The sequence below is a fragment of the Rhododendron vialii genome, chromosome 9a (assembly GCF_030253575.1).
Source record: "Rhododendron vialii isolate Sample 1 chromosome 9a, ASM3025357v1".
NCBI lineage: Eukaryota > Viridiplantae > Streptophyta > Magnoliopsida > Ericales > Ericaceae > Rhododendron > Rhododendron vialii.
In genome coordinates this window covers 15,503,374-15,562,652 of record NC_080565.1, presented here as the reverse complement: position 1 = coordinate 15,562,652, position 59,279 = coordinate 15,503,374, and the positions used below count along the sequence as shown (strand labels likewise).

Genomic DNA, 59,279 nt, shown 5'->3' with positions numbered 1-59,279 from the left:
GGAGGGCGCATCTTCGCGCTACAGTCAAAGGAGCAGGAATAGGATCCCTCTGTGATCCAAGGTACGCTATTATTGTATAGTACCTGCGTGCAAGCTTTGTTTGACTCTGGAGCATCACATTCATTTATATCTTTTGCTTGCGTAACTGCCCTAGCACTAGAAACAGAACCCCTAAATACGAGTACGAAAGTCACATCGCCGTTGGGGGGAGTATAGCTGTTAATCTAGTGTGTAGAGGGTGCGAGATAGAAATAGCCAACCTACGTCTGACCTACGACCTCAGAGTGATCGACATAGCGAATTTCGACGTAATCCTTGGAATGGACTGGCTATCAGCTCACCGAGCGGTCATAGACTGCCATCAAAAGATGGTGACGGCTCATACATTTGAAGGGACTCGTTTCCAATTTAAGGGGGATAGACAGACAGCAAACTCCACGACGAAAAAGTCAAGGTGGCAGAATCAACTGTTTGGATGGTTAGCTAGTCTCCAAATGGAAGAAACCGACCGGATGGAATTGGGATTACCGCACATCATTTGTGAGGACGCCGATATTTTCCCTGAAGAACTTCCGAGCTTACCACCTCAAAGAGAGATAGACTTCTTTATAGAACTCCAACCGGTAACAGCACCAATCTCAATGGCACCATACCGAATGGCCCCTGCAGAACTAAAGGAGCTCAAGACCCAATTGAAGGAGCTATTGGATAAAGGATTCATTAGACCAAGTACATCATCGTGGGGAGCGCCCGCATTGTTCGTGAAGAAGAAAGAAGGAACACTTCGACTGTGTATTGACTATAGGAAGTTAAACCAAGTCACAGTTAAGAACCGATATCCCCTGCCTAGGATTGACGACCTATTTGACCAATTGAGAGGAGCAACCTGTTTCTCCAAAATTGATCTCCGATCAGGTTACCATCAGTTAAGAATCCGGGATGAGGACATCACCAAGACAGCCTTCCGTACCCGATACAGACACTACGAGTTTGTAGTGATGCCGTTCGGACTGACTAACGCTCTGGCAGTATTCATGTGTCTCATGAACAAGGTCTTTCAGCCCTACTTAGACAAATTTGTAGTAGTGTTCATTGACGACATCTTGATATACTATGCTAACAAGGAGGAGCACGAGGAACACCTCCGGATGGTGCTACAAGTACTCCGAGATAGCCAACTCTTTGCCAAGGCGAGTAAATTCGCAGTTTTGGTTGGAAGTGGTTAAGTTCTCGGGGCACGTAGTATCCAAAGACAGGATTGCGGTGGACGAAAGTAAGGTTGAAGCAGTACTGAATTGGAAAAAGCCGACCTCAGTATTCGAAATCAGGAGTTTCTTAGGATTGGCTGGATATTACCCAAGATTCATACAGGACTTCTCAACCCTAGCCAAACCAATGACCAGGCTAACTCAGAAATGAGTGAAGCTAGATTGGAATGAAGCTTGCGAGAAGTCCTTCCAGGAACTGAAAAAGAGACTGACCAGTGCACCGATACTCATCATTCCCGAGCGGGGTGTAGATTATACGGTTTACTGCGACGCGTCAAGAGATGGCTTGGGATGCGTGCTGATGCAGAATGGAAAGGTCGTAGCCTACGGATCACGACAACTTCGACCGCACGAGAGGAATTACCCCACACATGACCTAGAATTGGCTGCAATAGTATTCGCCCTCAAATCTTAGCGTTACTATTTGTGGGGAGAACAATTTGAGGTCTTCACCGACCACAAGAGCCTCAAATACCTTTTCACTCAGAAGGAGTTGAACCTGAGGCAGCGGCGATGGATGGAATACTTGGAGGACTACAAGTTTACACTTCAGTATCACCCTTGCCTGGTAGCTGACGCTCTAAGCCGAAAGGATAGGGCACAGAAGGTCAAGACAGCTATTAAGGAATAGGAGATGGTGGATACCCTCAACGAGTTCAACTTACAACCATCATCAGAGAACGGGAACGCTCGGTTATACGCTCTAATTGGAGAATCGGCACTTCACCGAGAAATCTTACTGGCCCAAACCTTTGAGAAGGATTGTGAGTTCATTCGGTATCGAATCCAAGAAGGAAAGGCGCTACCCGGTTGGACAATCGAGAAGGATAACAGCCTGAGATTCAAGGGAAAGGTGTTCGTACCTAATATTGGGACCCTTCGAGAAGCTGTACTCCGAGAAGCTCACCATTCAAACTTCGCAGTTCACCCTGGCGGTACAAAGATGTATCATGACCTACGAAGAACGTACTGGTGGGAAGGAATGAAGAAGGACGTAGCCCAATTTGTATCAACCTGCCTAGTGTGCCAACAAGTCATGGCTGAACATTAGAAACCGGGAGGAGATCTCCAACCTTTTCCAATACCAACCTGGAAATGGGAGCACATCTCAATGGACTTCGTAACTGGATTACCAAGATCCGCCAAGTCCAACACAGCCATTTGGGTAATTGTGGATCGACTCACCAAATCTGCGCATTTTCTGCCTGTTAAGATGACAGAGAACGTAGAACAGCTGAGTCTATTGTACATTAGAGAGATTGTACGCCTACATGGAGTACCTATCTTGATAGTGTCTGACAGAGACCCACGTTTCGTATCACACTTTTGGAACGGATTGTAGAAGGCATTGGGGACAAATGTAAGGCTTAGTATGGCCTTCTACCCTCAAACAGATGGACAAACGGAGAGGACAATCCAAACACTGGAAGACATGCTGAGAGCCTGTGCTTTGGATTTTTTTGGAAACTGGGAGTAGCATTTATCGTTGGTAGAGTTCGCCTACAACAACAGCTATCAAGCAAGTATCGAGATGGCACCATACGAAGCTCTATACAGTCGACCCTGTCAATCTCCAGTCTGTTGGACAGATGCTGGGGAAACAGCATTGATAGGACCTGACCTAGTACGGGATACCACAGAGAAAGTCAAGATCATCAGGCAAAGGATCCAAACTACTCAAAGTCGACAGAAGAGTTATGCAAATTGAAGGAGTTGACCATTGACCTTTGCAGTAGGAGATCATGTATTCCTAAAGATCAAACCAAAGAGAGGAGTCATTAGATTTGGGAAAAAGGGAAAGTTGTCTCCACGTTATATCGGACCTTTCGACATCGTGGAGAAAATCGGGAAGGTTGCGTATCGTCTAGCGTTGCCGACACAGCTAGACAGAGTACATAACGTATTCCACGTTTCAATGCTTCGCAAGTACCTCGCGTTGCCCACGCATGTTCTTAATTGGGAAGACCTCACCATTGACGAAGACGCGACAAACGAAGAAGAACCCATAGTGATTCAGGATCAAAGCGAGAAGACAATTCGGAACAAGATGATCAAATTGGTACGAGTTTTGTAGAAGCACCACAGTTCTGGATAGACCACATGGGAAAGAGAAGAAACCATGAAAGCAAATTACCTTCACCTGTTCGAATCCGAGTGTGCACCTAATTTCGAGGACGAAATTGTTTAAGGGGGATAGTTTTGTAACGACTTTGATATTTAGTAAATAAAATCTCGTTTAATATTTGAATTATATTTTTACTTTTTTATTTTTTTGATAATTCATTATAATTAGATTTTAGTCCTTTGAAATTCCATTTCTTGATTCAAAACCCTACATGGTTAGTATAGTTAGTTTCTAACCGGTTAATTGGAGAAACCAAACTACCTAGTTCCTTTCTCTTTCATCCTTTGGTTAATAACCGCTAGGGAAGCTTGTAACCGTTGGGTAAAAGAGTTTTAATGGCCAATAAAGCTTTGATGTGACAAGTCAAGAAAAGAATCTTGGGTCATGTCATGTCAACCTTACTTTTTCTTCACCCATTGGATAATAGTAACTAGTCTACTAATATATATATATATATAAATATATATATCTGTGTGTGTGTGTGTGTGACAAGACTAGTCACATGGGAATCTTGTACCTTGCTTCCAAGAAGTCAACATTGTCATTTCAACCTTTCATGTCAACCTTACTTTTTTTTTACCCATTGGGTAACAATTGTTAGAGGAATTATTATTCCTTGGTTAATAGAAATTAGACTTGCCAAGTGTATATACATATATATACAACTTGATAAGACAAGACATGCTTAGGATTATAGCCTTAAGCCTTTTCATACTTTCCTAGATATATATATATATATATGTACTTATATATATGCAAGAGAGAGAGAGAGGTGGAGTGTGTGCTTGCGTTTTGTTCTCTTTCACAAGCTACTTAATAGCCCTAAACCTATTTACTACATGCCAACCCATTAGTAGTCTTCCTAAGTACATCTTAGCCTTTGATTTTGTTCTTTCTTGCAAGCAACCTCTTTTTAGGACAAGACTAGTCAAAAACCCTTCATGATGGCCTAAGATTTGGCCTATAAATGGAAGTGACAAGTGAGGGAAGGCTATGGATTGACTAAAGGACTTGAAATGACAAGTCCATAGAGCAAATCCATGGGGGGATTGAAGAGGGAGAGAGCTGGCCATGGGGGAGGAGAGGGGGCCCAAAAATTTGCTATAATTAGCACCCCATACTCACCATTCAACTCACACCTTCACCTAGAAACTTCTCTCTAAGAAAGTTTGTGTTCTTACTTGTTCTTGCCTAGTTTTTCCTTTTTCTTGAAGCTCTTCTTATGTTCTTCAAGAAACTCATCCCAAACCACCTTTTCGATCCATAAAGTAGAGTAGTTTTAGTCACAATCTAGTTTCGAGAGAAACCTTTCTCTTTCGAAGCTCTCGGAAGCTTACTGTAAGAAGTTACTCCGCCCAAACACCAACTTACTTTCCGTAGTCTACAACTACCGCTAAGAAGAAAGGTAGAGTCCCATATACGCTATCTCTAAGTGTACGTAGAATCCCTTTGTCCACTAAACTCAAAGGATAACGTAGAACCGTACGTTGGAAGTATAAGTAGATTCGCCATAGATAAGGTTTTCTATCACTTATAATGTTTTGAAATGCATGATAGTTAATAACTTATTTTCGCTAATGGAAGTATGAGCATGTTGGAATAAATAACTTTTACCTTAATAAACACATGTGTTGTTTTGAATTTCCCACAAAGGAAGTGTAGGGAGGTTTTCCCGAACAGGTCCAAAACGAGCCCGAGCACGGTCAAAGAAAAGGTCAACGCGCTATGGACCAGTGACATGAGAAGTCAATGGTCCAGAGAGGTTGTACGATTCTCGGTGCAGTAACACGAGACGTTATTGGACCAAATACAAGGAAAATGACTTGAGATGCCACTGTTCAAGAAACTTGTTCGGCAAGAGAGAGCCGAACAGGAGGAGAGCTCTTTAGAAAGGAAATGGTCCAAATTGTTTCCTTAGGACCAGTTACATGTGAAGTAACTGGTCCAGGCCGTCTATTCGGCCAGAAGTCCTATTAGAGGGAACATTCTAGAAGGGTCCAGAATCACTGGTATTCCGTTAAGGGATGAGATCCCAAGAATATAGGATCTAAGAAAGATACCCAACGAGTATGGGATGTTCGGCTTGTTATGGAAAGAGTCCTACAAGGATTAAGGAAATAAACTGATAAGGGAACGAGAATCCAAGAGATCCTAGTTTTCCTATACGAGGTAGGAAACCTAGGGCAATATGGATGCTTGGGCAGCAAGCACCCATAAATCTATAAATATGAGGTGAACGGTACGCAATACAAAAAGTTACAGGAGGCGAGGTTGCCGATCAGAGTAAAACACGGAACGTTCATCCTCTACGAGACAGATGCTGATCCCGTGGCACATATACAGCATTACCAGCAGGCAATGTTTATGCATGAAGAAGATGATGCAATTATGTGCAAGATGTTCCCGTCGAGTTTAGGGAAGGTTGCTTTGTCTTGGTTTCACAAATTGGGTTCACGCTCCATCCGAACATGGGTGCAGTTGGCCGAGGAATTCACTGCACGGTTTTTGACGAGCAGGAAAGCTCCCAAAACCTTTGAGAGTCTTTCCTTTATGAAGCAAGGAGAGGACGAGCCGATCAGGACATATGCAAAAAAGTATTGGGAGACCTTCAACGAGATTGAATGTTGCAGCGAGGAATACGCAATAGCCACGTTCAAGACAGGTTTACCTGTTCGGGGGGAATTGTGTAAGTCCCTAAATATGAGTCCAGTGCAGACATTGGCAAAACTAATGGAGCGAATTGAGCAGCATGCCAGGAACGAGGATGACATTCTACGGGAGGATGGTAAGCTGGCCGCCGAGCAAGTAAAGGGCCCTATAAAGAAAGCAGACAAACCGGAGCCCAAAACTTATCGTGAAAGGAAAGATTATGGGCAGGCAAAGAAAGAGCAGTTCAAGGACAAACAAGCTCCGGATCCAAAGTCGTTCTTCTCAATAAATACGGTCTGGAAAGAGCCCATTTACAGAATTCTTTATCGAATAAAGAATCAGCCCTATTTCAAATGGCTTCCAACTCTAGGTGGGAATAAAGATGCAAAGCGTGCTACGAATCAGCACTGCAACTACCATAAGGATTGGGGCCATATGACAGAGGATTGTGAGATGTTTAAACGGCATCTTGATGATCTGGTCTCGTGAGGTTATCTCAAAGAATTTATCCAAGAAGATCTCAAGGATAAAGAAAAAGCAATGGAATTGGATTACGAACAGAATCCAAAAGGAGTAATCCATATGATACATGGATTAGCCGAGCCTTATACGAGAAATGAGGTGAGATTGCTTCAGAGACAGATTAAACACGACCAACATATGATGCAGTTGGGAAAAAAGAGAGGGCGAAGCGAAGAGGCACGCAACGAATGCATAGTTTTTTCAAATGAAGATCTAGGAGGAGTCCAGGTACCTCACAATGACGCATTAGTCATAACCCTACGAGTTGGGGAATATGACATGGAAAGAATCTTGGTGGACTCTGGGAGTTGCACCAAAGTATTGTATTACGATGCATTCAAGAAATTGGGACTGACTCAAGAAGACTTGGTACAAACAGTAACCCCTTTGGTCGGATTTGGAGCAGGAGCAGTTTGGCCATTGGGAAAGGTAACTTTGCCTATTCGGGCTGGTACAGTGGTGTTACGAAACGACTTCCTGGTGGTGGATGTACCATCCTCCTATAACGTGATTATAGGGAGAACATGGTTACATAAGATGAGGGCAGTCTCTTCTACTTTCCATCAAATGGTAAAGTTTTCAAGATCCAATGGGATTGAACAGATCAGAGGTAACCAGAAGGTAGCTCAACAATATTTAGTATCCATCATAAAACGCATCCATAATGCCCACCATATCAATTCAGTAGAAGTACCCGATCAGCCGACCATCGAGGATATCGGGAAGGACCCAGCCGAGAGGGTAGTTGAGGGTTTAAAGAAAATACAGATCAAGGAGATTGATCCTGATAGGTATTTTTTAATTGGGGAATCATTGCCAGCAGACGAAGAAAGAACGGTTTTGCAAAAGATAAGACTTTATCGTTGATAGAAGTATTCGTATTTTAATCTTTAGATAGTTATGAGCATGTATTATGAATTGTTTGCATTACTTGTCTTGTTGTAAAGCATAAGTGATTTTCACTCTAAGGGTGTCCGTACATGTGGCGTTATGCTTTAAGTTGTGATTTGAGCATGATTAGTAATATAGAATTAGATGATCTTGCTAGTTTAGTTTCAAAAATTTCAATGAATGATTTATGATTTCATATGTGAAAAGTTCTACCGCGGAGTCTATGCATGAAAACGTGACACGAAAATCGAGAAAGTTAGAAATATGACACCTAGGGTGTGGTTAATGAAAATGTGTGTTTCGAAAAGGAAAAATGTTTTGGAAAACGCGATGTGGCCGGACGTGGTAGCCATTGTGTGGTGTGTGTCTTGTGTGCCAATGGGAACCCGGCGCGACGGAACCATTGTGAGAATACTCTGAAAATCAGCGCGGCGGAACCGAGGTTGGGTGAGTAACTTGATTATCCGCGGAGAGGAGCCAATGCATATTTTGTGTGCCAATGAGAACCCGGCGCGGCGGAACCGAGGTTGGGTGTGTTAAAATGACAGTTTTGAAAATGTTTATTTGGTTAATGAAAGGTGAAACCAGTGACACGGTCTACGAGGAGTTACATAGGAGAAACTCGGAAAAATCATGAACACAAACGTTAGTTGAATAATGAATGCGGATGTGTCATTGTTAACTGTTTTGTCGAATATGTATGAACTATGTGGAAATCATTGAAATTGTGATCATTTGTTTGTAAGTTAAGGGTTAGTGTGTATAGGTTACTCTATTGAGCTTTTGTAGCTCACGGTGTTACCTTTTGGTAACCCTGACATATTATATTGGTAGCGACACTGGTATAATGTGTCAGATCTTATAGACGAACATGATGAACTCTACACCTTGGAAGCCTTTAGAGCCGAAGAGCTAGCCAGGATGGAGGAAAAAGCGGAGCAGTAGATAGGAACCCTAGTTCCCTCCTTTAATTGAATAAAAGTACTTTTGTAAGGTTTATGATGTAATATTGAGCCAGACTCCATATATTTTTCAATGAAATTGTCTTTTTAACGTTCCCAAATTCGGGGCATTACAAACTTCTTTCCGGCTCTACTATAAACAAGCAATTTGCAGCCAACCACTAAACATTTGACACATCAGGCAAATTGTTCCGGGACAAGTGAGACAAAAAAAGCTGCGAGCAGCACCGAATCAAACCCCTTCCATTTTAACCATGGTCAACCATATTGTTGTCTGACACATCAGGCAAATTGTTCCTGGACAAGTGAGACAAAAAAAGCTGTGAGCAGCACCGAATCAAACCCCTTTCATATTGTTGTCTAGCGCAGGAAAGTTAGGCCGAACTATTACAACTATTACAAGAATGCCACTCCTGATTGTTCGTTCAAGAATGCCACAATTACATCTCTAGTACTCCATACTCATCTAATTTTTCTTTTTTCGTTCCTTTTGGTTTTCTTTTTCTGGAAGCTTAAAATGGTCAATCCTAATTGTTCATTCAATGCTTAATTGTAAGAAACTAAGGGTGGATTTGGCTTTAAAAGTCAAATAGTAACTCTCTTTTTTTTGTCTTTATTTCAAAAAATTAATGCATTTGTTAGTTTTGCGTTAAACTTTTGTGACTTATTATTCGTCCCAGTGAGAGGAATTGAAAAAATATAAATAGGGATTGAAACTCATAATTTTTTTAAAATAGACAAAAAAAAAAAAGAAAAGAAAAAAAGTCGTCTTTTTGATTTATTTGTCTTTATTCAACAAATTATGAGTTTTGATCATATTTTTTTACTTTTCTAATTCGTCTTGTGACAAATCAATAAGTCACAAAAGTTTAAGGCAAAACAAATACAAAAAAAAAATTAAATAAAGACAAAAACGTAAGTCACCTGATCCTTTTTAATCCCAAATCTACCCTAAATTTTTAATTTTTTCCCTATCTTCAACTTGATCAAGGAGGAGGAGGATCCTAGTGCCTTAACAGACAACTTGATCATAATCCACGAAACACTCGGAGGAGAAGATGAACAGTGCTTCGTCACTTCTGGCTTTCCCTTTGCGCCTCTTTTCATTTTGGGTTATTCGGACTTCGGGTTGGTGTTGTGTAGTGAGGTGCACAACACTGTGTTGCGCACCTCCGAGCTGTTCGATCTTGCATCCGACAGCTTAGATTTCATCTCGGCAACCAATGATCGAGAGGTGTTCATTGCCGATATGAAATCTAAGCTGTCGGATGTATGATCCGACAGTTTGGAGGTGTGCAGTACGGTACTGCGCACACCACTTCACAGCATCATTCCCAATTCTGGGTTACTCGATAATTGAGGATTTTATCAGATAAAAGTAAAGAAAGGAACTTAACCATGGTTACAAAGGCAATTCTTAACAACAGTTAAAGCCAGGTGTCAAATGATTAGTGATTGACTGCAAATAGCTTCTTTACAGCAGAGTCAGAAACAAGTTTTTCCCTTGTTGTTAATATATTAGTGATTGACTGCAACACATTTCGATCATACGCTTGGCGATAGGGGAGAGAGAGAGAGAGGGAAAGAGATGTGCTGGTCCTGTAATGATTTGATCACATTGTTACGTAGGGAAAGGGATGTGCTGGTTCTGTAGTGATCTGAACAAACAATATCATTCAAACGAAAGAGGAACAAAATCAACAACAATTAAACTCCCAATTCTAAGATACATATGTTATCCTAGTAAAGCTTTTAAAAAGTGTTAACTTCACTTTGCCATGTCCCCAGCATTTACCCTGGTAATAGATACCTCATGTGGCGTGTCCAGATATATCTCCATGTGTTTCTGTCGTGTCGTGTGTCCTCGCAGTGTCGGACCACAAAGTCTATCAAAAAATTAATTATGCTACACAAAAAAGGGCATAAAGAATTAATTCACTCACCCCTATTTTTACTCTGTCAAACATGCATTTTAAAAAATACAAAGTGAGCATCTTTGAAAGACAAATAACAAAAGTAATAGCTCGCCAAAATTCTCATCCTCAGATTTGTGTTAGGGCCATTTAGTACTCAAAATCCAAATACCCCAGCTTGCAACTTATACTATAAAGAGAAACAACCTTCTGATGTGTGGTACTCAATGGAATGACATTAATGGCTCAAATTTCAGAATCACGATAGCTGCAAAAAATCAAAATAGAAAATCCATACATACATATTTTGAATTAAAAAAAAAAAAGCAACATAAGCTCCAAAGTCCAATAATATAAGCTTACTTGAATTTAGTGGTTGCCATATACTGCTGATGTTGGTGATGGTGCCCTCTACCAAGCTTTGAAGTTACCTCATTACGATGACATCGAAGCAATGTATTCATGTTAATCCTCCTCAACTCCATTGCATTTTCAAACAAATCCTATATAAGTAAACTTAAATAATAAATTCATTTGCAAAGTTACCAACTGAAATAGAGAAATTTATTTTGAACAACGTACCCTCATCCGAAGTAGTTATTTTGCTACTACATAGTTTATAACAACACTTCGAGATAAACAATATTTGTCGTGGAATCCAATTCATCTTTGGAAAGAAGAACGCTAATACGATCAAAAGATGTGCATCTGGATAACGCCACGTATAGTTGACCATGACTAAATACTGGGGTACGCAAATCAACTCCTACAAATTTCACGGATTGTCCTTGTGATTTATTGATAGTCAAAGCATATGCCAATCGTATAGGGAACTAGCGTCTCATCATTTGGAAAGGAAATTCTGAAGACGATGGGGTCAAGGTTATTCTCGATATGAAGGCCAAATCGCTGAACTTTTCTCCCGATAAAATCAGAGCCTCAATAATTCGAGAAGCACACCTTACAACCATCAATCTAATGCCATTACAAAGTCCAGCCTTAAGAGCAATATTTCTCAACAACATGATTGGACATCCAACTTTCAGCTCCACTTTGAAAGGTGGAAGACCAGGAGGATCCAATGAGTTTAAAAACTCATTGGGATAGCAGTTTGTAATTGTCCGATCAATTTCGTCTTCTTCACATATTCTATCTGCCGCTAAATAATTTTGACATATCAGAATTAAGTTTCATCATATGTGGTTTCTTCATTTTTCTCTCTCAAGCTAGAACCAAAATTAACAAAGGGATTTTACCCTTTTCCCATCTGCCAGGGGCAGTCGAGTGTCTCTCACCATCTAATGGTAGAAATTGATCTTCAACAAATAACTTATAATGGTCAGTTTTATAGAAAAGTAATGACAACATCTTATCTGGTGAGGAAAATGAATTAAAAAGAAGATTTCAAATCAAGGAAAAACCTACCTTAAATTTTCAAATCATTAACTATATTCATCTTTAATGAAACACCAAAAAGATGGGAAAATGAAAGCAAAAAACCCATGCCCTCTTCATGGCATTTCAGACAATTGCAGTATTACAAAGGTACGGCTAGTTACATTAAACTCAATCCCTTCTGTTAAACTATACTGGGATCCTAATTGAAGCATTCCATCGAACACATGGAAGACACTGAAGCATTATGTTTTTTAAGCCAAATTTGAATCCCTGAAGCATTATGTTTCTAAGAAAATTTGGATCCCAATTGTCCAATTGCAGTTGGAGATTTTATCAAATACTTGGAAAGCAATTGAGGGAAGAATAAGAAAATTATATGCAACTTTACAGTAAAGAGGGTAAACAGAGTAACGATGACTCTGAAATGATTTCTCCATCTTTCGAATGGTGAGTTGGGTAAGGTTTGCAGATCAAAACAAAACAAAAGAAGAAGTGGGATATGATGGTTTTGAAACCGAAAATGAAGGAAAATGTCGGATGATTTGTTATAGCCTAGTTTTGTTAGGATCAAAGTAACCCAAGATTCCCAGCTTTGTTTGTTCATCACAGGTGATTCAATCCGAGTTTTGTTATAGCCTAGTTTTGTTAGGATCAAAGTAATGTAAAAAAATGGGGAAGATTATAAGGGCGAAAAAAAATGGTTTACCTGTTTTGATCGTGGGCAGCGTCCTTGGTGGTCGCTGGGTTGGGTGGTGGTGGAAATGGCATAACAACAGGAGCGAACAGGAGAGAGAGAGAGAGAGAGAGAGAGAGAGAGAGAGAGAGAGAAACTTTGGAGGAAGTGAGAAAACACGGTGGAGAGGAAGCACGACGGGGAAGAGAAAAATCGCTGGGTAGGCAGGTGTGTGAAATAGGTTAGAATCAATAATTCAATCCAACGACTGTAACCTATTGTAATTTCAATCCGACGGCTGAGAGATGCTTATGTTTGTATGGGTAGATAAAAGTCTGCTTTGTTTTATAATATAGATATGTTTATGTTTCCAAAAAAAAAAATTGTCTTGTAGGCTTGTAGCTTTGTTTTCTACGCTAGTGTAATTCCACGTGTTTTGCACGGTGTTGTGTGCTCATTGGTGTAATTGTTTATGCATGTAAGATAGTTCAAATTAAGATTTAGTTACAAAAATAAAGAAGTCGTAAGAGTAAGTAATTGAATGAATGGAGTTCTTGTATGGAAAAAATAACAAACATTGTTTTGGAGTACCAAAATATTTTTAATTTTGTAGACTCAAATAATTAATTAAGGCTATTATAATTTCATAGATCATGCAAGTAATTTAATCCAACATATGCACTAAAACTGAAGAGAGTCACAAATAGCTCAACCTTGTTTTTTTTTTTTTTTTAAAAAGGATTATAAGGAACGGTATTTCTGATTCCATCAGGACAAATTAAACATTGCATAAACATAGATCAAAGAAATAGGTATTTGGATTAAAATATAAATTCCTTCTCAAACAATAGCAACAATAATCAAGATAATGTCATGGATTAGATTCTAAAATTGTGCGAATAATGAGGCTTTTTCGTCCATATGTTTTGAAAAATAACTGTAAAACCTTGCAGCTCGCCTTTCTCCAAATATCGTACAAATTGAGCGTTGTTTGCAAGAATCAATGGCATCCGAGATGTATATATGTGTATATATACACGTATATACATATATAGACGAAAAAAGGGTGCTCAGATCAAGTACCCTACACATCTCGGATGCCATTGATTCTCGCGTAGGCCCACTCGGACATATATATACATGTATATACATATATAGACGAAAAATGGGTGCTCAGATCAAGTACCCTACACATCTCGGATGCCATTGATTCTCACGTAGGCCCACTCGGTTTTGTCTTTTAAAATTTTTGGACGGCTCGGATTGGCCGTCCGGTGACCGGAGACGGCCGTCCGGTGACCGTCGGTGCATTTTCTCTACGGTATCATCAGTACCAATAGCAGTACTCATTAATTTAACATGGGTCTATGTGCATAATGTACTCCAGATCTTGAAAGCTTGAAATTGAAATGTCACCATTACCGACCTGTAATTTTACAACCAACAAGTGTAACCATTTCATAAGGAAAGCCACGACTCTGTTATTTGTTTACTACTATATGTCAATGGATACAAGTATAGCCATTCACCAACCATTGCGCTTCTAGCAACAGGGGGCACCTATTACCATAGCACACTCCTATTGACAACAACCAAGTGTCAAAGCACCCAATCTCCAAATGATCAAATGTCGAACCGGCAGGTGGCAAAACATCCGAAGTACACAAAGTTCCACAAGCCAAAGAATTTCCTAGTAGCCAATAAGCAGACTAAAAGGCTTTATGCATACATTAAAAGGGAATTGATTTCCAATCTGCTAGTTCAACAAATAAGAACGTTTCTTAATTACCAAAAGAAAAACTGCCGAGTCATGGCAGTCTCTTCATATAATTAGACAATGAATCTAATTAACACTAACATGGCAATTCATCTACGATCAATAAAAATGAGCATGTAAATGCAATGTCCAGTCTCTTCTTCAACAGAAATGCATAATAAGCAATCACACGATTACAAAAAGTAAACGAGTCTGTCTTAAGATTGTTGGAAAAAAAAGTGTTTTCTATTTGTAATAAAAACCGATAATGAGTGCAATAAAATCGGAATTCAAAACCTAGAAATCGATGGAAACAAATTGGTGATCAAGGCGAGTGTTAGTGTGTGATACTCTGTACTTAAGACAGATTTCGCCCCCGCTACGGTGCGCACGGTTTGCATTGGACGACTATCTCTCAGCACTACTTGATCGGAATCCCCCCAAAGCAGCAATTCAATTGGAGGGCCCGGCGAACCATCTTGTGTTTGACTCACTCATATGAATGAACTTGAATGAAGGAAAAATCAACTTATAAAAATGAATTAGGAAAATAATATTTATAGGCCAACTTGTAACTCTATGAAAGTCACCAAGGAAAGAGGCACATCTGTTTGTGAAGGACGCGTCCGTCCATGGCGAACAAGTGCCAATGAAAAGATGCAACTCCAAAATAAATCAATTTTCATTCACACTTAAAATAAAATATTATATCCTATAATATTTTCCAACAATTGCATATGACTTCATTATGCACTTGTTCTCTATTGCATGGAATAAGATCGAAACAATACCTTTATTCCCCTTGATTATATAGCTATCAACAACGGAACAAAGTATCGACAGCTGAGGCTATATATAGTTGCTGTACTTACCAGATTATAAGCTTGGGCGTCAGGGATAAAAGGTCCCATCTTTCCTTGGTGAGACTTCTACTTTTCATAGACTCAGAGCTAGGTGATCAATCTTGTTCCAAGAAATTGGTTACAAACAGACTTCTGCAGCTCTTTGTGAGAAGGGATACAAAAATGTAGAACCATAGCAAATTTACAGTTATAAAAACTTCCTGCCGCCAAAAGGTATTCCTCTGCATATAGCTACGAAGATACGAGCAAAAATGGTGCATACGATGTTCCTCTCAATGACAACAAAAATGCAGAATGTTGCCAACCCTGCCACAGAAATGGCATATATTAAGCAGGCAGTTGAATTACCGAATTTGAAGCTAAACAAGGTAGAAGGTGAAACTGTCATGACAGATAAGGAATATGCATTCCAACAAGTACCTGCTATCCTCAAACCGTCGTGCTCAAGGATTGAAAAAGCTTGAACCACCCATGTTAATGGCAGTGAGCACCAAGATAATTGTGACGACAGCAAGCCAAACTAAAGCTGACCCTGTAAATCAAACATATTATGCATCCAAGGAAGACAGAAACTAAAACAATCATATGGAATCTACTCTGTTTCATATTCTTGGTCATGTTTCAGTATTCCAGACATCTTGAAATGTCTATATATTTCAATTATTATTTTTTAGATGATTTTGAAAACTGCCTACAAAAACTAATTGAAATCTGTCAATTGGTGGAAAAAGCATTGAACATTATTTTCTCAAAAGATTACATTACTTTTTGACCCAATTAAGAGGAATGACTACCGAAAACTGAAAAAGGACTGAGATTATGGGACAGGGTAAAAACAACTCAAACCATTATACCTCCAGAACCTTCAGAACCACTATCAGGATTTGATAGCAAAGATTCACCATTAACACTGCGTGAGCTTGATCTTGTTGACGGTGTACTTTTAGCATCGTTAGCAGATTTGGTATTTCCTGTTTCAGATGCCACTATCCCCTGAAATTCCTCACTGACAAGCAAAGCTGCTAAAACATCCATAAATGATTCTTTATCCAGTCCGTTAGACACATCCCTTACAGGCTGCTCATAGGGTCCATCTGATTCATCTAAATCAAACAACTCATCATCTGAATCATCTGTATCAAGAGATTCAGCCTCAGTCCTTTCATCTTCTTCATCCTCAACATATGCTTTATATGTCAGTCGAAGTAGTATTTCCCCAGAGGATCCCTTCCTAAATAGTCCCCAACCGCCTCGCAAGACCACAACTCTGTCTGTTGGTACAGTATCTTCAAGAGATACCAGATCAACCTGAACAACAGTGTGGTAATTAAAGCATGTACATTGTCGAACTCAAAAAAAATTTACCATTTACTCTGGAAAGCTAAAATTTGAATAGATGTAGGTTGGGTTAAAAAAGGCTATGAATCTATTGACATGCCATATCCCAATTCTTGATTTTGAGTGGTCGTACGAGGATTTGAACTAATCGTATTGTATGTGAGTCAACAATCATGAATCACTTCTATGAATACAGTCAACATTATGGCCATGAGCATATTAATTGCAGCACACATAAGCTGGATAGTCCCCTCTCGTTTTACACACCTAAGGTGGGAGCAAAACCAATTGAATAGCTCCACTGACCGTTTTACGTGGCATGTCCTGTGGTTACCTTCCCAAATCAGAACCCATGGACCAAAACCAAAACCACCGTCTGAAAATTCTTCAATAAAGGAATGTCCTATAATTTATAAACCAAAGAAACACAAGAAACCAACAGGCAATATTTAAGTGGGAATGCCACTCACAACAGGATCATCAAAATCCCAGGGCATCCTGTGGTTCCTTGATAGACGAGAACCAAACCCTTCTAAATTAGTACCCATGGACGAAAACCAAAACCCATGAACGATAGTTCCTGAATTACCAAAACTTTCCCTTGTATCGAAAAACATAAAGAAAAACAACTTGCAGTAAACTAACTCAAGTACAGCTGCAACAGTTGCATGAACACTTCTCTCAGATACAAAAATAGTACTTCTTGCATGTTTACCCCCGCCAAAAAAAAAAAAAAACACTTCTTGCATGAGGTGGTCCCATGGGCTTTGTTTGCAAGGAACACTCATACATACATGCACAGCTCAAAACAAGAGTTGTCACGTTATGATATCTCTAACTTGTTAATCGCAAAAATACCATTGCTCGTTACTGCAAATAAGAGATTCCGCAGAATTCAAGCAATTGGTTTTGCCAATGGTTTTAGGGTTTGGCCTAGACTTGTAATGCTATAGCAGATTTTCACGCACAGAAACAAGTACAACTGTGGATTGTGGAGAGGTTTGGATTGCAACAAATTGAACTCTCACATCTTCTCCCCACATTTCAGCTTTATTTTGATAAGATGCTAAATGGATACCAAGACAACAAACAACCGACGAATGAGCAACTAAAACAATTTCTTTACATAAACTCAAGCTCGAGTGAAATCCTTACCTCTCCTGTACCAATAGTCAAATCTGTGAATCCAAGGGCGTCCTTGACTTGGATCTGTAACTTTTGTTTCCTAGGATTGGCAACCAGCATATGAAAATCCTGGCAGATAGCATAAGTGCAGCACCATTGAACGCAGTTTATCACATTAGATCACAACTACTACTGAGTAAAGTCTTTTTGCAACAATTGATGGAAACACAACAGGTGAAGAGGAAATACAGAGAAACCTCACCTGATTCCAAATTGGCTCACCAGGAGGCCCAATGACGGTGGTTTGACTATTCTTTTTGCTGCGTATAACTTGATCTCCCAAACTTAGAATAACATATGGGTCAGTTTTGCCTGGATAATAATGCAATCAATGAGTATGAGATAAGGCCCATGCATGAAAGAAAGCCAGAATAATACATCACAGAAGCTAGTGAACTCACAAATTAATTGAGAACTTAAATTCACCAACTACCAAATGAGACAAAGTAACACCCTATGCATGCATGATGCCAACGAATATCTGTGGTTCAGTAAGAAGATTGCATTCAAAGTTTTAAAAGCACAAAAAATAGGAGGAAAAAGTTTTACCAAAGAAAATGAAAGAAAGTTTTCGAGCATCTACAAGAGTTACAGACAATTCTCCAACAAAATCTTTATTTCCTTCTTGCATTTCTCCTGACTTGACATCGTATGTAACAGGACCCACAGCTTTCCCCTTTTGGAATAGAGGTGACTCTCCAACCAAATCTTTATTTTCGTGTCGCATTTCTCCCGAGTTGAAATCATTTGGAACAGGACCCACAGCTTTTCCCTTCTGGAAATCCAAAACAATCTTCTTTGGACGTACAAAAAGCCGAGGTAAATCCTCTGTGAGAAGTTTCTTCAAAAACCTAAAAGGGGAACATCGAACAATTACTTCAATTCACATTTAATTCTCACTAATCAAGCAGTTTTGCAGCTAATCAATCAGGTACACACACTAAAGGCCCTATTCATCAAAATAACAAAGAATGTGCCACTTGAAGGGGTTGGTAGGGCAGCAGGAAAGGACACTGACGAAGAAGAAAAAAAGACAGAATGAGTAGATGCTTAGGAAAAATCTAATTGACCAGATTGTTAAACAACCCAATCTGGACCCGAACTGAAACAGAGCATATTCAAAGAGATTGACATATACAATAGATTCATAACCTATCAGCTCAAAACACTGAAGTTATTTTCACGCAGCAGGAAATGTAATTTGCGAGAGTTTTGGCTGCAATTGCCTCCCAATCAATGCATGCAAAAGAAGAGACAAACGGAGGGCGTGGAAGTGGAGGGCGGGGCGGGGAACTAGGTTTAATTCTATTGGTTAATTAGTTATACTAGTCAGAAGGCTCAGAACAACTTCCATTTGTTCCCTCTTCTGAGAAAGTGTTGAGACTTCTTACTCTGGTGAATGATATCTACTCTCCATTAGGAGATCTCACTTCTTAATTCATATATCTTTCATTAGATGATAGAACTACCCAGAACTCCAACACTATGAGACTTGACAAACTCAGTTGATTTGATCCCCAGCTACGAACAGAAGAAAATTTCTAAATTCTCAAAATGCAGCACAGGATTTTGAAAAGACAAATAACTTTGGCACATTCGGGGATGCGACAAAATCCTCTCTGTTTTCTTTTCTTTTTTGTTTTCTTGATTCGTTGCTTATACTTCTATTCACATATTTTTTCCACTGATTGATTTTCATCTTATGATGGGTTGGCTTTCCAGGAAATTCCATCCAATTCTGCCATTGATCGTCAAAGGAACGAGAGTTCCTAGAAAAACATATAAAGTGCTACAGAGTTCAATGCCATAAATTATGATGGAAGAGAAAAGTTCACTTACATTGAGAGAACAGGAATTGCTGGTACAGACATGCACAAAAGAGGAAACAAATATTAGTGTCAAGTCCATTAAAAAATAAAACAAAAACTTTTGCATCACACGCCTGGCTAAGCTATGTTGATCTCAAAATGCAAGACAAAAGGTTAAATGTGGGATTTGATTTGTTCAAATAGGATAACAGGACTTAGTAAGGATCATAATATAGGTTCATAGACAAGACTGCCCCATCAAAATGGAAAAATAGACAAGACTTTCATGTTTTCAGTTGCTATCTCTATCTCTGCATTCTTACTCTTCTTTCGATCCCTCTACTATTCAGTCCTCCCTGTGCCTGTCAAGGATTCCAACAAGCTATTTTCCGAGCATAAAAGCATAATAATTCCGCCAACACTAAAAGCACCAAGAAACAAGTGAATCTAAGTCATGCGACTCATGTCCCACCCTAAGAGTGCTATTTTTTAAAATTCCACCATTTTTTCTTCTTTTTTTTTAATCAGAAAATTCCACCATTTTTTCTGCATCACTTAGAAACTAGTTATCCCACTGCTATTTGGAAACTGTATCACAGTGCATGCCATATAGCAAGCAACAAACCCTATTCCATAGAGATTTGGGCTGGGTGCATGAGCCTTGAATATTATGATTCAGCATGCTTCAGCCAGAGAGTTCAGAATATGTTCCTATATGAGCATTTACCTTGAACAGGTACAACTACGCAAGTGAGTAGAAGTATGGGTATAGGTGCGTCAACGGGGTCAAGACCTAAAAAAAGTAGGATATATGTATGGCTTGGTTATGTCCACACAAAAAGTCTTCTTTTCTTTTTTGTAATTTTGATTAAGGGACATTAGTAACAATTACACTACCAATTGAAATATTAAGGTAAATGGCTTACTTGATTATGGAACGAACCTATAAGCAAACCCTATTTTAATTGCCAAAAGTAAGGTACAAACATGACTTCAATAACATTTATTGAACGAACATACTATCAAAAACTTAATCCTAAAAGCATGCCAAACATCTACGTCCATCAAGCTAACTTCGTCTGCAGTACAGCTTAGGTATATATTGGGCACCTCTGGGATATGACAAATACTAAAAAAATAGGATACGTGTTTCATGTTCCCGGTAAGCATGTAGATGCACTATATGTATCAGGAACATGTACATGTTATTTGAAAAACTCATGCTTCATAGATTACCGCTTACGATAAATTAATAAACAATACTATATTTCATAGACCGGTGAATGCCACCCCTATAAAAATTCACTCTGATTATATCTAAGCTTGGTGGCTTCATTACCCTAAAAATTCGCCAAGACAGCAGTATTAGATTTCATTTTGATGTCTCACTTCTTAAAAGTTAAAATAACTAAATGGATAAATAGGATAACACTTTCTGATAAATAGGAGTACAACTTTCTGGAATGCTTGTACTTTTCTTTTCTTTTTTTGATAAGTTACAACTTTCTGGAATGCTTGTACTAGCCTTTTTCACAACCCTAATCCAAGCTAACAACAATGCCACTGGCTGGAAATAAAACAATAGATGTAAAATACAGTAAAAACATCAAATATAAGGTTACGTTGTTGTGGTAGGCTGAGCAGCCCGGTAGAGGGAGCCTTCTAAGAAAGATGACGGTATGTGAGATAGTGCTAAACCACTAGATAGTGGGGTCTGGAAAAAGAAGAGATATGCGTAGAACAGGAGAGAAATCGAGATCTGAAATTAGAAAACCGAAGCCCATCAGGTTGAAGAGGGGATGACCATCTTGCATGCATGAAATGGAGACCAGCTCACCTGATCACTTGCCCGAGTATGGGCAAGGGAACTCATGTCTCTCTTTGGGTGGCCGGACCGCCGGAGAAACTGGAGGCAAATAACCACTACTATTAGTGGAAACAAATCCACAAAGGCCTCAGCAGCTGCAGTGATAGTTGGCATAGTTTCTCAGATAAAAGACAGTCTTCGTAGTGGTGTAGGACTGCCTTCATGCAGAGAAGCCTTTATCAAAGAACAGTTAAGGCGGAAGTGCCTTGATGGACGGGGATAACACCTCGACGAACCTTCAAACTTCAACTACCATGCAAAACCCTATGTCAGGGCTAAAGACATTCGGGTGACCTATACCTATGGAACCAACTCTGAGAGTCAGCCTAGGAACTACTCTAGGACTGGCTGATGCGGGTTAAAAAAAAGTCAATTAACAAATCAAATTCATTTACTGTAGTATACATAGCAATCAAAGAGTCTATTAAAAGATTTGTTTCGTGACAGCATCAAGGTGCCTTTGGAAAACAAAGTGCAGTACCGCAGAAGTATGTTCAAACACAAAAATGGAGAAACACAAATGCAAAAAATCATTGATATGTGTAGCTTCAATATCTAATGAAAAGAAACAAAAACTACACCTTCAAGGATATGAAACTTGACATACCCATAAGATTGAACAAGCGAAATGGTGACAATTCAAACTTGATTTTAGGAAGCGAAACAAAGGCCCAAGAAACTGCTCCCACCCAAGGCTCTGATGGTATTAGTCGTAATTTGACCCAAAGTTCCCCATCAATGTCAAAATCTCGAACGCCAACTGGCACAGCAATTGGTATAATACTAAAATTTAGTGAGAGCAGCAACAGCATACGAGCACCACCAGTATAACGGATGCCTATTTGGTACCTTGAAAACATTAGAAAAATAAGTATCAACCAAATGCAAACTTAAGCAAACAGATAACTAGCACATTAATATAGTGACAGTGACACGATCAACCGCCTACGAGTTCCACCAATACACTGGAGGCCTATTTGGTACTTTGACAACATTAGGAAGTATAGATCAACCACAGACAATATTCAGTGGATCATGATCCCGTTGTGCTAGATGTGGTCAATTTGGAGGGGAGAGGAATCGTAGATATTTTGACGGGGAGGAGAGGCCATTGTTCAAAATTAAGAGTCTTTTGATTTCTACTTTGTTTAGTTGGGAGACTAAGGAGTGCAACGTAACTTTGAGTCAATTTTTTGATATGTTAGATAGTTTATAGAGGGGTGTATAGGTCCTTTTTCTTTGACCTTCACTTTTTTTTCCTCGCTTTCTTTCGTACATGTGGCATCCCCTTGATGCCTTTTTAATGAAATTTGTTACTTATCAAAAAAAATTCAGTGAGTTGATAATCAACACAAAAGAAAACGAAGAAAAGGTAAGAAACTGACAATTACCAACAAATGTATACCTATGCTAACATAACTCATTTCAACCAAATATGTCGTAAAATGCATAGGCAAGCAATGATACAGCACTAATTCCTACTGAAGCATTTAAAAAAACTAATTGGCGTGTTGAGGGCCTGTCATTGCCAATGGAAGTGAAACATCTATAACTTCCACAAATTTGAGTTTCACTCCCAACATAATACAGAGCTCTGGTAAAAGTTTAACTCGCTTCAAATTATATTTTATACTTCTACTTAAAGTTTCCCACTAAATTCGCAATGTGCTCCTTTTTTAAATGCATCTCCATGCCATTTAATCTATTTCTCTTTGGCATCTTCCATATGGTTACACTTAAGGAGGCTGTATTAATCTACTTGAAAGAAATCCAACCAAATCAATCTTTAACATTCTTCTCTAATGTCTCTACCTAAGGGCCATATATTTGTGAGTTCTTTTGTGCAATCATAATGCTTCAGTCAAGAAGATTTCTACTGAACTTCCATGTTTCAAGTCGAAGTCACAAAATTACTCTACAAAAAGAACCTAACAAGAAAAGGCACACAAAAAAACTTCGAGAAACAACTTACTGCAAATCATTTACACGACGTGACGTTCTACGTTCCACGTTCCTAACGGATAATGGCTCATCCCCCAACGAGAACTGCTTTATCTCAACTCTCTGCACATAATCCGGTTTCTTTAGATTATCGATGACTGGCTGAAGCAACCCAATTATCCAATTCTCGATCCCACTTCTGTATACCTTCCACAACTTCCCCAAAACCATGTTTACCCATTCTACAGACTCTTTCCTCTGCAAATCCTTCTCAAGGAACAAAGAAAAACTAGTGGGCACCTGAGGCCAAGTACCTCGCCGCCCCTCGTCGCCTGATATATTCCTTTTCCTAGATGTCCACAGCTTATCAAATGCAACCCCAACGAAGAAAAAGAAGACAAATAATCCTACTATATTCCGGTTAATCGGAGGCGATGGGATGGGATGTATAACCCCTAGCTGCGTCCTTAGCTTATCTACAATAGGGTCTTCTTGGAAGCTAGTGAAATTCGAACCCATTCCCACGTTAACGGATTCTTGAGGCAATTCAACGCGTTCCAATTCATCGTTTAGTCGATTCAGAACGAACCTTTTCGCTACTCGCCTTGTGGAATTCGCAATTTCTACATTGAAATTAGGGTTTCCGCTATCGGTTGGAATGACACACGCCCTAACAATGAATCTGGGCAGAGAATTCCAGTGAGGAATACTACTACCAACAGATTTTTTACTTCTTATTCTCCTCGGGAAACCAATAATGAATGGAAAATTCGAGTTCCTTTTACCCGGCACTTTTTCGTCGTCGAGTTTACAGGGGCAGAGCAACGGCGAAATGTGCAGAATCTGTGGATAGCCACGGGCCGCGTGACCTGATAGCAGAATCATTTGTGACAAATCGGTAAAGCAAGGTCATGAAATGAGGGTGGTATATAGAAATCAAAAAATGCCAGGGGTACATATGAAATGTACATATTATGTACATATCAATTTTGTGGGGTTCATCTTGGGTCTCATAAAGATGATTCAAACTGCTCATTATTTTTTAAACATTTTTTTATGGAGCCTTGTAAAAAATCAGCACAACCCGATATCGGTAAGGATTTTTTCTTAATTTGTGGAGGCAAAACTACTTAACTGCTTAGTTTTCACCCCAACAAATTCAAAAAAAATCCTTACAGATATCGGGTTGAGCTGATTTTTTATAAGGCTTCATAAAAAGATGTTTTAAAAATAATGAGCGGTTCGAATCATATTTGTGGGACCCGAATTGGACCCCACAAAATCTATATGTACATTGTATGTACATATTATATGTACCAGTAGCAGCACTCAAATCAACTATAGAAATTGAGCGAGATTGTGCTGCTAAGAAACCATAGAGAATCTGGACCAAATCGGTACGAGAGGGTCATGAAATGAGGGTGGTACAGAGAAATTAAGCCCTCTCATTAAAAGGAGGAATGGGCTCCTACTTCAATTGGAATTTATGCTGAATTTCTTTGTGCAATTATGCCACATATACCTTAAACCAGATTGTGCTGCTAAGAAACCCTTGAGAATTTGGACCAAATGAGGGTGGTAATAGAAATTGAGCAAGATTGTGCTACTAAGAAACCCTAAGGAATTTGGACCAAATGAGGGTGGTATATAGAAATTGAGCAAGATTGTGCTGATAAGAAACCCTAGTGAATTTGGAGTAGGACTTCAATGGAAGTGCAATTTGTTGGCATAACTATGTGGCTTGAACCGACGTCCTAGACTTGATACATTTGTTGGATATGTGTAGGTAGGTATACACGGGGCTGAACTTGCGATAAGATGGTAGGAAACGAGTCCGAGAGAGAGAGAGAGAGAGAGAGAGAGTCCTCGCAGGTGGAGTGTGATGGGGAGAAAGAAGCGACGGGAAGCGAGATGATGAATATACTGAATTCAAGAGAGTCTTTGCATTAAGGCCTCAAAAAAAAAGGTGGCCGCTATTTGCAACACACTTCTTGCTACTCGCAGCCGATTAAAATTTTTATCAATTATGGACAAAAATGCCCTTATTCAGTTTGACCATTATACCCCTAAAATCTCATGTTATTTGACCATTTTACCCTCTTACATAATTCATTACATACAACCACAAAAATCATCTCCTATCCATCCCTCCCTCCCTCCCAGAACATACAACCACAAAAAATCTCCCCGTCCATCCCTCCCTCTCGAGACGTCTCCTCCCTCCCCCATTCAAACTCCTCCATTTTCATCCCTACCCAGCTGCCATCACCCACCACAAGGCCCCTCCTACCAGCAGCCAAGTCTGCCTATCTTCCTCCTCTCCTCTTCCTCCTACATTGTCAATGGAAACCTCGATTGCTTCTTCTCCCTCCATTGATAAACAAAAAAAAGTTGACCCATCAATACACCACAATTTGGAGTCGGAAGATAACACAATGGATGTTGAGAAACAAGTCACAGATGTTGTATTGACGGAGCAAAAATCGCAGCAAGAGGTAAGCCCGCCCTCCATTTTCAATTTCAGAAGCCCTCCATTTTCAATTTCAGTTCTGGCCCGACACAGTTGGACATGCAGTGCCAAAACTTTACTAACTTTTCGGACTCTAATATATGAATTATGTATAACTATTCGGATATTAATATCCGAATATTGTCAACATTGTTGGACTCTTATATCCGAATTTAGTGTCAGTTTTCAGAAATTAATCTCTGAATGAAACTGCAGAGAATCCTGTATTTACAGTTGGATACATAGTGCCAAAAATTTACTAACTTTTCAGACTCTAATGTCTGAATTATGTATAACTTTTTGAATATTAATATCCAAATATTGTCAACATTTTTGGACTCTTATATCCGAATTTAGTGCCAGTTTTCAGATATTAATATCTCAATAAAACTGCAGAAAATCCTACATTTACCTGGTTGGTCTTTGGGTGTTACAGGTTGACACTTCAACACTTGGTAGTTATGTAGGGCCATCGACTATACTTATTTCAACTTGTCCTTCATACGATTATACGAAGCATTTTACAACGGAGATGGTAAGTGTTTTTTTGATAGAGTATTTAACTTGTGCAATCTTATATTACGGGCTATAATTTTTTGTTATGTGTGTGTAGGTTTTTCTATCCGATGAAGCGTTGGTAGATTGGATAAGATGCATTGGTAAACAACACGGGTTTATCATTGTGATTAAGGGTTCTGAGAAATGTATTAAGAATCGCACACCTAGGATGAGATTTTCATGTGAAAGGAATGGTAAGTATAGGCCGTTTGTGAAGAAAGTTGATGGGAAGGAGGTAGCTGTGAAGAAGAGAGTACGGTCCACGGGCACCAAAAAATGTGAATACCCATTTGAATTGAAAGCTGTAAAGGGTAATGATGGTTGGACTGTCTCTGTCCACAATGGCACCCATAACCATCCTCCAGCGGTGTACTTGGAGGGCTATTCGTATGTCGGGAGGTTGTCGGCAGAGCAGACTAGCATAGTGGTTGATTTGTCAGTCGCTTTGGTGAAACCCAAAGAAATCCTAACCCATTTGAAGGTTCAAGATCCTGAGAACGTAATGTCTATCAAAACCGTGTACAATGTACGACAAAAGTATCGAGTGATAGAGAAAGCTGGAAAATCTCAAATGCAACATTTGTTGGATCGGCTAGAAAAGTACCACTACGTTCATTGGACCCGTGGGAACGAGACTGAGAATGTCACGGAGTTGTTTTGGTCTCCTCCATCTGCCGGGGAGATGTTACGTGCTTTTCCCCACGTTTTAATGATGGATTGCACATACAAGACGAATGAGTATAAGTTTCCTTTGCTTCAAATTGTTGGTGTAACATCGACGGAGATGACTTTTTGTGCAGCATTTGCTTTCATGGAGTGTGAAAAAATGGAAAACTACACTTGGGTCTTGGAGAAGCTAAGAGGCATGATGGATCCCAACGCGCTTCCGTCCGTTATTGTCACAGATAGAGAGTTGGCGCTTATGAATGCCATCGCACATGTTTTCCCTCAAGCTACCAACCTCCTATGTAGGTGGCATATTGGCAAGAACGTATTAGCCAAGTGTAGAAAGATGTTTGATGACAAGATGTGGGAGGAGTTTATTTGCAGTTGGGGCCTAATCGTCCTTTCATCGAGTGTTACACAGTATGAGGAGCGCCTTTGTGTTTTGAAGCGTAATTTTGAAATGGTTCCTGCAGCACTTGAGTACGTCGAGAAAAATTGGTTGGTACCCTACAAAGAGAGGTTTGTAGGAGCTTGGACGGACAAAGTCATGCATTTCGGAAACCTAACAAGTAACAGGTAAACGCTTCATTCATAACTCTGGCATTTTCCTTAATATTCATGTTATTCACGCGTTTTTGAAAAATTTTCATTTATTCATGTTATTTGCTACGGTTAATATCTTGCCATATTTATTCATAGGGCGGAGAGTTCACATTCGAAGCTAAAAAATCATCTTGAAAACTCGCAATGCAATTTTGATACTATATGGGAGAAGATTCACAGATTGATGTTGTTACAAGTTACTGAAGTCAAAGCTTCATTTGAGAAGAGCCTTAATTCTGTGCAACATGATTTTAGGACAACTCTATTTGATAGGCTAAGGGGAGTTGTTTTGTCAAATGCCATGACACTTGTTTTAGCGGCATCCCATCAAGTCGAATGGTTTGTGGAATCAAAGCATCAGTGCGAGTGTTCTTTGGGGCACACCCATGGTTTACCTTGTGCTCATGAGATTGCTCCTTACAAGATGGCAAATATCCCTCTACCGATTGAGTTAATCTACGACCATTGGAAGAGACTTTCTTTGCTTGCACCCCGGAATGAGGGTTCGATGGAGGAGACGCTTTTGGCTCACTTTGATTGTTTTTACAACAAGTTCTTGAATGAAGATCAATTTGATGTAAAGCTAAATTATGTTAAGAAAATGCAAGAGCTTGCTCATCCGAAAACCAGTACTCTCCTTGAACCCAAAGTGAATGCACAACCACGCGGTCGGAAGTCAACGAAAGAAAAAAATGCACCCAAAGAACAAAATTCGACGCGTAGGGATCCCTCGGAATTTGAGCATGTTATGGCATCCCTTCAAACCCCTAAGCCCGTCAAAGAGAAACTACGGCGTAATCTGAAAGGGAAAGCAAAAGTTCCAGCATAACTTTTTATATGCCCCCTCATCAATCAGTTCCCAGAAGCAATAAGACCTTACATAGAATCGGTCAAGGATGTTGAAGATGATGGGAATTGTGGGTTTCGAGCAGTGTCGGGCTTCATGAAAGACGATGTTCATGAGTGGTTAATGGTAAGAAGTGATTTACTGAAAGAGTTAGAAACACATTTACACTGTTACGAACAAGTGGTAGGGGGGACGCAGAGGGCTAGGGAATTTCTTCACATCTTGTCATGGTATGAAAGTCCGGCGCCCCAGGAACATTGGATGACAATGCCAGACATGGGTCACATCATAGCATCTGCTTATAATTGTGTCGTTGTCCATTTATCAAATGTTCAATGTCTTACATTCCTCCCCCTCCAATCGAAGCCTTTACCCTCCATGAAACGAAAGGTTATTACTATCGGGTTTGTTGACGGCGGACACTTTGTACAGGTATTATTTTGGTAAATGATTTGTTGTCATCTATATAATGAATTGCGCTCTTTAAATCCAACTTAATTTATCTTTTATAAGTACATAATGCAATTTGACAGGTATTCCTTAAAAAAGGTTCCCCTATGCCGCCAATAGCTTACAATTGGAAAAAATATCGTCTTTCTATCGCTAAAAATTGGGATGCAGCACATGTTGCAGCCATTCAGAAGTTCAACGAAATCATCGGCGTTGGCATAGCAACAAAGGAGGTCATCCATGTCAATTAGCCATTCAGAAGATTGAGAAACGATTTAATGTGTTGTATTATATAATGTGTTCTAATGTTACGAAAATTTGATGATTACATCTGCTTGTAGTTTTCGGATCGTTAATGAAACTCTTATATTGTATTTCTGTTTGAAAACTCATAGTTGTCAAGTCTGTGACATTCTGTTCAGAAACAAGAATGGTGTCATGCATTTGACTAGTTTTCATTATGTTCGGAAATTAGAATCCAATTAAAGGTATACAAATAAGATATTAAAGTCTGAACTTGGGTATAAATTTCAGATATTTCTTTTCAAAATTATTGATCCAATTCGAACATTAGTATTCGAATGGTGTTGGGCTATCTCATAGTTTTCATTCTGTTCAGAAATTAGAATCCAATTAAAGGTATGAAATTCAGATATTGAAGTCTGAACATAGGTATAACTTTCGGATATTTGTTTCCGAAATTATTGATCCAGTTCGATAATTAGTGTCCGATTGGTGTTATTCTATTTGATAGTTCTCATTCTGTTCGGAAATTAAAATCCAAGTACTGATATATAAATCAGAAATTAAAGTCCAAAACTTGTTATATATTTTGGATATTTATTTTCGAATTGAATTTTCTCCAAATGAATGGGCTGTAATGGACGAAAAAGAATGTGGATATTAAAAGGGAAATTTGAAAATTAACTCCCTTATTTATTATTGGTGCAAGTGGGATGTAATTCTTCCTCGTATAACATGGGAACATGAAAAATACATTTGCAGGAATTTTATTCCTCGTAAAACGTGTTCGTGTCCAAAAATCCAATGATGCTGGCATTTTTCTGTAGTTAAAAATGGGTTATTTGGAGCGAATTTATGCCTCAAAATACGTGCTGACAGGACTATTAAATGACACCCGAGATTTTGTCGAATAAGAGAACGGATTTTGTGTACAAATTTTTCCGACATGACTATTCAATGAAATTTCAGATTCTCTACGATAATTGCAACGGGTTAACTGGAAACTGACAAAATGGGTTTTTGGAGCAAAATTCTTATGTTCACCTCATAGCATATGTTTTTCAGGCGGTGGTTGTCTTTTTATCGAATCATCAATGTCTTACATTCTTCCCACTACGATATCCGCCCCTTCCCCCCGAGAGTCAACGTTTGATTGCACTCGGACATGTTAACGGCGATCACTTTGTAACGGTACATTTGCAACCAAATTCCCCCATCCCGCCTATTGCAAGGAATTGGTATATACATCACTACTCATTCGCGGATGGATGGGATACACAATATTCAAACAAGATCGAAGAGTTTAAAAACATAGTGGGGAACGATATGGCAATGACGGACATAATCGAACTAGACTAGGTTGGCTCGAAGGACTTTTATGTAAAATTTTAGTTCATAGAATCTTATTGTAAAACATGAAATTTATGCAAACCCTTGTTTTTGGTAGTGTTCTTTGTTTGTCTAGAGCATTGTCGGTTCGTACGGCACTCCTCATTTAAATCTAAATTTTCACATGCGACTATTGTTCGTACGGCACTCCTCATTTACAAATATCCTAATACTTATCCGCAATAAAACAAAAGTCATTCCACCACGAAAAGTAGTCCATAAACCATGGTCATAAAGTGTCCAAAATAAATACAAGGCCATAAAGGCCATCAAAAACAAGCCATAAAGTCCATTAAAAACAAGTCAGAGAATACCAAGTCTCACGTACGGTCATTGCGTCGGCACCTAGTGTAACGACTCGAGTAACGATTAGAACTAGGGCCTGCTATGCTTGCTTCAACAGCCTCCGATCCCCTCAAAGTCATCTGCACTTTAACAAGTGCTTGTCGTAGTTCATACGGGCAAGTTGAAGTCCTAGCCCTAGTCCCACCCAAAACACTGTCCAAAATGGCCAAAGCCGCTGCATTGCGCTCTTCCGCACTCTCGGTATATGGCACCTCTACGGGACGAGGTGAGACCCTGAAGTGGGAGACCGTCAAAAACCAAGGAAGGTAGTCGGGGTGTGACTCCCATGGGACTCCAGGCTGAATCGCAACTCGTTTCTCTGCATTCATGACATGATCGCGCCAATTTTACCATGTACGCGTAAACCACACTGTATGAATGACTATTAGCGCCTCTACTACCTCGCAATGGGACTAATGGAGGCCCAGGGACCAACTGCACCAAGCCGAACTGCCTCAATACTCTATCAGGTAGGTACGGCTCAAAGACGACCACGGCACGGATGCAGCCCGTGTAAAAAACAACATCTGCGACTACTTGCCTGCGATCTGTGTACGGGTCAAAAACAACCTGCGAAAAAAAAAACATGTTACAATACATAATTTCGTATTTGAAGATAAGTATCTAACTCAAAACATACTTAAGCTTTCCCCTAACCTGACTTGGACGTAGATCGTCTAACATCCCACGGTAGTGGTAAGTGGTCTCCATGGTAGTCTCCCAACGCGACAACCAACGTGCTGCCAGTGGTAGGTCCTCCGTGTAGGCTGGGTCCCTAGCGTGTCGAAACATAGGAAAATGCTCTCGAATCCATGCCTGCATTTTATTACACATAATACATATAATTACTAATGATTAAATGGAATAAGAATACATCACAGTTATGAATGTGTCTGAGTCCGTATCCAAGTCCCACTCATAGTTGTCAATATCCTGTGTCCGTGTCGGACACGGTGTCGTGTTCGTGTCCGAATCCAAGTCCCACTTGTAGTTGTTAATGTCCCGTGTTCGTATCTGTGTCGGACACGGTGTCGTGTCCGTGTCCGTATCGCCGTCTCATTCATAGTTGTCAATGTCCCGTGTCCATGTAGGACACGGTGTCGTGTCCGTGTCCGTATCCAAGTCTCACTCATAGTTGTCAATGTCCCGTGTCCATGTCAGACACGGTGTCCGTATCCAAGTCTCACTCATAGTTGTCAATGTTCCGTGTCCATGTAGGACACGGTGTCGTGTCCGTGTCCGTATCCAAGTCTCACTCATAGTTGTCAATGTCCCGTGTCCATGTCAGACACGGTGTCCGTATCCAAGTCTCACTCATAGTTTTAAATGTCTCGTGTCCGTGTCCAAATTAATATACAAAATATAATTGATGTACAAAATACAAATTGAATATAACTATGTACCTCCAAGAAAGACATGTAGCCACTCAGCTGCTTGCAATTACGTCTGCTTGCTTGTCCAAGTTGTCTGTACAAATGGCCCAACCCTCTTACACCCCAAGCATAGTCGCGAACCCATCCTAAGTCCTCCAAAAGAGTGAGGAACTGAACAGAAACTGTCGTCCCAGTCTTGTCAGCAAATAGAGTGCTGCCAAGGAGATAGAGCAAGTAAGCCCGTGCGCAACAATCAACTCTTTCCTCCGAGTCCCCATGTACCACCTCGCTAAAAGTTTTCATCAACCATTCAAACTCAACGCGATTGTTTGTTGTAACCTTATTCTCCGCAACGTCTGCCGTCGCACCAAGACACCTCTGTACCATTGCCAAACACTCCTCCCTCGTCTTATCCACTGCATGCATCGCTAACCCCTCCACTTGAAGCCCAACAAGGTGCGGCACGTCATCCAGTGTAATAGTCATCTCCCCAAATCGAAAGTGAAAGCTATTTGTCTCCGGATGCCACTTCTCCACAAAGGCAGACAATAACACTTTGTTGTAGTATGAAGAAATAATATGAGAAAGTGAAAACAACCCTGAACTTCTAACCCTCATAAGTGACCTCTCATTTGCCTCCGCTATTGACCACTTCTTCAAATTACGTCCGTGCGAGTGCAGTTTCAACAATGGTCGCTCCATACCATTCCAAATATCAACAGCAACATGGTTCCTGTAACGCCCCGAATTTTGGGTACGTTAAAAAGACATTTTATTCATAAAATCAAATGGAGTCTGGCTCGTTATTACAATAAATTCCCACAAGAGTTCAATATTTACACAAATGGAGGGGGGGTTCTAGGGTTCCTAACTACAGCACCACCTGCTCCTCCATTCTTGCCAGCTCCTCAGCTCCAAAAGCTTCCAAGGTGTACATCTCACCCTGTTCATCTATGAGGTCTGACACATTATACCGGCGTCACCACCAATATAATATGTCAGGGTCACCAAAAAGGCAACACCGCGAGCTACAAAAGCTCAGCAGAAAAATCCCATACCCGCTAACCCATAACTTACAAACTACAGGTTATACTAAAATATCGATTTCCACATGATACGTATATACAAAGCTAACAATGACACATCTATATTCGTTAATCATCTATCGTTGGTGTCCAAGATTTCTGTGTTTCTCCTACGCGACTCGTCGTAGACCGTGTCAACATTATCATTTACAATCAACCTTTTCAAAAATCATTTTTAACACACCCAACCTCGGTTCCGCCATTCCGGGTTCCCGAGTATCCTCACAATGGTTCCGCCGTCCCGGGTTCCCATTGGCACACATTGCATTGGCTCCGTAACGCGGATAACCAAACACACACCCAACCTCGGTTCCGCCGTTCTGGGTTCCCGAGTATCCTCACAATGGTTCCGCCGTCCCGGGTTCCCATTGGCACACAAAAATATTTGCATTCGCTCCGTACCGCGGATAACCAAGCCACACACCCAACCTCGGTTCCGCCGTTCCGGGTTCCCGAGTATCCTCACAATGGTTCCGCTGTCCCGGGTTCCTATTGGCACACAAAAATATTTTCATTGGCTCCGTACCGCAGATAACCAAGCTATACCTCACCATGGTTCCGCTGCTTCGGATTCCCATGGGAACGCACACAACCTCACAATGGTTCCGTTTTTCCCGGATTTCCATTGGAACACACACAAAAAACACACCACACAATGGGCTACCACGTCCGGCCACATTGCGGTTTCCAAAACATTTCACCCTTTTCAAACCAAAATTTGTTTTTAACACACCCAACCTCGGTTCCGCCGTTCCGGGTTCCCGAGTATCCTCACAATGGTTCCGCCGTCCCGGGTTCCCATTGGCACACATTGCATTGGCTCCGTAACGCGGATAACCAAACACACACCCAACCTCGGTTCCGCCGTTTCGGGTTCCCGAGTATCCTCACAATGGTTCCGCCGTCCCGGATTCCCATTGGCACACAAAAATATTTGCATTGGGCTCCGTACCGCGGATAACCAAGCCATACACCCAACCTCGGTTCCGCCGTTCCGGGTTCCCGAGTATCCCCACAATGATTCCGCCGCTCCGGGTTCTCATTGGGTTTTTCACAAATCTTACTTTTACTCACACACACACACACACAACTCACATAATGCCACCCAAAACCGGTCATTATGTAGTTTCGATATATTTTCTTCCTCGAAAAGTATTTCCTTTCATTAATCACACCCTAGGTGCCATGTTTCTACTTTCTCGATTCTCGTGTCTCGTTACATGCAAAGACTTCGCGGTAGGACAAAAATAACTGTAGACACCCCAATTTGGACTTGTCGAATTTCCTCAATTTGTGGCCCTGAGGCCCCCCGGTGATGAATATAGGTCAGAACAAGCCTTGTGCCAATTGAGACGTTGCTCCTTGGAAGAAATGACCAAAATCAATCCCAAGCGCTCTGAATCACTCTCAAGCGCTCAAAACTGTTTTCCAAAAACCACTGGCATGGCTCACTCTCGAGCGCTCGAGAATAAAGTCCCAAGCGCTCGAGACTGCTCCCAAGCGCTCGAGACCTCTCCCAGTGCCCAATGGATGAAGGAGATTCCCACTATCCATGCAAGTCATCATTGCTCCGACTGAGGTGAGTCAACACTCAACCTCAGTCAAAGAGGAAATCATTTGAAAGATTTCTTTCAAAAACCACTTGATTTTTCAAAACCATAGGATATATCCCCTATATATATCCCATGTTTTGCAGCTGAAAAGAGGGCTTCCTCCCTCTCTTTAGAAACTCTATCTCTGGTCTCTCTTCTGCTCAAAGAGAAAATATCTTTCAAAAATTTTCTTCCCAACCTCAAAGGTGTTCTCCAAAATCATCAAAGAAAAGGGCAAGAAACCCAGTGTGTTTGCAGTTTTTGTTCTTTCACCACCATCCAAGGAGCAGGGTGTCCAGTAAAGGTAGAACCACTTCTATCTTTGGTCCACGTCAAGAGGCTGTCCTTCATTCTGAGGGAGGGTCTCTCAGCCGGTCCCAGTCCTTAATACTGGTGTATGGTTGGGAGACCCTAGTGAAGAAAGCAAAAATAAAGGGTCCACAAAGAACGTTTTCCCAAAACCCCTTACTGGAAACACTCCAAAGCGCTCTAGAGTACTTTAAAGCGCTCGGGACTGTTTCCAGTCCCATGCATGGCATTTTGTTAAGCAGGCTGGAATGAGATACATTCTTAAACAAAATGGTTTTGCTGCGGCATGCAGACACAGAATATCATTTTTTTTCTAAAGCATAAATGTTCCTTAAAAATTTAAAGTCATAATAAAAGTTTTCCTAGGTTAAAAATAAGACCTTCTCTTGTCAAAAAGTTAGATAAGAGTGTTTGCATGGTGAAACAGTGCCATTTCTGTCTAAGAGTAAGCTGGTATGTAGTTCACTCCCAAGCGCTCGAATCCATTCCAAAGCGCTTGGGAGTGCATGCAGGCCATTGCATTTCATTTTCCCATTCTTCTTTGCTTTATGAACTTCTGCATGCTTAGGCGTGTACTCTTTCTCTTTTAAAAATCGTGGATCTGTTTGTTCAATGGCTAGGATACACGACTTGAAAATTTGAGGTCCTATCTCGGTCTTTCAAGTCCTCTGCTGAGCCAATGATCTGTGTAAATAGCATTTCGCTTTGTAGTCTTCACATTACATTCTGTCGGTACTAACAGAAGGTGCAGGTGTGGGTCCAGACACTCTTAAGCGCTTAAGAGTGCTCTTGAGCGCTTGAGAGTGAAGCCAGTGAGCATTGTTTCATTCCTTGCTATCTTACTGTCTTTCATCGTGTGAGCACCATCACCTTTCCATGCACATGCATCAGTATACACCGTTATTTGGCATCCTATTTGTGACTAATGAACTCTGCAGGATTCGGTCAGTAACATTCCTAAGCGCTCGAGAGCATTCTCAAGCGCTCGAGAGTTGATTCAGTGGCAGTTTATACTACTTTGCCATCATGCATGTGTCCATCATCATTTTATCATTCCTTGTACACAAACACCAGCATACACCTTCTACGTGCTATACCTGCGGATACCTGCTACGTGTTTAATGAAACAAAATCCATCTGAAAAATCCCACAAACGTTTAGTAGAGACCGACATCGCGTTGGGCGAGGGGGGTGCCATAAAACCCTTCCCCCCTCGTAACGTGGCTTCCGAACCCTCGAATGATCTCTGGTTTTCAATCAATCAATTTTCAAATCAAAACGGTTTCTCGGGTGGCGAACCATAAATCCGGGTGGCGACTCTTCAAAATTTTTTGAACCGATTCGACAGAGCGGTGTTTGTTTTTCGGGCCGCCCCGATCTCACCCGGGGCTGTGGTAGCCCACAGTGGCGACTCTGCTGGGGACCCAAAGTCTTAATTAAACTGTGAGCCAAGCTTGAAAAACGTTTGTGGGATTCTCGAATTGATTTTGCTTCATTGTCTATTTCTTGTGTATATATATCTTGTGCAGCCCCGCTGTTGTGTTTCGGCAATCCTACCCGGCTTGCCGGTGATGGGAAATCCCGGAACGCTCAGCAACCCTCGACTGTGATGAGTCATCTCTGCCGGTTGTACCATTATTGGGTGTACGCTCAATAATGGGAGGTATACTTTGACTCTAGTCCGGGGAACCCGTTTCAAGCCAAAACCAGCCTTTGTACATGTTTAGCAAGCCTTAGAACATTCCAAATTAGGACAGGGGCCTACAGGGTAGGATTACGTGCTATATACTGTCTACGTGCTGCATTTCATCTCACGTCATCATGCTGTCAGCCACGGTTCTCGAGACTCGCTCGCGCGGTCTTTGGGAAGTTGCCGAGACCCAATGAAGAGTCACGCACCCTTGTGCGTGTTGATAAGCGAAAACCTAAGGGAAACTGGGATTTTATTGGGTCCTTGACTAGCGTTCGGTCAGGGAATTAACCGAAGGGAGGAATAACATGGAAACAGAACATCGTGATACGAACACCGCCCAGGCTAAAAGCAAATGTGCTACTTACGCCGCTTCGGTTATCGTATCACGTTGTTCACCCCAGGTCATTCCAAACCGATGATCAATTCCTTGATGAGATAACTAGCCGAATACTTAACTTATCTTAGCATCTTTCAGGAAATGATGCCCCCTAAATGAGGACACACCCTAAAAATCCGAGGATCAAGGCAACCTCTCAAATGTTCAAATCGTTTTTCAAAAAAAAAAAAAAAAACCAAAGTCGATGACGGCGAGGGTGACACGCGCATTTTTCGACAAATTATGCATAAATTTCATAAAAAAAAAAAATGTAAGCAGGGACCACATCTGAGCGCGGTTTTTGCTTTGCTATCAGTTCTGAGCAATTGGGCCAAGGAAGAAGAACATCATACCCTCCTGGACCAGACCCTTGGGACGGAGATTGGAACGGCTCCAACTTCAAGCAGACCCCGCCAGTGTATCGGACTCAGGGGTGGAAATGGACCTGCTGATCGGAAACCTCAATCCGAATGGAGACAATCCAAACCCAAATCCAATCCCAAACCTCAACCTTAACGGAGGCAATCCAAATCCTAATGGAGACAATCCAAACCCAAATCCAAATCCGGAACCGAACCAAGAAATCCCGAATGGAGAAATGAGGCAGATCACGCAAGCCATTCAGCGTCTAGGCGAACGTACCGACAATCAGATCGCCCAACTCATGATGATGATAACCGGGGTTGCCCGACGACTTCCAAACCCAAATCCAAGCCCTAACCCTAATCCAAATCCGAACCTTAATCCGAACTCAAGCCCTAATCCAAATCCGAATCTAATCCCCATGCCAAACCCAAACCCTAACTTAAACCTGAATCCAAATCCGAACGCCAATCTGAATCCCAACCCGGAACAGCCGATCCTCGAAGTAGAGGCTCCGCAAAATACCGAGATGGCAGCAGTCTTGGCAAAGATCACCCAGTTGGAACAATCTGTTGCGAGAAGCGAAAAGATTGCCTCGACAGGTTTTGACATCAACAAGCTTTGCCTTTTTCCCAATGCAAAGCTCCCGGAGAAATTCAGACCGATCGACTTTGCTAAGTTCGACGGGACCGGGGATCCGAAAGCACATTTAACGGGGTACATCGGAGCACTGTCTATGTGGGGAGTAGAGAGAGATGCCATGGCCCAGATGTTCTCCCAGACTTTGGTGGGACATGCTCTTTACTGGTTCACTTCGTTGGATGAAAGGAAGAAACGCTCGTGGGAAGACATATGCGCGGCTTTCGTGGCGCAATATGATTACAACATCCAACTGGAGGTTACCACTCGGGAACTCGAATCTACAAAGATGGAAGCCAAGGAAACCTTCGCAGACTTTGTGAAAAGGTGGAGATCTAAAGCAGCACAGATGAAGGATAGGCCTACCGATAGAGATCAAATCCGGATGATTGTTCGGAATCTTCAGCCCAACCTTGCAAGGCACATGGTAATGGCTCAGGCCTGTTCTGATTTCAAGACATTCTTCGACACAGGCTTGGCCATCGAAGAAGTAGTTCAACTCGAAATTCTTGACAAACCTGAACCCCCTCCCAAAGCCAAAAAGGTCTACTCCGGTAACAGCAGCACCCTGTTCGGGAACTCTAATTACACCCAACTCCCAAACACCTCTTCAAACACGACCCAAGCTGAACCAGTCAACCAGATTGTAGCCCAAACCAGTCAACCTCGGTCTCAACCCCGTGTGTTCGCTCAATTTTCAGCACCTCTCTCTGCGGTGTTCGAAAAGTTGGTCGAAAGTGATCTCCTTAAACCGCTTGCTCCTACCCCACTGCCACAAAAACTCCCTGCCTCTCACAATCCCAATGCCTTCTGCGCCTATCACCAAAACCCTGGCCACCTAACCGATAACTGCTTCCGCCTTCGCCATGCCATTCAAGACCTCATAGACAACAAGACCATTCCTATGCCTCACCAGAAGCCCAATACCGTCTCCAACCCACTCCCGAAACATGCAAACGCTCGCACAAACCACATTTCCCTGAGCCACCCCTTCGACCCAAGCCTTCACATCATCCCTGTCACTGAACCCAAGCCAATTGTCGAGATTCCGGCCGAGGATACCATTTGTGCACTTGAAACGGTAGAGTGGGATTTCCAAAGAAGGTGGGAGGACCTAGCGAATGATTTCCTGGCTATGGAACAACGAGCCGTTCTCAGCGGAGTGTGGCCTGTGTCAGTTAATGCTCAGCAAACCGAAGAATTGGAACATGGCGAGTGGAGACGAGCTTGGGATGAGATGATGGCAGATCCATTCGATGGATATTTCCTGTTTGCTCTATTCTTGGAGCCTGAACCAGTCGAGGAGTTTGACGAATGGGACCCAGAACCCGGTGGGTGGCTCTGGCAAGACGATTCGGACCCTCTTGATGAAACATCTTTGGTGTGCTTGTTTTGGGAGCAGGAAGAGGAACAAGGCCCTGATCTGATGAACCCCCACTTATTCTCCGGGCTTTCCGCTTCAACTATAATCAATATCGATAGGGATTCTGACGCCCTCGCCCGTACCTTGGATCGTGTCTTCTGCCCGCAAGAGTACATCATTGATGAATTTGTCCCACAACCAGTCGTTGAGATCCCTGACGAACCCCATGTCTGTGTACTGGATCCTGAAGACCTTTGGGGTAAGGCTGAAATGGTGAACGTATGGGTCGATGGTGAAGAACTAACCGTCAACAAGGCTATGTTGGACGAAGGCTTTCTACAGGTCAACAACAGCGACAACGTCGACTTTTGGAACTCTTTTGAAGAAGAGAACATATGGAATACCCTGGAGATGGAACTCTTAAATGACACCCTGGAGAAGACAAAGCTCGATAAAGGAAAACGCAAATCCAATACCGATCTCTCCGATTTCTGGGAGGGCCTTCGATGGGAATCTACTCCCATGGCAGTCAGTAACCTCACCAGGAGCGGTAGGGTATACCAGCCCGCCAACCTCCAGCAAGGAAGCTCGTCCCGAGCAACCTCCCCCCAACAGAGTAACCCTCGCATCCCCGAAAATCCCGCCAACCTCACCCCTGTCTCACCAGCTCCACAAAATAACCCCTCAAACTCCAATGACCTTCCACATCAACCTGACCCGCCCACCCACCTTAATCCATTTGTCAGCTCAAACCAGAACGCCTCTCACCACCAAAACCCAAATACCGATGATGACCCCATCATCCAGCAACTTCATGAAACCCCTGCCCCCATGTCCATGTGGGGAGTATTGGCAGCATCCCGCGTGCATCACTGAAGGCTTGTCAACTCTCTCTCCAAGTTTGAGGTCCCTTTCGACATAGCCCCAGAAGCCCTCATCGCCCTTATAACCCCAAACCTCACCCAACACACCTTGTCCTTCACCGAAAAAGACCTTCTGCCTGAAGGAACCGATCATAATAAGCCTCTCCATGTGACCATGAAATGCCTGGGAAAGTGGGTCCCTGTGATACTCATAGATAATGGTTCGGCCATCAATGTGTGCCCTGTCCGCACTGCTTACTGCCTGGGCCTCAAAAACAAGGACTTTGCGCCATCGACTCTGGGTGTCCGTGCTTATGATAACACCCGACGTGATGTCCTAGGAACAATCAACCTGGAACTGGCAACTGGGAAGTTTAAGATGGCCGTGGAATTCTGTGTACTAGATATACCTGCTTCGTTCAACCTCTTACTGGGGAGGCCATGGCTGCACCGTTCTGACGTTATGGGAGTACCTTCTACGCTACATCAGAAGCTCATCCTAGGATTGAATTCTGGGACCCTTATCATCCACGGGGATTCTGGTATTCGTCCACACTCCGAAGATAATTCCCCGCTACTTGAAATCATGCACGAAGAAGAAGGCGTGGCCATGGGAGGATTTGTTGTCGTAACCTCAAAGGTTTGCACCATTCGGGCTGAAGATGGTTTCTTGGTGAGTTCCGCGGCATTGGAAATCATGAAGCGAATGAATTACCTACCAGGTATGGGCTTGGGGCTCCATGAGCAAGGAGTCTCCGAGTTTCCTCATTTCCCCGGGAGCAATGAACGCTTTGGCCTGGGCTACGAATTCAAGAAGAGTGATCCAGAGAAAAGATGGTGCAACCGTGCCCGAGCTCATACAGTCGGAAAGGATCAGAAGGAAGAAGAAGCACCGTATCGAGGAGAACCCGAGCCCTTCATCGATCTCGAGACAAAAGTGAAATGCCCAGGGTTTGAAATCTTCGCCAACGACACTTGGGAGGACGAAGAAGAGGTAACTAAGATGGAAGAATTGTCCGAAGCACTGGATTGGCTTGAAGCCTTTGGTTTGGGTAGTCTCTAGTCTCTGTTCAAAGGTGAGGAGCCAGAGGGTATGATGGAAGACGCGGCTGTGCTCATGCTAGGAGGAGAAGATGAATCGGAAGACCCTTCTAAGCTCATTGTGGACGCTGTGGGCGCCTATGAAAACTGCACTTTCGTTCCATTTGTAACGCACACTCACGACACTAGCACCGATTTCGAGTTTGAGCCTGACGCCAGCTCTTCGTCTAGCAATGAGTCGGAGTTTGTGCCTATCGGCCCTCCTTGTCGTAGCTTTTATTTCGAGTTTGAGTCAACTGCTGTATTCCCTCCATCCGAGGAGCCTATCAATGAAATAAACAACACCTTTGCTTACTCGCCGGATTTTGAAATAAATTGTTTGGATCCTGACGATGAAGGAATAGATTTCGATAGGGAAATTCCCAAGGAAATCCGTTCCCTCATCGAGTGTGAAAATGAAAGGCATGCTCAGCCTCTAAAAGAAGAAATAATCTCGATAAACTTGGGTGATGAGGAGAACCCTCGATCGATTCAGGTCGGTTCCGGACTGTCTCCAGATGAGCTCCAAGAGCTCACCGATTCACTAAAAGAATTTAAAGAAGTCTTTGCTTGGTCTCATGCAGACATGCCCGGAATCGACCCAGAAATCGTCGAGCACAGGATCCCCTCTCTATCCCGGTGTAAAACCTGTTAAACAAAAGCTGAGGAGAATGCGACCCGATTGGGTTTTAAAAATAAAAGAGGAGTTAATGAAACAAATCGACGCTGGTTTTCTAATCATAACAGAATACCCCACTTGGGTTGCAAATATTGTGCCTATCCCCAAAAAGGATGGGAGAATCAGAGTGTGCGTCGATTTTAGAGATCTGAACAAAGCAAGCCCTAAAGATGGCTTCCTATTGCCGCACATAGACATACTCGTTGATAACACTGCGGGGCATGCTTTACTGTCCTTCATGGACGGTTTCTCAGGATACAATCAAATTCTCTTGGCTCCGGAAGACAAGGAAAAGACCACGTTCATCACTGAGTGGGGGACCTACTGTTATCGGGTTATGCCATTTGGGTTGAAAAATGCAGGTCCTACGTATCAGAGGGGTGCTACGACACTGCTGCATGACATGATCCATAAGGAAGTTGAAGTGTACGTTGATGATATGATAGTGAAGGGGAAAGAGCGGAAAGATCACCTCCCAGCACTGAGAAAGTTCCTCGAGAGAATTCGGAAACACAAGATGCGTCTTAATCCACAAAAGTGCACATTCGGAGTCACTGCTGGGAAAATGCTTGGGTTCATGATCACAACCCGAGGGATTGAGGTAGATCCATCTAAAATCAAAGCCATTCTCGAGATGGAGCCACCCCAATCAGAGAAGGAGGTACGATGTTTCTTGGGAAAAATTCAATTTATTAGTCGATTCATCGCCAAGCTGACCTCGACTTGTGAACCATTATTTCGACTACTCAAGAAAGACGTAAAGTTCGAGTGGAATGAGAAGTGTCAGAAAGCTTTCGAAGCGGTGCGAACTTATCTCCAGAATCCTCCGATCCTGATGCCGCCTATGCCAGGAAAACCTTTGATCCTATACTTGTCCGTCATGCCCTCATCGATGGGGTGCATGCTCGCACAAGAAGGAGAAGATGGGGTTGAAAGGGCGATTTACTACTTGAGCAAGAAGATGGTAGGGAGCGAGGAGCGATATACTTCACTCGAAAAGACGTGTTGGGCGCTTGTATGGGCCACAAGAAAGTTGAGACACTACATGCTCGCTTACTCAGTGATGCTGATCTCTCGGATGGACCCTCTCAAATATCTATTCGAGAAGCCAGCACTCACTGGTAAGCTAGCACGTTGGTTGCTCTTATTGGCGGAATTCGAAATCAAGTATGTCACTCGCAAGTCAGTGAAAGGGAGAGCAGTGGCGGAGTTCTTGGCAGATCGCCCGATCGAAGGGCCAGAGCACACAGAATTTCAATTTCCGGATGAAGATGTAATGTCGATGGTTAATGAGACGTGGATGTTGTACTTCGATGGGGCCGCAAATCAGAAAGGGTACGGGATTGGCATACTGTTGGTCTCGCCTGAGGGGTCGCATATTCCCCTCGCATTCAAGTTGAACTTCGAAGTTACGAACAACGAAGCTGAGTATGAAGCATGTATTGTAGGAATGGAAGCCGCATTGGAGATTGGTGTCAAGGTGTTAGAAGTCGTCAGAGATTCCAACCTGGTCGTATCGTAAGCAAACGGAGAATGGAAGGTCAAAGACGAGAAAATGAAACCGTATCATCAACAGCTCGATGAACTCCTCCCGAATTTTCAAAAAGTGACCTTCACGCATGTACCTAGGATGAAGAACCGCTTTGCGGACGCCCTGGCCACTTTGGCATCCATGCTGGAACTTCCAATCGGGGTAAAGCTGAGGCCTATCATGATTGAGCAGAGGGGAAAACGTGTGTACGACTATATCATGAACATCGACGAACCGGACGATGGGCTCCCTTGGTTCTACGACATTCGGAATCTCGTTGAAAAGGGGGAGTTCCCTGCGGATTCAACTAGGAAAGATCGGATCGCACTGCAGCGACTCGCGTCTCAATACATCGCCTGTGGAGGACAATTGTACCGGCGATCTCCTTGCGGAGTTCACAAGTTGTGTATTCACGGAGATGACATCAGAGCGGTAATGGAAGAAGTTCATGAAGGGGTTTGTGGACCTCATATGAACGGGATGATGCTAGCTAAGAAGATGTTAAGGCTAGGCTACTATTGGTCAACCATGGAGACAGATTGCATTGAGTACATACGCCGGTGCCACAAGTGCCAGACTCATGCCAACCTCATCCATGTCCCGCCCTCGGAGTTACACTCGATGGCCACACCATGGCCGTTCTTTGCCTGGGGCATCGATGTCATCGGGAAGATCACGCCCGCAGCTTCTAATGGTCACAGGTTCATTTTGGTGGCGGTCAATTACTTCACTAAATGGGTCGAAGCAACTTCGTACAAAACTTTGACGACGGTTCAAGTGGCTCACTTCATTAGGCAAAATATCGTTTATCGGTATGGGGTCCCTCAAGCATTCGTATCTGATAATGGTGTTCATTTTAAAGGAAAAGTTCTGGAACTCTTTGAGGAATTCAAAATCCAAATACATCATTCAACCACCTATCGGCCACAAACAAACGGAGCAGTCGAAGCGGCAAACAAGACTATTAAGGCGATTTTGGAAAAGACTACACAGTCAGCAAGAAATTGGCACGAGCAGCTACCACTAGCTTTGTGGGGATACCGGACGTCTATCCGTACACCGACAGGGGCAACACCCTACTCTTTGGTGTACGGTATGGAAGCCGTTCTCCCTATCGAGCTAGAAGTACCATCTTTGAGGGTCATGGCGGAATGCGGAGTGGACGAAGCTGAATGGATCAGCGGAAGATTTGAAGAACTCATGCTGTTTGATGAAAGAAGGCTGCGCGCGCTGTACCACATTCAGGGCTATCAGCGAAGAATCGCTCGGGCATTCAACAAAAAGGTGAAGTCGAGGGACCTATGGGAAGGGGACATGGTAGTCAAGGAAATCTGTGCCCCAATTTTCGACTTACGAGGGAAGTTCCGACCTAAATGGGCAGGCCCCTACATCATCAAGACCATCCTCTCTGGAGGAGCAGCTTCAATCGTCGATCTCGATGGCAACGAATTTGCAAATCTTGTCAATTTGGATCAACTCAAGCGTTATTATCCCTGAGAGAGCTCGCTGGGCCGAAAATCGCAAGGGCGGGCGATTCCAGGCAAAAGTTAGAGCAAGCCTGCTAGGTCGAAAACCCGAAAGGGGCGGCCTAGGAAAAAGTTAAGGCAAATATTCAAAGAGAAGCTCGCTAGGCCGAAAACCCGAAAGGGCGGTACTAGGCAAAATTTAGAGCGTAAAAGGAGAGTGTCAATACCCGAGTGAACCTGTAGCCTGAACTACGTACGGGCCTGATCCTCTTTTACGAGGGATACGTAGGCAATCTCATCCCGAGATTCAGTCCTAATTCCTAAATATCAAAATCCGATCCCAAATCAAGTCCAAATTGACAAATCCAAAACACTTTTCAGAGCTGCGCGTGATCAAATGAACCGAAAGGGGGAAACCCTTAATCAGTCGATTTTATTCAGATTACTTCTTTATTACAAGCCGAGCATGAAAATGAAAAAGCACGAAATCAAAACACACTTCTTATTTCAAAATCTGGCAAAGTAAGCAGTCAACCCATCCTTGCTTTCACGTCTCCTTAGCCATTTCCGGTACCTTCCGGTCGAAGCAATAGAAAACAGCGGGTAACTTGGCTCGGTCCTACGAGTCCCCCATGACCGGGTGTAACTCCGAAGGCCCGGAATGCTGAAAGGAGGGAGACGAAGCACTTCAGAGCCCGGCTGCGGCACCTCCTGGCTAAGTCCAAGCTGACGGAAAACACAGAAGGGTGAATAGAAAGAGAAGCCTGTCAAGCCAGCCACAAACACATGCGTCGAGCCCATATTGCCAACAGTCATAGCAGGAAGCCTCAGCCAATGGCACCGCCAAGCAATGTCATCTTCCTCCGCAAAAGCAAGGAAATCAGCCCATTCGTCTTCGCTACCATACATCACTTGAAAGGGACGATTCCATCCACTTGCACGATACCACCAATTGTTGGCCGGGGGTGTCAACAGGCTTAATTTATCACAAAGCCACATCTGTCAAAAAGAGAGAAAACAAGTAAGGAGCCAGATAAAGCCTGAACCGAGTGTCGAGGTAAAATGAATGAGGGAAATAGAAAAAGGAGAGCTGAGTGAGGTCCCTCACCTACAGCAACAGCGGGCTACCACCAAAAACCCTTGTGCGACCAGCATGAACAGCGTCTAACCCCATTAACGTTTCAGCAAGAACCAATGGCGCAACGTCCTTACGAGCCTCAATCTGAGCAGCAACCCCCACCAGGAAGGAATTGGGTTGACCTACGGACGGAACCAACAAGAAAGCTGCCAGGAGGCAAATGCAATAAGCCATCATCCTATGACCTTGGTGCTCGAAATCTGTCAAGTCCCCAGGTGGGCTGAACCTCTCGTACAACTGCACGACGTTAATGGCATTGCCCCGAGTAAGAAACTCAGCGGCATTACCACTAACACCCAGCTTTGCCTTCAGGATGTTCTTCATGCTCTCCCTGATCATAGGAACAACCGGCTCAGTAGAATCATGGCTTCCGAGGTAAGCATGAAACTCCTCGACGGTGGGGCACAGTTCTTGAGAGCCAAAGCGAAAGACATGCACCTCTGGATCCCAGAAGCGCGCTGCCGCATGCAACAAGATAGGATGAATTGCAACCTCTCGGAGATATCTTAGGGCATGAAGCCGATGCCCTCGGAAGTTCAGCCAATCAATGCCCTCAAGACTGTCCAACCAAGGGCGAAGTAAGGCTTGGTTTAGCATGGTGATGGAAAGAATGGATTATTGGAGGGAAATGGTGAAATGAAGTGTGAATGGCTTACCAAGGGAGAGCCTGGTATTTATAGAAGCTTAAAGTGAACAATACCACTTCCTCACCAACTTTGAAACTCATCAAATTCATCATTTTCAAAACCTTTTCAAAATTCAAACTTTGGAAACTTGGAAAATGTTGGAAAAACCACAAGTCAGGCCTTGGGGATGCCATTCTGTTCTGGGGAAGCAGCTAATACAAAGCCATTTAAGTACATTGAAAACGTGCAAACAGAGGAAAGCAACAAGGGACAACCAACAAGTGGCATTGGGAAACAGCAAGGGACAGGCCATGACAGCAGTCCCGAGCGCTCGGGAGTAAAGTCCCAAGCGCTCGGGACCACTCTCGAGCGCTCGAGAGTTCTGCTGTTTTGCAGCAGACTCTAACTTCCCCATTTTGGTTTCCACGCAAACGTTGAAAGTTTGATGATTCCCAGCAGTTATATAAGGAGTATAGCAGTTCTACCCATGTGTTTCGTCGTGTATTCAAGCGTGTTATGTGAAAAATCACAAGTTCGCCAAAATCTCTGCTCCTTAGACACGTCGGCATCTGTATTTAGGGCATTCGGTCGAATCAAGTGACGCACTCAAGCCATGACGGGTCCCAATGACTGTTTGATGCACCCCAAAAACGGGCCGACACTCTTAATTCAAAGCTTTCGTCATTCGGTCGTACCAAAAATCATCATTTTAAATGCAAGAGTCGAATGTCAAAAATTTTGGGTCCCCTCGAGTCGCGACACCCATTGTCGACCGCGCAGCGCGCTTGGTTATGATCAAATGTCCTTAAGCATAAGTTTCATGATCAATCATTCGAGAGTTGGTCATTTAGTGTCAATGTCAAGTTTTATCCCTCACTTTGAGAGTATCGGTCGAAATTCGCGTACTCTTTACGTTCTTTCAAAGCTAGACGAACATATTTCATAAAATACAATTCTGTGACGGCAGTGCGAAAGAATAAAAGAATAAAATGCGAATTTTCATAAATGAACATGGTGTTTACAGTGAGTGAAGAAGGAAGTACAAAAACTCAGGGCAAACACACGCCCAAATCCTGACTACCGGGGCACGCAGGCCTTAACAAAAACTGGGGCACGCAGGCCCGAAATCTACAACTACGATGGCATGCAGGCCTATGTACAAGGTAAAGCTAGCAAAGCAAAAACACGAGGCTCAGACCCGTCGAATCCTCTTCTATCGTGGTCCTGCGGACTCAGAACTCTCGGGCTCGTCATCACCGTCGTCGTCAAGAGAACCAGAAGCAGTAATCGAGTCCGATGTCCCTAAGACACGTGACTCAGAGGACTCCTCTGTTCCCTCCTCTGTCTCCTCCTCCGACTCCTCCGGCTCCACGCGAGCTGGCCTTCGCTGGGACGCCTCCCGAGGCAAAACCTCGAACCGTCCTGCACCTGCAGCAGCCCATGGCGCACGTCCTGCACCCCGACCTCGCGTGCTGGCAGGAACAGGAGGGCTCGTGGTACCGCGCGGACGCGTCCTAGCCGAACGCCGTGGCTGCACCTGCATATCACAAACATTTTCTCATCTTATGCATGTTCGAAAGTAATGTTGCTCAAACCAAAATATGGAATATGTATGCATGTTATACCTGGGTTGCAGCAGGAGGAGAAGCCGCAGGGGCAGGTCTCGTCTGGAGGACCCTCCCCTTAGCACAATCCTTCAGCAGGTGGCGCATCCCCACCATCAGCATCACGGCCTGCTCAGCCCACTCTCGCGGTACCTGTGGAATAATCCAAGACTCAGAACGTGCAAACAAGAAATGATCAATGCGCAAAGCAAGAGGAAATATTGTTTGTACCTGAGCAGGAAACCGCATCGGCGGCTGTGGGAGACGGGGCACGTCAATCACCTCCCATGCGCCCGACGGACTCGTCACGCCTATGGTCCACTTCAGCGTCGGCAACCCCGGTGGTGCTGAAGTGTCCGCGGTCTCGGGGACCCTCGTGCTCCCCTCTCCCCTACCTCCAGCACCTGTACCTCTCCCACCAGCAGGGACCCTAGCACCTCGTCCTCGACCCCGTGCAAAGCGGCCACCGCGGCTCGGCGCTCCACTCTCGTCTCTCCAAGCCCCCACACCGGCCACCCATCTCTCAAACTCCTCCTCCACCCCCAGGCTCCTCGCCAAGTACCAGTCCGCATAAGCAGCGTAGTCCAGGGAGCATCGCAGGTGCCTCTCCAGATCTGTGTCCGGCACGGTGAACAGCTCGAGCTCGGCGCGAGTGTAGGACTCGGTCCTCTGCACACGTGGGGGGAGCAGCCCGGGAACCGCGAACGCTGGGAGGCCAAGTGACTGTCGAGTCACTCGGTCCCCCAGGTACCACTACCATCCCAGAGGGCACTCCAGCAGGACCCTGCTCCGTGTCACCTCCCGACTCCTCGGGAGGAAGTCAGCCTCCATCCCCGCCCACCGGTCCCAGTGAACCTGCAATTCAAATTTTGGGATCCATTCATAAGTCGACTCGGTAAAAATTCTTTTGATAAAAGAAAAGCAAGAAATGTCGATCGTACCACAACCCCTGTCAGATTATCCAGCCAGCGCCGGAAATTCATCACCTCCCCTCTTCGCTCCTTCGCCCGCCGGTACGCCTTACCCCAAGCTAAGCCACGTGGAAGCAGGTTCGGGTCCGTACAAGTATTCTCCGGTGGGAACATCCCGAGAACCTCGTAAGCCCAAAGCTGCAAACGTCATAATTCAGGGTGAATCAATCTCAAATACATGATTCGAGTCGAAAAGCAGTCGAAAGCAATTCATAAGCAAATAATTCGAAATCGTACCTCAAACACCCGCCAGTATCCTCCAACTGTATCTCCGACCCCGCGAGAAGCAGCCCCAAGGAGACAGTAGAGCATGCACAGAGTAGCACCTCCCCAATCGAAGCGCCCCGCCTGTCCCAGGTCCACTAAACCCGCTAGATAGCACAGGTGCACCCGACTACGCCTGTTCGGGAACAGAGAAGCCCCGAACATGTATAGTAGGTACGCCCGGGCCATTTGGGCTGCCTCCTCGTCAGTCGCGGGCTCGTGATCCCAGTACTCCACGAACTGCCCGTAGGCTGCCATCCCTCCGCTGTGGCGTGGCGTCGACCAAGGCACCCCCACTGCCCGGCTCCGCCTTTGTACCGCCATCTCCTCCCTCGGCTGCCATCGCCGTGGCGCCAACCTCGACCTCCTGACCAACGGGATCCGTCCTAGCTCCGCTCCCGACCACCATGTCTTCGTTCTCCCGCGCCATTGCAAGATCGAGAGAGAGAGAGGGTCGTGGGTGAGGACTGTGAGAGACAATGAGAAAGTGAGAGAGCTGAGAGAGTGAAAGAGCTAAGAGAGCCAAGACAATGAGACAATGAGAGAATGAGGGCAGTCGAGAAAATAGGAGCAGACGGCGGTCTGGTTCTCGAGCGCTCGAGAACCAGAAGTTTTAACCCCCGATTTAAAGAAGAAGATGAAGGGTCGGTGGTCCCCAGCGACGGTCTCGAGCGCTCGAGACCATTCCCAAGCGCTCGGGAGTGGGTCCCCTAGTGCCTGCCTCTTTTTGTTACTCTTCGCGAGCTCATGCATTTCACCTTGATTAATGATCATTGTCATTCAAGAATTTTTACAAAATCAATCTCAGTCCTGTTTAAGTCCGAGTCGAGACAAAGCAATTGATGGCGGATTTTGTTTTGTGATCCATTCTGGATCATTCTCGTTTGCCCCAAAATATTCTGCTTAGAGGTCGATAAAAAAATTTTAAATTCTGCAATTGTCGATGTACTCGCAAGAAGTTTTACCCAGCACGTGATACTTCTTTCATCATTTTGTCCACCGAACAGAGTAACGGATGGGCCCCGGTTCTTGTCTCTATCATTGTCGAAGCATTTGTCGATCTCTTTCCAATGCATGCATCACGCGTGTTTGCATTTGCCCCAAAGAACTACGCTGGTCTGATCCCTACAAACGGGGTACGTAGGCAGTCTGAAAAGACACGACCTCATGCATTGAGTGCTTATATGCTTTTCACTTGCATTTGATTCGTAAATTGAGGATTTGGTTCGGCTCGAATTGGCTTGTCTCGATCTTTGGGCGACACTCGCATCCAAACATGATGCCGAGCGCCGTCCAAAGAGGGGCAACTGTAGACACCCCAATTTGGACTTGTCGAATTTCCTCAATTTGTGGCCCTGAGGCCCCCCGGTGATGAATATAGGTCAGAACAAGCCTTGTGCTAATTGAGATGTTGCTCCTTGGAAGAAATGACCAAAATCAATCCCAAGCGCTCTGAATCACTCCCAAGCGCTCAAAACTGTTTTCCAAAAACCACTGGCATGGCTCACTCTCGAGCGCTCGAGAATAAAGTCCCAAGCGCTCGAGACCTCTCCCAGTGCCCAATGGATGAAGGAGATTCCCACTATCCATGCAAGTCATCATTGCTCCGACTGAGGTGAGTCAACACTCAACCTCAGTTAGAGAGGAAATCATCTGAAAGATTTCTTTCAAAAACCACTTGATTTTTCAAAACCATAGGATATATCCCCTATATATATCCCATGTTTTGCAACTGAAAAGGGGGCTCCCTCCCTCTCTCTAGAAACTCTATCTCTGGTCTCTCTTCTGCTCAAAGAGAAAATATCTTTCAAAAATTTTCTTCCCAACCTCAAAGGTGTTCTCCAAATCATCAAAGAAAAGGGCAAGAAACCCAGTGTGTTTGCAGTTTTTGTTCTTTCACCACCATCCAAGGAGTAGGGTGTCCAGTAAAGGTAGAACCACTTCTATCTTTGGTCCACGTCAAGAGGCTATCCTTCATTCTGAGGGAGGGTCTCTCAGCCGGTCCCAGTCCTTAATACTGGTGTATGGTTGGGAGACCCTAGTGAAGAAAGCAAAAATAAAGGGTCCACAAAGAACGTTTTCCCAAAACCCCTTACTGGAAACACTCCAGAGCGCTCTAGAGTACTCTAAAGCGCTCGGGACTGTTTCCAGTCCCATGCATGGCATTTTGTTAAGCAGGCTGGGATGAGATACATTCTTAAACAAAATGGTTTTGTTGTGGCATGCAGACACAAAATATCATTTTTTTTCTAAAGCATAAATGTTCCTTAAAAATTTAAAGTCATATATAATAAAAGTTTTCCTAGGTTAAAAATAAGACCTTCTCTTGTCAAAAAGTTAGATAAGAGTGTTTGCATGGTGAAACAGTGCCATTTCTGTCTACGAGTAAGCTGGTATGTAGTTCACTCCTAAGCGCTCGAATCCATTCCAAAGCGCTTGGGAGTGCATGCAGGCCATTGCATTTCATTTTCCCATTCTTCTTTGCTTTATGAACTTCTGCATGCATAGGCGTGTACTCTTTCTCTTTTAAAAATCGTGGATCTATTTGTTCAATGGCTAGGATACACGACTTGAAAATTTGAGGTCCTATCTCGGTCTTTCAAGTCCTCTGCTGAGCCAGTGATCTGTGTAAATAGCATTTCGCTTTGTAGTCTTCACATTACATTCTGTCGGTACTAACAAAAGGTGCAGGTGTGGGTCCAGATACTCCCAAGCGCTTAAGAGTGCTCTTGAGCGCTTGAGAGTGAAGCCAGCGAGCATTGTTTCATTCCTTGCTATCTTACTGTCTTTCATCGTGTGAGCACCATCACCCTTCCATGCACATGCATCAGTATACACCATTATTTGGCATCCTATTTGTGACTAATGAACTCTGCAGGATTCGGTCAGTAACATTCCCAAGCGCTCGAGAGTATTCTCAAGCGCTCGAGAGTTGATACAGTGGCAGTTTATACTACTTTGCCATCATGCATGTGTCCATCATCATTTTATCATTCCTTGTACACAAACACCAGCATACACCTTCTACGTGCTATACCTACGGATACCTGCTACGTGTTTAATGAAACAAAATCTATCTGAAAAATCCCACAAACGTTTAGTAGAGACCGACATCGCGTCGGGCGAGGGGGGTGCCATAAAACCCTTCCCCCCTCGTAACGTGGCTTCCGAACCCTCGAATGATCTCTGGTTTTCAATCAATCAATTTTCAAATCAAAATGGTTTCTCGGGTGGCGAACCACAAATCCGGGTGGCGACTCTTCAAAATTTTTCGAACCGATTCGACGGAGCGGTGTTTGTTTTTCGGGCCGCCCCGATCTCACCCGGGGCTGTGGTAGCCCACAATAAGCATGAAATCATTCTAGCGAGATCATCCAATTCTATATTACTTATCACGCTCAATCACCATTTATAGCATAACGCCACATGTAGGGACGCCCTTGGAGTGTATCACTTATGCTTTATTCAAAGCACAACGCCACATGTACGGACGCCTTTGGAGTGAAATCACTTATGCTTTATCACACCACGAGTAATACAAGCAATTCATATATGCATTAATCTTTTTAAAGATCAAAATACAAATACTTCAAAAAAAATGATAAGTTCTATCTTTCGAATCTACTTAAACTTAGGGAAGTGAGTAAAGGTATTCTACCGTTCTCCTTATCAATTCAAAACAACAATGTTATACTTGAGTAAGTAAGTAAATAGGAAGTAAGTAAGGATTTCCTTACCATTCTTCTAGGCGGTAGTAACGGCTTACGGACGTTATTCGGCTTACGGACGGTATTCGGCGGTCGGACGGAGTAACTTCCAACGGTGGTCTCCGGTAGCTTTGAAAGAGAAAGGTTTCTCTCGAAACTTCTTCTTGACTATTACTACTACTACTTTTGGATCGAAGGGTGGTCGAGTGGCGGTTTAGTGGCGGCTTTGGATGAGTTTCTTGAAGAACTCAAGAACATGAAGAACAAAGAAAGAACAAAGGAATTCTAGAGAGAAGTTGGAGCAATGAGAAGGTGTGAGTTCAATGCTTGGAATGGGGTCCTATTTATAGGAAAAATCTTGGCTCCCTCTCCCTCTCTAATGGCTGGCCCCTCTCTCTCTCTATATCTCTCATGGATTTGCTCCATAACTCAATCTTTCACTTGTCAAACTTGATTGAAAGCTTGATGGGTTAGGGTTTTAGGCTTGCATGGCTAGGATTTGTACCAAGGATTTGATTATGGAAGATTTGTTGGAAGAAAGGAGACAATGGTACAAGATTTGGTTTTAAACAAATCATAGAAGTACAAAGGAGAGTTAGTTTTGGCTAGGAAAAAGATTCACCCAAGGGTTTGAAAAGATGAAGAAAGATCATGGAAGGTACAATCAAATTTCCTCTCTCTTTCCTCCTTTCTCTCTCTCCTCTCTCCCTCCTCTCTCTCGGCACCTCTTTCTCTCTCTCTCTCTCTCTCTCTCTCTCTCTCTCTCTCCTAGTACACTATATATATATAAACAAGAAAGAATAAGAAAGTACTAAGATACAAGATTTTCCAAATCCAAAATCCTATTTAAAGAAATCCAATAAGGCACATGTTTGATTAAATAAATAAACTAGTGTACTAATGTACTCTTAGGAAGATCAACTCCCCAATAAATTAATCCAATTGGGTACAAAACCCCAATATAAAATAAAGTTAAGGTACCTAGGAAATCTTAGGCTTTTAAGACTACTAAGTACTTACATAATAAAATATATGTACTTCATCACATGGGTTTAAGAAAAAAGACTAGTTTAATAAACTCATGTACTATTTGAAAGAATAACTCTATTACCCAATGGATAATAAATCCCCTAACTTTTATTGTCCAATGGACCAAAATAATAAAAAGAAATAAATAAGTAATTTCTTAGTCTAGGGTTGAAAAGGTTCACAAGGTTCAAGATGACTAGTCAAATCAACTTTATTAGAAGGTTCCCTAGTCACATAGGTACTTTATTGGTCAAAAGACTCTATTACCCAAGGGTCGCTAATTTCCCTAACGGTTATTACCCAATGGATAATAGTTTCCCTTGCGGTTAAAGACTAATGGATAAAAGAAGTACAAGTACTTTTATACTTAAAATAAGATTTGAAAAGACTACATGTACTTTTAGTCAAAAGCTTATTGTCCAATGGACAAAAATTACCCTAACCATTATGGACAAAAAGGTTCAAAAGTTTCAAAAGGTTCAAAAGGTTCATCTAGTAACTAGGTGAGTTAGTTGCTCGGTTCCTCCAACTAGTCGGTTAGAAACCAACTAAATTGGTCAAGTAGGGTTTCTAGTCGAGAGTTAAACAATGACCAAAATTTAACTACAACGAAAATTATCAAGAAATCATATAGCCACTCAAGAGAAAATAAGTAATTCAAATAAAATTCAAATATTTAGCGAAATTTTTATTGACCAAAATTCAGGGGCGTTACAGTTCCTAAAATCCACTAACAAACTCCGGTCTTGTGGACCAACTGCCTCACCGTCTACCTCCTCTTGCCTCGCCTGACGCCCTCTCCCTTGTCCTCTCCCCCGTCCTCTGGCTTGTGTCGTTTCCTGTATATTGCAAACAATAGTTTAGTCTAATAAATGAATTATAAATGAATCATAGACGAAAAATTCTAGAGTAGTAGTAGTACTAGTAGTTGAGTGAAATATATCTATCCAATTCAAAGATAGAAACACAAAATCGTATTCTAACTTTCATGTACCTCGTCCTCTTGTTGAACGGACTCATGCTCATTCTCCTGTACATCAACATGTGGCTCATCCTCACAAATTTCAACATGTGGCTCATCTTCCCCTACATTATCATGTGGCTCATCCTCCCGTAGAACAGCATGTGGCTCATCCTCCTGTACCTCCGAATGTATCTCAACCTCTACATCCTTCTCTACCTGAGCATGTTGCTCAACCTCCACATCCTCCTCTACCTCCGAATGTACCTTAACCTCTTGCCTCTGCCCTTGTCCTCGAGTTTTTCCTCGTTTCCTTTCCAAAGTTAAAGTTTGGTCAGCCTTCCTCTTCCTTGCAGAAACGATAGGAGGAACTCGTTTCATTTGCTGTACATTGTAAACAATACGTTAGAATCATAGTTGTCAAAATCGTACGATTTACGCAAAAACGATACAAATCTATAAATGAATCAAGGTTTATCACATTTGCATTTGACTAATATGAAACCACATGCAAAACTATAGTATTTATTTTCCTACTAGGTACTAGAGTCTACCTCATGATGTTGCTCAACCACCACATCCTCCTCACCCCCAACCTCTTGCCTCTGGCCTCGTCCTCGTATTTTGCCTCATTTACTTTCCAAAGTTAAAGTTTGTTCAGCCTTCCTCTTCCTTGTAGAAACAGTAGGAGGAACTCGTGTCATTGTATTTCCTGTACATTGCAAACAATACATTAGTCTAATGCTTGAATTAAAGGTAGGTGAATCGGATACTAATCTCTGAATAAAGATACATAAATCGGTGTCACACCTTGCGTCTAGAAACACCCAAAACGAAGTTTAACAAAGAATAAACTACCGTGCCAGATAATACCAACGATAGACCACATAAACCTTGGCTATAGAATTATATCAGAATCCATCAATGGTAACATGACAAAAACTTTCCATCAATAAACTTTTACTTTCAAGCTCATAAGAGAAGCATTAAATTGGCATAAGACTTGCACATGTAATAAAATATAAGCCAAGTGTCAAGAAAACCCCGTTAACACCTAGAACACAATTGATATCACCAAATCACCTTTACGAAAAGAAAAAATCAAGTTTACTTGCACAAACCAACATATGAATGCATAAAATGCATGTCCCTCCCAAATAGAAGACTAAAAGTTGTATTTTTAAAGACTAATCTGTACAAAGTTAAGAACTGCGAATTTATAAGATCAAATTAGATATATAGAACAGCAACTACTCAAAAAATTAAAATAATACGACCTCTTTAGGTCGCTCAATTAATTCCACAAACTCAGACCACATGCTGCGGTCAAAGTATTTCCAGCAGTGTCACACCAACTTGTAAAATCTGCCAAGATCAAAGTATACACCCAAATGACCTAGGATTTGGTATAACTCATAATAACACATCAAAGTTCATCCTTGATTTTTTCTAGAATTTTATAAGGAAGAGAATGAAGTCAAATTCAATCTCAAAGTCAGAAATTCTGTGCAGGAAACACAGTTTTTCAGTAGAGCAGTTTGTGATCGAATATTCATTACAAATCGTGTATTTCATATTTTTCGATGATTCCATTGCCAAAACAACACCAACTTAACAATCTTTAAGACTCGAAAGGACCCATAACCAATAAACTTGTCTAAGTATAACAAATTTGATGAAAAATGCAGCTTTGGATGCTGCCCAAATTTTCTAAAATATCTTCACATCAATAGCAGTAAGAAACTTCAAAATTCTACAAGTTCATGCTCATAATCCATCTATATACCAGCTAACATGCATCAATCTTGGGTTTCCATGATCAAAATCATATTATCCACAAATTAACAATATTTGAGAATTTAAGATGAATTAGGTATAAAATCACCATGTAAGCACTATAGAACCATAATTCTTAAATCTCTTCCATGTAGGTTGATTCTATATGCATATATTCATCAATACTCGTAGTTTAAGAAAGATTTCTTACCACAAGAAGAGAAATTTTCAGATTACATGTCAAACTCCAAGATATTACTTCAAGTTCTTCATGCCAAACTAGGGTTTTCCTATTCTTTTTCAATGGGGAAGAAAGAACTCCGAATGGGGTAATGTTATGAATGTTTATGGGTTCTCACAATCGGATTCTAATGACTGAAATAGAGGGAACAAATCGGACTCTAATGTCTGAATGGGGTAAAATACTTTGGATATTAAAATCCGAATGAGGCAAAACATTTCAGATATTAAATTTTGAATGACCTTACCTTACAAATTCAGCTAAATATTAAAATCCAAAAATTTTGTCAATCATTCTGGACAATGTCAATGGTTTGTATACCAAGTTACCAATTGACTACATTAACAACCTTTGGTGACTCGTTTCAAAAAAACATAGCCAATTGAACTTTGGTATCAAAACCGAAAGTAATTAATTATTTCAGAAACGGGTTTTCTTCGCATTTGTGTTAATGGTACTATTTCTAGGAGTGTAATCAAAACAGACTTTTCACTAGGTTATTGTGTTACAAATTGGAAGTGTTTCTACGTGTCATGATATTGAGTTATAGTTGTGAAGCCATATCGCATCTCTATAAGAATAATAAAAGAGCTACAATTGGTGTGTTGAGCATTATTCATGCATATTGCATCTTACAAATTTATTAACACGTGTACAGACCACAGAGCTCATCGATTTGGCTTGCTTTTACAATAAGATGCCTTCAAAAATTGGTTGAAAGAAAAGCTACAGCTCTGGCTACAACCAAGAGGTGCTAATCGAAATAGAGGGGACTAATCGGACTGTAATGTCCGAATGGGGTATAAAGATTTGGATATTAAAATCCGAATGAGACAATAAATTTTGGATATTAAATTCTGAATGACCTAACAATTCAACTTTTATAATATTCAACTAGAGGGCTATTCGGAAATTAAAATCCGAATGAATTTTGAATACAATGAATTTCAGATATTAAAATCCGAATAAGGGGCAAACAATAAGACTTTAATACCCGAAACTGTGGAAAACAATCGGACTCTAATGTTCGATCAAATCTGAAATATACGAAATAGTAGCGTACTCACTGTGGGTTTCTCAAAAAAAATTCAAACAAAAATCGGGAAAAAAAAAACCCGCATAATAACAAAATTCAAAATTTTACCGATGTTTAACTTCGAAATAATTGGTGATGGCGACGTGTTGTGCTTTCTTCTCACACCTCCTTCGCCTCAAAGTTGTACTGTTATTGTGGTGTGGTGAGAGTGGTGTTGGTGGCTGTGGAGGAGAAGAAGAAACGGGGCAAAAGGAGAAGAAGAAACGCAAGGGAGAGAGAGAGAGAGAGAGAGAGAGAGAGAGAGACGGGAGGTGGGGCTATGGGGTGGGAGTTGGTGGTGGCGGTAATGGGGTGGGAGTTGGAGCTGTCGACTGGAGAGAAGGAACAGACTATGGAGATGTGGACAGTAGAAATAAAACCTAGGTTTGAAAAGGGAACGTCGTACTGAAGAAGGAACGGATTCTGGGCTATATGTTTTTTGTACAGAAGGGCAAAAAGGGGAGTTCAAGGATAATTTCTTGGTTGTAAGTAGCAATTCCTTATAAGGTGGTGGTTTGTAGATAGCAATTGACTGCGAGTAGCAAGAACTGGGCTGCGAATAGCGGCCACCAAAAAAAAAACAAATACACTACAGTCACCGACTGGGAGGTAGAGGTGTCAAATGTGTCAGTCGTGTCGTGCCGTGTTATTCAACTTCTGTGCCAATCGTGTTTTGTGTCGTGTCGTGCTGTGCCTATTTACTTCA

General features: G+C 42.4%; 3 protein-coding genes across 3 annotated transcripts; 1 reads left to right on the top strand and 2 right to left on the bottom strand.

Moving 5' to 3' along the window:
- Nucleotides 1-14,931: 14,931 nt before the first annotated feature.
- Nucleotides 14,932-24,090, bottom strand: LOC131301663 (tricalbin-3-like). The gene is made up of 9 exons (XM_058328040.1): nucleotides 23,191-24,090; nucleotides 21,826-22,067; nucleotides 19,383-19,401; nucleotides 18,093-18,394; nucleotides 17,746-17,855; nucleotides 17,514-17,612; nucleotides 15,875-16,328; nucleotides 15,441-15,552; nucleotides 14,932-15,326 (listed from the first exon to the last, which is right to left on the bottom strand). Exons 1-8 carry the CDS (start codon nucleotides 24,042-24,044, stop codon nucleotides 15,464-15,466), a joined length of 2,169 nt encoding a protein of 722 aa, XP_058184023.1. The 5' UTR covers nucleotides 24,045-24,090; the 3' UTR covers nucleotides 14,932-15,326; nucleotides 15,441-15,463.
- A 1,411-nt stretch (nucleotides 24,091-25,501) lies between these two features.
- LOC131299661 (PKS-NRPS hybrid synthetase cheA-like) lies at nucleotides 25,502-30,043 on the top strand. Its single transcript, XM_058325242.1, has 7 exons — nucleotides 25,502-25,654; nucleotides 26,105-26,203; nucleotides 26,282-27,468; nucleotides 27,592-28,306; nucleotides 28,352-28,774; nucleotides 28,876-29,025; nucleotides 30,005-30,043. The coding sequence occupies exons 1-7, from the start codon at nucleotides 25,502-25,504 to the stop codon at nucleotides 30,041-30,043; spliced, it is 2,766 nt and encodes a 921-aa protein (XP_058181225.1).
- A 575-nt stretch (nucleotides 30,044-30,618) lies between these two features.
- Nucleotides 30,619-32,862, bottom strand: LOC131301662 (protein MAIN-LIKE 1-like). Its single transcript, XM_058328039.1, has 3 exons — nucleotides 32,173-32,862; nucleotides 31,427-31,585; nucleotides 30,619-31,339 (listed from the first exon to the last, which is right to left on the bottom strand). The coding sequence occupies exons 1-3, from the start codon at nucleotides 32,842-32,844 to the stop codon at nucleotides 30,905-30,907; spliced, it is 1,266 nt and encodes a 421-aa protein (XP_058184022.1). The 5' UTR covers nucleotides 32,845-32,862; the 3' UTR covers nucleotides 30,619-30,904.
- Nucleotides 32,863-59,279: the final 26,417 nt, after the last annotated feature.

Coding starts and splice junctions, on each gene's coding strand:
- LOC131301663 (XM_058328040.1), bottom strand. CDS start 24,044: ATGATTCTGCTATCAGGTCACGCGGCCCGTGGCTATCCACAGATTCTG. Junction 17,856..18,092: donor ACTTTCTTTCATTTTCTTTG/GTAAAACTTTTT, acceptor ATTATTATCCAG/GCAAAACTGACCCATATGTT. Junction 16,329..17,513: donor TGACTATTGGTACAGGAGAG/GTAAGGATTTCA, acceptor ACTGTTGTTCAG/GTTGATCTGGTATCTCTTGA.
- LOC131299661 (XM_058325242.1), top strand. CDS start 25,502: ATGGAAACCTCGATTGCTTCTTCTCCCTCCATTGATAAACAAAAAAAA. Junction 28,307..28,351: donor GGCGTAATCTGAAAGGGAAA/GCAAAAGTTCCA, acceptor CTCATCAATCAG/TTCCCAGAAGCAATAAGACC. Junction 28,775..28,875: donor ACGGCGGACACTTTGTACAG/GTATTATTTTGG, acceptor GCAATTTGACAG/GTATTCCTTAAAAAAGGTTC.
- LOC131301662 (XM_058328039.1), bottom strand. CDS start 32,844: ATGGAGCGACCATTGTTGAAACTGCACTCGCACGGACGTAATTTGAAG. Junction 31,586..32,172: donor GCTACATGTCTTTCTTGGAG/GTACATAGTTAT, acceptor AATAAAATGCAG/GCATGGATTCGAGAGCATTT. Junction 31,340..31,426: donor ACGATCTACGTCCAAGTCAG/GTTAGGGGAAAG, acceptor TTTTTTTCGCAG/GTTGTTTTTGACCCGTACAC.